Below are 72089 nucleotides of genomic sequence, written 5' to 3'. Positions count from 1 at the left end.
CGGTTTGATCAAGTTTAACCAATTTGTCACTGATTTAGGTGGTTTATATATGACCAATTTTAGGCCTCGATTGAATTAGATAGGACGATTCTTCCTAACAATAAGTCAATTCTTTTTAAGAACTATGACCTAAATAATATTTGGCCAAACACTATCTAACATTTAAAGAATTATTTACGGTAAAATTAGTAAAGTTTTGTTTAGTATTTCAACAAAATTCAATTTATTAATATTAATTTCTCATAAAAAATTATTTCTTCTTTTAAAATATTTGACCTTCAAATAATTTAAAATATTTAAAGGTCTAATATAATTTTTTATTGTAATATTTGTTATAATTGGTCTGGGATCTGAGTTTTGTTTTTCTTAAATTTGATTCTTTTATTAGATTGATATTAATATTTTTGAAAGGGTGATGATTTGAAAGAAGCACATGAACACATGACAAAATGATTTAAAAAGTTATACATTGACATCATGTTACTCATAGTCTCTTCTTCGCTTAAGACGTCTTTTCACGTTTTCGACTCCACAGTATTCTTAGACTGTTTTTAGGTCAATATGGTATAAACCGGAGTCTCGGGCCAATTCTTGCTAGCTTGTGTTCGGCTTAGAGAAGCATCACAGATATAAGATTGAGCCTTCATTGCAAACACAAACTCCCTCTTCATATTAGTTTGAACCCTAAAAACAACATGAACTCCTTGAAATTGGTGCCCTTTACCATTGATTGAACCTATTTGTAGTAGAAAGTAAATGAGTTGGAAGATAAGGATAATCGCATAAAGAGGTTAATTAGAGGTTCTTTGTTTTGGAGTTATCAAGAGTACAACTACAACTTTGAAGATGCTCTTGAAAGTTAAGAACATCAAAATGGTTGTTATTTCATTGTAGTGACATATTAGTTGTTCAAAAGAGACAATGTCGAAGAACATGGAGTCGAGCATATCCACCTAAGCTTAAAATGCAACATATGTCTCACTTTTTTTGTTAGTCGGAGTAACAACATTAACAAAAGAGGCCAAATTAAATCATTTTAACAAAATTGGAAACTACATTGAGACAACAAAAATTGAGGGCCACATTGAGTGATTACAACAAATATTAGGATCAAAAGTGGTATTAAATCATATTTAAAATATTATGATTGCTCTGGGTTAAACATGCCATGCATCCGTCAACTATGTGTTTCAAACAAAGTGAACAAAAAGACATGGCAAGGCTAAATTCCTTAAGTGCCCTTTTTGTACATTCACATGTTGATGACTATTTTACAGCAAGTGTACTGCGTAAACAATAATAATTTGTTCCTAAGAATGAATATCGAACCCACAAGGAATAGTTGAATCATCAAGTATAAGATTCATTAAATAGAAAACAAAATAATAAAGTTTCTTGGAAGTTTGTTGTGTATGATTGCAAGAATTGTAAAAAAAAAAAGCAAAGTAAAGAGTTTGTTGGTTCAATTGGAAAAATTGGGATTGAGGTTCATCCTTCTCACACTTTTGTATTTTGAAAAGCATCATAATATTTTATCCTTTGATTGATGCTGATGCCCATATAAAATTCATTTATATCGATTTCTCACATATAAAATTATTAAGAGAGTCTCCTAAATACTGATTCCTCACATATTTATAAGAACTCTTTATCCTTATGATTATATGTTGATAGCAATTAACATTTCAAATTTATTCCTAGCATTCAAATATGTTAAGCATTATCATTTAGGTCATAAACTTAGAAGTATTTTTCAGTCAAATCTAAGGATCAAAATCATGATAACACAAGCCTTATGAATAAAATGACAATACCAATCATCAATCAAGAACAAAATATTATATTCAAATATCACCTCAATACATAAGAGTTTGAACATATTACTCTCAATTTCAAAGGGTAGAATTAGTCACTCATGTTGGTCATTACAAGCATGGAAAACAAGAAAAGAAGATCCATGATGTTTCTCTTTGACGACTGTCTCCTCTAGGGTTTTTTTTATCACCTTCTATTCTCCCAATGATGTATAGGGTTGTGCCTCACGTCTCATATTTAACCTAGTTAGGCTTGGGCTAAGTGATTTCTTGTCTGACGAGTTGGACGAAAACAAGCCCAACATCTTTGGAGTGATCTCGCCTGGGCGAGATTGGGCTCGTTTGGACGAGAACCTTTAGGAGGCTTCTGGCTTAGGCGAGTTCGGGCGAGTGTTGGAGCGTTTCAACTTTCCCTTTTTATCTTTTATATTCTCCATTTATCCTTTCATCTTCATTTTTTCCTAAAATCCTGAAATTAACACAAATTTGGGAATTAATAGTTCTTATTCTTATTATAATCACAATATATGTAAAAAAGTTTAAATTCATAAATTATGGATCATATTATAATTATTTTATCAATAAATATCTATAAGTGTTTGTATTTTAATATGAAATATTACTGAAATATGACACTTATCACATATTTAGCTTAGAGTCAGTGTTCTTTTTACTTTTTCTATGTTATAAAAAAGATGGTGATTAAAAAAAAAACTCAACAACCTCCCACATTTTTTAAGTAGAAGGTGAAAAAATTTGTATTTTGTGAACTTTGTGTTTGGAAAGCAACACAAGCAACATGATTAACATAACCATGGTACATAATGCTACTCTAAAAGTCAAGATTAACCCAACGATTCGACCTAATTCAGGTCCAGAATCGAATGTCCACTATGATATTATAAATATGCATTCCACCCAAGACAAATATACACATTTATTTCAGTAATTAATACTCACACCTCTGAATCCTAAATTTTGACTTAAACGTCATAGTGTCTTTTATTGGTATCCACCTCAAACCGAGATAGAAGACCGAAGTCAATGATAGAATCTAACCCAACTGATAAAAAAAAGACGACTCCTTCTCGACTTATCTAACAACTATATAAATTTATTAGGAAAGACTATTTACCATTAATTACCTTCAATGACAATCGTATAATAAAATATATATTCATTGTCTATTGAAACAATTTTATTTTATTATTATGGCTTCATGTTACTATTTGCATGTAAGTCTTTCTGCCTAAATAAATATATTTTACTGTTTTACTTTTATATATATATATATATATTAATTATTGTAGTCAGAAAAAGATCCCTCACGGGTGTACCTTCTTTTCAACTTCGCCATAGTCACTAAAATATTGATGTCTTCTTATTGGATGGTGATCTATTATTATAAATGAAACTTTTATTTATTAATAAAGGAATTTAGATATCGTGAAAATATTAAAGACAATTTGTTGCACGTGCAAAGTCAATAATACTTACCAAAATTCGTTTATGGTTTTGTATTTAAATTACAGTTGTTGACTAGAATGTATTTAACCTATAAGCATATCAAATTCGCTTTTTATACTAAACTAAGACAATTTTACCTTATCTTTACTGAGATTGGTTTTAAGAAAATTACAAATTATGGTTAGTCGTGTCAACCTAACACAAATATGAAGAAATTACACAACTTTTGTTATGTGAAAGTGAAGTTGTGTCAAGATGACACGACTTTAGTGTTGAGGATGAATTCGTGTCAATTTAGCACGACTTTGATTAATAAGTTTTTTAAAGTAAAGTTGTCCTAGGTGATGCGACAATTCAAACCATATTACATTGAAGTCGTGTAACCCTTGTACGATTTCTGTGTAATTAGATTTTAACTGAAGTCGTATCACATTGGCACAAGTTCTTTATAAGTAAATTTTGTTTACGTTATATTACATACGTATAATAATATATATATATATATATATATAATTAGTTTATCCATTAAAAAAAAGTCACCTTGTTCATAGCACTAAAATCATGTCATATTGACATGACTTCATTTTGACATGACAAAAATAGTACAACTATTACAAAACTTCTTTAGGTTAAAGTCGTATCAAATTGACACGATTAATTCTAATATGTATTTTTTTTAAAAAAATCAACCATTTTTTTTTATAAAAATGGGGTAATATTGGTCCGATTTGGTAAATAAACCAAATACTTGATTTTGTATATATATGAAATTTTTTCCATTCATCAATATTTCATGTTGCTTTAATCGGACATTAATTTTTCTATAAAAATTAAAATTAAATTATACATAAATTAAAAATTATATAAAAAAATTTATACTTATTAAATCTCCCATAAATTAATTTTAATTTATGAAAAATTAATTTCTTTTATTTTCTTTATAAAAGTTCGTAAATTCTTTTGTCCAACAATCATTATCATTACATTATTCTAGCTTGGTATCTACTTATAATTATAATCATTGATATCATCCCACCCTCGTCACTACTTATTGAAAAATATATCATAATTGAATTTAAATTTTAAAATTAAAATTCCACACCCACTATAAAAATTCTTAACTTTTTAAGGGGTATGTATAACGGAGGGTACAATAACCTCTAGTGAAACACACCCATACTTGGAGTTTTTCGAACTTCCGTTAAGTATTGATGGTTTTTAAGTAAAAAGTAGGAAAACTTATATTATTTTAACATTTTTTATATTTTAAGATAGCATGAGAATACTATAAGAAAATGATAAAAAATGGTAAGAAGAAAAGATGTTTCTTATTCTCTTATGTGTATATTACATCAGTCATGTATAGGAAATATATAGGGAGTTTCTCTCTCCCAAATTACAATTTAATTAGGTAGGATACTAATCATGAGATTCTATAATTATTAAATTAATTGCATATAATTGGGTACAATATCGTCAAATATTGCATACAATAATTGCATATAATTTTATAATTATTATTTCCTTAATACTCCCCTCAAGTTGGTAGGTGAAGATCAAGAACCCCCAACTTGTGTCGTAGCGTCAAAAATCGTTCCTTGCCCAATGCCTTCGTAAAAATATCTGCGAGCTGATACTGTGTCGGTACATATGAAGGACTGATTATCCCAGCTTGTAATTTTTCTCGCACAATGTGGCAGTCTATCTTAATGTGTTTTGTGCGTTCATGAAATACTGGGTTTACTGCTATATGTAATGCCGCTTGATTGTCACACAAAAGTTGAGCTGGCAAGTTACATGGCACATTTAAATCCTGCAACAGATATCGCAACCAAACTATCTCCAAACAAGTATTGGCCATTGCGCGGTATTCTGCTTCCGCTGATGATCTTGATACGTTTGTCTGTTTTTTTGACTTCCATGAGATAATAGATGAACCAAGAAAAATGCAATATCCAGATACTGATCTCCGAGTTGTCTGACAACCTCCCCAGTCTGAGTCGCAATAAGCTGTTAATGTCAGATTGTTTTCGGATGGCAATAACAATCCTTGTCCTGGTGATCCTTTGATGTACTTTAGGACTCGAATTGCGGCATCCCAGTGAGGTTTCCGTGGATCCTGTATATATTGACTTAGGGTCCGAACCGAAAATGCTATGTCAGACCGAGTAACCGTGAGGTATATCAGTCGTCCCACGAGTCGCCTGTATTTGACTGGATCCTTTAATAACTTTCCATCGTCTGGTGTGAGTTTTAGGTATTGTTCCATTGGAAATTTGTCTGGACGAGCACCTGTGAGTCCCGTATCCTGCAAAATATCAAGCGCATATTTTCTTTGGGACATGTAAATACCAGCTTTGGAACGGGAAAATTCAATCCCTAGAAAATATTTTAGGTCTCCAAGATCTTTAATGCGAAATTGTTGTAATAAACAATCTTTAACACGCTGAATTTCTGTCAAATCATTTCCTGTCAGAAGAATATCATCCACATAAATCAAAAGGGCAGTAAATGATGAGTTATTCTGTCTTGTGAATAGAGAGTAATCTGTCTTGGACTGTTGAAATCCTACAGATTTAAAAATACCTTGTAATGGAGGTGAGTATTGTGTCTGTGACTGTTGGCAGAATGGGAAAACACTTTCATGGAAGATGACATCCCGACTTGTAAAAAAAGTGCCTGCATCTATATCAAATAATTTGTATGCTTTTTGATTGTGAGGATAACCAATGAAGATGCATTGTCGGGCACGCGGATCAAATTTTTGCTTAGGTGAAACAACAGTTGCGTAACAAAGGCAACCAAAAGTTTTTAGGTGAGAAAGTGAAGGTGGTTGATTATATAGTAGCTCAAAAGGTGATTTATTTTTTAGTAAAGGTGATGGCAAGCGATTAATGATATATGTGGCGGTTAAAACGCATTCTCCCCAAAATTCTAATGGTAAATTGGACTGAAATAGGAGGGCTCGTGCTGTGTTTAAAACATGTCTATGTTTGCCTGAAATTGATTTTGTGCAAATGTAATGAATGACTCTAAGAGATGTTGGGTTTCAGATTTGTGATTTTTATGAGGACCCCAAATGTCACAATGCAATAGATTAAATGGAGGGTAGCCTTGTCTTTTTAGTGTTAGGGATAGGTAGTAGGGAAGATACAAGTTGTAGACACGCTGGAGAAGGATGTCCAAGGCGCTTATGCCATAAATCAGGATCGGTCGATACACTACAAGAAAAACGCGAATTACATACAGATTATTACATACGGATCAAAATCCGTATGTAAAATTTAACCACTACACCAAGCAAATTCTTTAGTTTTATTATGATTTTTATTATACTTATTATTATTAATAATACTAATAATATTAATAATACTAACAATATTAATAATATTAATAATACTAACAATATTAATAATATTAATAATACTAACAATATTAATGATACTAACAATATTAACATATGAATCACATTTAATTTATCTATAATCTACTTGAATCTAAACATAATTTATTATATTATCTATTAGTATGAATCAAATTTAATATATGTCATACTCATAGTCATCATATTACCTATTACATTAAAATCAACTATCATATTAATTATTATTTTACGATCATATTGACTTAATTAAGTTCATTATAAGTAGTTGGTTTTACTTGTGTGTTATAGTAAAGAATATTGTCAACAAACAATATTATCTTTTAACATAAAATGATGACTTTTACATTAACTATTAATTAAATCTCTAATACAAATTACTAGTTAGCATATCATTATAGTTTAAACTATATTAATTATTCCATAAATCTATGTAAAAGGTTGTTACTAAATAACCCTTTCTACTAATATATAATATAAATCATAATCACAAAGTGATTAAATAATTTATAATTTAAAATATTTTAAAAATTATACATTATATCAATTTTAATCTATGTAAGTAAATATTTGAAAATAAGATTTTTTTTATCGACAAAGAATAAAAAAAATTAAACAAAACATTTTAAGGATATTTCAATCCTTATACAAGAATCTCAAATCAGAAAAGAAGTGTAAGATACAAGCACCTATATAGCCATCTAACAAAAACTTCACAACTACCTATAATAACCTATATTTGAAAATAAGATATCAAATAATTTTATATTAATATATATATATATAATATGAAAGTAAATTTAAATTTAACCATGAGTTTTAAAAAATTAATGATTAAATAAAGAAATATGTTAATCAATATATATGTATTTATAGTATTAAAGTTATATTAATATTATATAATTTCTCTCTTTTTCTCTCTATCTATCTATATCCGGATAAAAGTAATATTACTCAAGTCAAATAAAACTACTATACACACACAATAAATATCTAAATGTATATTTATATCAAAATTAATATTAATAATATGAATATAATATTGATAATATGAATATAATATTAATAATATGAATATTAATACTAATAATATTAATAAATATTAATAATAATTTGAATATTAATACTAATAATATTAATAATAATGTTAATAATAATATTAATAATAATGTTAATAATAATATTAATAAATATTAATAATATGAATATAATGTTAATAATAATATTAATTATAACATTAATGAATATTAATAATATGAATAATATTAATAATAATATTAATAAATATTAATAATATGAATATAATGTTAATAATAATATTAATTATAACATTAATAAATATTAATAATATGAATAATATTAATAAATATTAATAATATTAATAATATAAATATAATTTATTTTATTATTATTATTATTATTAATTATATTAATATGTATAAATTATATTAATATGTATAAATTATATTAATATGTATAAATTATATTAATATGTATAAGTATAATAAAAATGATAATATGACCAAAGAACTTGTCTGGTCTAGTGGTAAATTAATTATTTTTTACACGGTATCACACTTACATAGTTTTTTTTTTACAAAACATTCACAAGGGCGCAACTTGAACTTACCACCGTATATCATCTCCAACTCTCCTGATTTCTTAATCTTTGAATTGACACTACAAACAAAACATGAAATAGAAACCAATTTTTAGACACCAAAATAATTAGTTGCAATAGTAATTAAATTAGAGACCATTTTACCGTTATTGTTGAGATTCTATAATTATTAAATTAATTGCATATAATTGGGTACAATATTGCATACAATAATTGCATATAATTTTATAATTATTATTTCCTTAATAAATACCTTCAATTATTTTTTACACAGTATCACACTTACATAGTTTTTTTTTTTACAAAACATTCACAAGGGCGCAACTTCATTTCAGAATAAAACGTTCACACAACACAAATTTCATTTTAGAGAAAATCGCGTTTCAACTCATGCATGAACTTACCACCGTATATCATCTCCAACTCTCCTGATTTCTTAATCTTTGAATTGACACTACAAACAAAACATGAAATAGAAACCAATTTTTAGACACCAAAATAATTAGTTGCAATAGTAATTAAATTAGAGACCATTTTAGAAACTTAACAAAAATTTGGTTTCTAAATTAGTTTCTATTATTGTTAAATAGTTTCTAAATTGGTATCTAATTAGCAACCAAGGTTTTAAATACCAATTATTTAGTTTCTAAATTTGGTCTCTAAAATCTTGGTTGCTAATTAGATACCAATTTAGAAACTATTTAACAATAATATAAACTAATTTAGAAACCAATTTTTTTTTAGTTTATAAAATGGTCTTTAATTTAGTTACTATTGCAACTAATTATTTTGGTCTCTAAAAATTAGTTTTTATTTCATGATTGTCTTGTAGTGTGATATTCTCTCTACTTGTGCCCTAATTGGTTTTCCAAAATTGATTTTCAATATTCCCATTTCGCACGACCTATATCATTTTTGTGGCTAACTCTTAGTGTGTTGTTTGTTTTTGTGAATAAATTATTCTCGGGTGGTGCATTTGCGTTCCAAATTGTGGTGCGTTTTTGTTCTATGAACTACAATGCATTTAGGGGTTTCAGTGCCTCGAGGTTCATAAACTTCTAGCTTTGAGCATACTTCTTTTAATTTAAAACTGAGACTTGTAGGTAACAGTTTCCCATTAGCAATATGAACCATAGTTTTGGCTCTTTCCTCTTCATTTAGCTTTGAAAAATCATTTACTCAAACTACCATTTAGTTTTAATATTATTCAATTTCATTGATTTTGTGTTCTAGGTTTCTACATTGACATGTCAAGTCAATTAAATGAAGGTAATAATGACTTTTTTTTGTGCAAAACTATCCAAGAGAATTGTCTCGTGATTTTGCTATGTTTCACGCATCACCAGTAATATTTAAATCTGTATTAAATTAATATATATTATAATTGAAATGCTACTAATTATGAGTATTTTTTATATATTAGGATCCGATAAAGGAAGTGTTCCTAACAAAGAAACAAATGATCAAGATAAAAAACTATTCTCAATTTGAACATATCCCGTAAATCTAATACATTGCAAGTTGGTGTCAAAGAATGATAGGTAAAAAAATTGTTCTATGGATCTCTAAAGTAGGATTTGACTTCAAATATACTATAATTTGTTTGACTATTATTATTCTATTTGTTGTCAGAGTTTGTTATGTGTTTCATAACTTCTATATATGCACAAATAACTTCTATATATGCACAAATAGGTGAAAGTTAGTCTTGTAATTGGTTGATTTTGCAAGCAACATTGATTGGTTGTGAATAAGCATAGCTTCTAGCTTAATGTTATGGATTCAAATATCCATTTGCTAAGTATTTAATGGGGTGGGTTCCATCACTCACCACATATCACAAAAAAGGACCCAGACTCATATTCTCACAAATCTTTTACCTTTATGCAATTTGCACATTTTAATTTACACCAAACCAAATACTCGTTGCTTTAAATGAAAACATATAATTAAATAATTTAAGTTTATGTTTTCTAATCTTAACAATTATGTTGCAACAAAAGAAAAAGAAAGAAAAGTTACCTTTCACGAGAGTTCATTATCACATAATAGAAGACTGAGAAGTTAAGTACAAGTCAAAGACGGATTGAACTTTTAATAATAAGTTTAGACAATAAAAATAAAACCTAGTTGGATCTAAAATATTGTCTTTTCCAATAAGCAATAACTAGGCTTTTTTATATTTTAATGAGAAACAATTTGTTATGAGTTTTATAACTTCTATATATTCCAATCAGAATGATGATTCCATATACACATACATATATGTGACATTAGAGAACTTTTTTAGATTCTTCCCCTAAGAATAAAAAAGGAAAAAGTTGGAGCTATTTAAGTTTTCAAAATTTTAAAATATTTGTCTTTTATCATTTTTCAGTTGTTTTAGGATTTATGCGCATTAAAAAAACATCCTATTAAAATACACAACTCATTTTTTAAAAAAGCACAAAAAAAGAAAGTACATTACAAGAAAATAACAATTTAATCACTGAATTTAACGACAAAAAATGAGTTGTCACAATTTGGGACCAAAATAGTAACTGAATACTCTTAGTCTCAAATTTGTAACTGAAATAGGAATTGAATGAATTGTTAATGATGTTAGTTAGTTTAACGACCGAATCAGCGATTGAACATTAGAGTGACACAACCATTGATCACTAAAGTGGTGACTATTTTGAATAATTTGGGAAAAATATATTCGTGAATGAATAAGTGACCGAATATGTTTATTTTTTAGTAACTGATGTATGTTCAGTCGCTAAATGGAGTTGTTTATTTTTCTGTCACCGAATTAGTCACTGTATATGTTATCTTTTAGCCACCAATTTTCCTTCAGTCTCTAAATGTGATTGCTTATTTATGCCACCGAATATGTTTATTTTGTAGTTACCGATTTTCCTAATGTTGCTAAATGTAATTGTTTATTTTCTACCACCGAATTAGTCACTGAAATAACATTTATATTTTTATTTAATTATGCATATATTAAAATTAAATAGAAAAATTAATTTTTTTGAAAAATAAATAAATTAGAAAAGAAGATTAAATAATATTAATATTAATATGAATAATAATATTTCATATTAATTAATAAACATATTTAAAAAAAATCTATTTATTAATATTATTTTTATTGTTATTATAAATAATAACTATATTTATTAATATTATGATTAAAAATAATAACTATAATAATAATAATAATAATAATAATAATAATAATAATAATAATAATCTATACCTATATATAAAGGGGACTCCTCTCTTTAACTGCTCTTTTGGTTTTATCAATTTTATCCTTATATTAATATTTATTTTATTGTTTTATCTTGGACATTCCAATCATTTCATTATTTTTTAAGCATTTAATAAATAAATAATTATTCTTATAATTAATTGGAAAATGTTTTTCTTTTTTATTTTTAAAACTAATATTCTATCATTTTGTGAAAAGCAGTTACCAATCTTAAATTTTGAATGTGGAGTAGTTTATAAAACGTTTTGTACGACGTGAAGCAATTTTTTCCCCATATCTTCATATCTCTTAAAAATCATATTGTTATTCCTTCTTATCATATTTGGTTTCTTATTTTTTCTTTGGAAAAAAAATATATGAATGAATGACAGTAGCGGTTTCTTCATCTATGACTCAATATGTGACGGTGACCTTCGTCAACAACATTTGGTGGACGACCATCTTCGAATGCCTCATATGGGCGATCTGGATGGAGATGTGAACGAGGAGAAAAACAACTTATTCTTCACTCCAATTACATTCTTCTTCATGGATCACCTATTCTTCTCATCACAAATGTGGCATTGAAGTAATTCGCCAATAGAATTTTGAGTCTATGATTTCTGACGCTATTTTTCTTGCGCGAGACAGGGAAGAGGTTCGTTGCATTATGAAAAAATGACTATTATGGAGGATTGAGTCTTAGTAACTTGGATTTTCATTAGTAACATGTTTGTCCCTCCTTTCTCAACCAGACCTTTAAAGTTATTGCTTGGGGGCGGTGCTCACACTCTTTGCTTGACTGATTCGATCTTTATTCCTCTTTATCAAATTTATCATTCTTTTATTTCCTTTTATTGTTTTGTTCCATTAAATTGAGAATTATTAATAAATATAAAATATTGAATCATTTTTTCTTTATTGTTATAGTAATATTATGACTTTGGAAATGTTGATGATAAAAAAAAAATGTGGACACACAGGCGTATGATGTGTTTTCACTAACAATAATAATAATAGAGTATGTTAACTTAATTTAGGGCCAAATGTATACCAGAAAAGGTGGTGTGGCAAAAATTCTTGGGCAGTCGAATGATGTGGCAGAGTGGAGTGGTGTAGTTGCGGAAATTTCTTGCGTTTCAGTTCCTTTTAAAGTCAGGTCTCTACATGGTTTCCTACAAGCTTGAGAAAATGGATCGTGGAGTTGTATTAATTTATTGTTTTTTTGTTTTAGTTATTGCACCTTGTACTCGAGGTTCGACTTTTAAGGGATACTGCTTGAGGATTTTTGTTCTGGATATTGAGGTTTTGCTCTAGCGTTGAGGTTAGGATTTGAAGAGAACAATATAACAATTTGTATTTGGAAAAAATAAAAACCTTATGTAGCAGGTGATTGATAAATTTCATCGCTCAGAAATTTTATTCTCATTCAATTCAATGTATGTACAAGCAATAGAGGAAAACATTAAATAAAAATTAAAAAAACGGAAATTAACTATGGTAACGTTAGGTAACCGACAACCGGTAAAAAGAATTATAATAATTACAATACACTCCCCTCAAGCTGGATAATGGATACACATTATTTTAAGCTTGGAAATGATGGTTTTAAAATTAGCACGATGCAAAGGTTTGATGAAGATATTTGTTGGTTGATCACAAGATTGAATGTGAAGAAGATGAAAAGGTTGAGCATTAGCTTCTCTCAAACAACGTGACAGTTGATGTCAATATGCTTGGTTCTTTCATGGAAAGTAGGATTGAAAGCTATGTGGCCGACAACTTGATTGTCACAGTATAAATTTGTGGTAGCATTAGGCTTGATATGAAAATCATTAAGAAGATGGGTAAGCCACTAAACCTCACAAGTAGTAGTATTCAGCTTTAGAGGAAGAACGAGAGACGGTGGTTTGCTTTTTGGATTTCCAATAAATAAGAGAAGTGCCAAGAAATATACAAAGGTCAATCGTGGATCGCCTTGTCTTTGGATATGCAGCCCAATCAAAATCACTAAAGGCCTTCAAATGAATGTTATTGTCAGCAAAAAAAAAAAAAACCTTGTGCAAGGTTGGCTTTTATTACCAGAGAATATGTTGAGCAGCTTGATGGTGATGGATGGTTGGCTGTTGAACAAACTGACTAAGGAGATGTACCATAAATGTGATGTCAGGACGTGAGTTGGTTAAGTAGAGAAGCCACCCAATTAATCTGCGATAGGAATTGGCATTGTGAAGAAGAGGCTTGTCTTCAAAAAAAACTTTGGTATCACGAATAAAATGAGTAGAGGATGGCTTGCTAGCAAGCATTCCGCATTCGTTGAGAATGTTAAGGGCATACTTGCGTTGACATATACGTATGACTTCTTTTGTTCTAGCAATCTCCAATCCGAAGAAATACTTGAGTTGACCCGGATCTTTGATTCTGAAGTTGGAATGCAAGGAGTTTTTTATACTATTGATCTCATCCATGGAATTTCCAACAAGGATGATGTCATCTACATAAACAAGTAAAGCAGTGAAAGTGCATGCAGTCTTTTTAATGAATAAGGAATATTTTGAACTAGATTGTATAAATCCAACAAAAATAAGAAATGAAGATAATTTCGCAATCCATTGCCTACTTGCCTATTTCAACCCATACAAAGACTTGGTTAATTTGCAAACTTGGTTAGGTTTAGAGGTGATAAGTCTTGGAGGAGGAGTCATATAGAATTCTTCATCAAGATCTCCATGAAGAAAGGCATTATCCTCATCCAATTGATGTAGGTTCCAGTTATATGCATAGCAAGAGCAAGTAATAAACGGATAGTGGTCAGCTTAACAACTCGAGAAAAAGTATCTAAAAAATCTTTCTCTATTCATAACTTCAATCCAACTAGAGTTTCTTATGGCTTCCTCGTAAGTGTGGGGTTCAACATATGAAGAAATAGCCAAAGTAAAATTTCAATATCATATGTCAAAACAGAAGATATAAGATATTTGATTTTGAAATTAGAATTAGAAACTTTGTGCAGATTTGCAACTTGATGGTGATAATTAGCAAGATAGGAATGAATTTTCTTTATTCTTCTAGATCATCTCAGATCACTCCCAAGGCCATCTTTAATAACAGTGTCAGAATTTCTGGTGTATTATCAGAATTTTGAATATGAACAATATTACTTGGATCATGAGCCACTGTACTTCTAAAACAACTATTAAGTTCAAGTAAGAAATTAGCATCATCATGAATCAAACTATCACTATTTTTTTATTGTGGTGATTGGAGAGACTGTAAGGAAACATGTTTTCATAAAAGATAACATTTATATTAATAAAGATTTCTCTACTTTTAACATCAAGCAACACATACCCTTTAATGCCAGATTTATATCCAATGAAAACACTTTTTTCTAGATCTTGGTTTTAGCTTACTGCGATTGTTTTCCAAAGTAGAGGCAAAACATAAGTAACCAAAGGTTTTAAGATTTAAATATGTAGGTGGTTAGTAGTACAACATCTCATAAGGAGACTTACCTTTCAAAACATTTGAAGGAAGTTTATTTATTAAATGAATAGCATGGCTAGCAGCATAAGACCAGTAGATTTTTGACAAACTTGATTGAAAAAGAAGGATGCATGTGACATTCATAATATGCTGGTGTTTTCTTTTGGCTACAACATTTTGTTGGGGAGTTTCAACACAAGTTCTTTTATGCAAAATACCATATTTCTCATACAATTCATTACAATCAAATTCTTTTCCATTATAAGCTCTAAAAGTTTTGATGTTTCGATTAAACTGGTTTTTAACAAGAATAATAAAATTATGTAACAAGTTTCTGGTTTTTCCTTTAGTTTTCATAAGAAAGATCCAAGAGTGTCTAGAAAAATCATCAACAATAGTAAGAAAGTATTTATGACCGTGAACATAGCTAACATTAATAGGTCCCTACATATCTATATATATATGAGATCAAAGGTATTTAAAGAAACAATACCACTTATTTGAAAAGGCATTTTATGTTGTTCAGCAATGTGACATATATCACATAGCTTATTAGAACTGGAATTAACATAAGGAAAACTTTTGCAAACTTGTTCAACAATATGTTTGTAAGGGTGGCCTAATCTAAAATGCCATAGGTCAATATCATATCCTTTAGAATTAAGAACATTACAATTCATCAAATATTTTCCTTCATGTATGTTAACAGGATCATGAAGACTATAAACCTTCATGCATATCAACTTGACCAATCATCTTGAATGTAGTATTGTCCTGTATCTGACAACTCTTATGAGAAAATACTAGTGTGAAATTAGAATCACTAATCAACTTAGGCACAAAAATCAATTTAAACACAAAATTTGGTATGTACAAAACATTATAAATGGTAAGATTATTATAAAATTGTATTGTTCCAGCATATTCAGCAGTGATAGATGAATTGTCAGGCAATTTTATGAAAACAGGTTTAATTCTAAAAAAAATTATAAATTGATTTTTATCGTAAGTAACATGATCAGTGGCATCTCTATCGAGAATCCATTTAGAGTTTGTGTTTACTTGGTTTGGTATGATGTATGGCAGAGTCATCTTCGTTGACACTATGTATTTGGTTTACACTGTGGTTTGGTGATTCTTGCAGCAATTTTAAAAGTAAAAGGGGGATTATTTTGTCTTATATCTTGATCATTGTTGTTTCTATGAATTTGACTATCATCACTTCTTAGAATGATATTGCAAGATTGGTCATTGCTTTTCTCCCTTTCAAAATTCTCATTTCTTTGCTTGTACCAAGGAGGATACCCATGCTTGGCATAACATTCATCAATTGTGTGATTCAGTCTGTGACAATATGAGCATTGTTTCCCTTGAGTATAACTTCTACCTCTATCTCTTCCTCCTTTCAGATTGTTATTTCTCCCTTGCGGTTTCCAACTCCCTTGATCTTGCAATTTCCAATTATTCTGTTTATCAATGTCATTCCGATTTTGTTGTTTCTCAGCAAAATTAATCACAACTCTATTATCCAAATTTCCAATTCCGTTAAACTGGCATTCCTGCTGAAACAAAAACGCAAACACACGACTAATGTTGCGAATGGGGTTTCATCATCAAGACTTGGGTTTTCACAGAGCATTGTAAACTTCATTAAGCCCTTTCAGAAAACATAAAGCATACTCTAAATCTCTATAATTGTGAGAGATTCTTGACATATCACATTACAGGTACCACCACATGTGCATCTTGGTATAGGTCTCAAATATTTCAATTCTTCCCAAAGAATTTTTAGATCAGTATAAAATTGGGTAACATTTATCTCACCTTGTTTGATGGAGTGAATTTCTTGGAGTAAATTGGAGATGCGAAAATGGTTGCCTCATGAAAAACGTTCCTTCAAGTCATCCCATAGATTCTTTGCAATGTCTATGTAAACCATGCTTTCGGCAATTTGTGTAGATAAGGTGCGATTGATCTAAGACAAGACCATCTCATTACACCTTTCCCATGCTTCAAACAAAGGATCATGATGTTCTGACATGTCAATACGGCCGTCAATGGATTTCAATTTGTTCTTTGACAACATATTCCAGGGTTCTCACCGGGATGAAGATAATAAGAACTAGAGGGATCTCCAGAAGGATCCTTAAAAACATTGACTTCAGAAACCTTGGGCTCGGGATCATTGTTCTTGACAGACGAGGAAGCCAAGAAAAGCAAGAACGAACAAGAACACACTAAAAAGAAACAGGAGGATTAACGAAGACGAACACAACGAAAACAGAGCAGGTTCTTCAACCCGCTCTTGATACCATAAAGAGAACAATATTACAGTTTGTATTTAGAAAATATGAAAACCTTACGTAGCAGATGATTGATAATCTTCATCGCTCAAAGTTTTTATTCTCATTCAATGTATATGTACAAGCAACAGAGAAAGACGTTATATAAAAAAACCAAAAACTAACTATGATAATGTTAGGTAACCGACAACTGCTAAAAAGAATTAAAATAAGTACATTAGAGTTTGCGAGAGGTGAAATCTGACGATGATTGTGTGAGAACGAGGGTAATCTGTGAAGGGTTAGGTTTTTTGGTCGATGTCTTAATTTTTGCTTCATTTAACAACTTGCGTGGTTGTCTTATATATAATTAATATAATTATTTATTCTGCAAGTTGATTATGGGCACCATCTTGGGAAAGCTTCACACCGGAAGATCGCAAGGACAAGTCAACATGAATGGTACCCTTTAATTTCAAGCACTACACATTTGATACATAATGTCACACCAAAGGGTTGCTTCTATCCAATTTATCTCATCAATATGTTAAAGAACTCGAGAAAGAATTTCCTGTTGGAAAACTTGTAACTAATGAAATCTTCTAGCAGAAAAGATAAAAATAGTACAATCTGGACTTTTAACCACAAACTCGTTTCTTATATAAGAACGGTTTCTTCTAAATCAGAAGTTGTGTCCTTTGCTTTATGCAACTACAATAGTCAGCAAAAAGTTTTTTAAGATTTCTCATTATTGAAACAAAAACATGTAAAGTTTTCTTAATAATGACATACCACTTTAGTTTACTAGTCCTTGTGACCCTTATTTGTTTCTGCTTCAGAATTTAGAGTACAATTATATAGTAAATTCCACTTAGTTTCACATATCATTTGATTCAGAAATATGAATCTTTCTTTGCCCATTAGTCCACTCTAATGTGTTACACTCATGTTTGAAAAAAATCTTTATATGTGAGAAAAATCAGTATTTCTCTCTCAATTCCTTTTGTGTGACACAGACTTTGTTATGTTAAAAAATTTACTTGTCAGACATTGAGCATAAACTGTATCACAGTCTTTGACACTATGAGGCAATGTCAATTGCATACACCTTATAGTCTTAACTAAATGTTTCCCTTAGGGTTTACTCTCATGCGATTGACTGATTCTTTCTGCACCTCCATCACTTCTTCAGCCACCTTCATAAATTTAAAAGTTTCCAAAATTATCCTTAGTAAAAAATAAAAAATAAAAAATAAAATAATGTTTAACACTATAGATTACGTAATCCAAAAATAAAAAATTATAGTTTCCAGATTACGTAATCTAGAAGTTACAAATTACAATTTTCATATTACATAATTCGGACCCTATTTAACAAAACACAATACCATATTACATAATTCAGAACTTATTTAAGAAAATAAATCTACTAAATTATGTAATATGAAAGTCAAAAAATTAAAAACTAACAATACCGAATTACATAATCCAGAAGTGGTAATTTTTTACTTCCAAATTATGTAATTCAATAGATTTATTTTCTTAAATAAGTTTCCAATTACACACGGTATTGTGAGTTTTTAAATAGGTTTCAGATTATGTAGTCTAAAATTTGTAACTTTTGACTTCTAGATTACGTAATCTGTAATCCATGATGGAAGGTGGAGGAAGAATTAGTCTCTCATTCACCACCGAAATCTCGTCAGTCTTTTAGGCTCTGTTTGGATTGAGGAGGGGATTTGTGAGGAGGGGAGAGAGTGAATTTGTGAGGATTAGAGAGGATGTGTGAGGATATGTGAGGTTGTTTGGATTGAGGGATGATAGAGTGGATTTGTGAGGATGGTCTATTGTAAATTTACAAATTTATCCTTGTTATTAAAAAATATTTGAATAATAAATTATAATTTTTTTTAGGTTTGAATTAATTAAATATTTTTAATATATAATATTCATAATTATGTATATTTTTTAATAAAAATTAAAAAATATAATGAAAATACTTTTGTGTTAAATTGAAATAAATTTATTAAATATATTAAAATTTGTGAAAATAATATTTATTATTATATTCATTTGTTACTCTATATATTATATATATATTGTTGATATATATTATAATTTTTATTTTTATTATTTTTATTATTTACAATTATATGTTGTTATTAATAGTATAATTAAATATTTTTAAAATTATAAATAATAAATAAATTTATATAATATTTAATTTTATATATTGTACTAAAATGAATGCAAAAGGATATTTTGGTAAAAATACAATAATTTACATCAATCCCCCAAATCTCTTCATGTTGTGAAGAGTGAAAAAAATCATCCACCCTCTCCCCCATCCTCTCCCCCACTCTCAAAACTATGGAAACAAACACAAAAAACACCTCATCCCTCCTCCCACTTGGAAGCAAACACACCCTTAGACTACTTCCAAGATAACAGTCTTCGATTTCTTACATAGAAATATGTGCCTAATGAAAACGTCTCCAGTCACTTGTATGGTAAATTCATATGGTATAAACTTTCACTTCTACTCTTTTATTTTTCTGTCCTTTGTTTTACTTCATAGATTTTATTCATTCCTAAATATTATTTTTTAAATGTTTTTTTGTAAAATAAAAAAATAATACTGCAATAAAAGATAGGGCATTAATTGAAGTTAATTTTTTTTTATAAATTGATAAATAAAGTAGAAGTAGTTGAAGTAGGTTTATATTTTTTAAACATTATAAATAAGAACACAAAGAGAGAATAACACTATTTTTTAAAAGCCAGATACTCAAATTCTTTATACTGATGGGAACTTATTAAAAATTGTAAAGATTAATGAGTATCACAAAAATAAAATTATTCTCTTAGTTTTAAATTATTAATAAAATTGAATCAATAAAAAAATTATGTAACTAGCAGTTCTTCAAATCATAAAAAGAGAGAAAGACAAAAAAAAATCATAATTGTGTCATATGATGTCATATTGAACACTAACGGGGTATCATGCATTAGGGGTACGTACGTTGAAATCAAACAATAAATATATATTACAATAATTTATTGAAAAAAATTAAAGTTAAAGTGAAAAATCTATTAAATATAATAAAATAATTAATAATAATTTTTTTAGTCTCACAGACACGGACACTCATACGACATAGACATGAACATAAAAATACGTATAATTTTTAAAATATAGACAAAGATATAATATATATTATATAATTATGAATTATATAAATTAACAATAAAAAAATTACATACTTAAGTATGTTTCAGATTTTATTTATCAGAAAAATATTTTTCATAATTAATTTAAAATAATTTATTTTTTATTTTTATAATATAATAAAAATTTATACAATAAATTTGAGTTTTTAAAAAATTATTAATTTTTAAAAAAAATTATGTTAGAATCATACTAAAATTTTCAGAAATTTAATAAATATTTTAAATTAAATATTTCACCAAGAATCAAATACATATGTTTAACATATCAAACACCATTAATTAAACAATAAAAAGGTAGAAGAAAACATTAAAAAGTTGTATTGTAATTATGTAGACATAAATAAATATATAGTAATAATGAGTAATATTTTAAATAATAAATAGAAATAAAATTTTGGGGTTTATAAGTACTGTAGACATTAATACAAATTTTCAGAATTGTATTACGTGTAACTGAAAGGCGTAGTAAAATCATGGGAAATCCTAATCAAACTCAAAGATACCACTCTGAGATTTCACGACTCGTTCTGTGCGGTTCGATGGCTAACCCAATAGCAATCAACGATAATCCTCTTTCGTAATTCCTTATTTTGTAGGTAAACAACCATTTTACACTTTTCTGTTCTTTTCCAATCAATTATTGTTATTACTACTATTGTTCTTGATCATTATGCTTTATTTAATTTAAATTCTGATCCTTAATTCAATTCCCCGAATCCCATTTTACCTGATTGATTAAATCTTTATTACTTCCCCTAATTTCGTGATTGTTTGCAAACTGATCTAGCGAGAAGAGAAGAGAAATTGATGAGAGATGTTGGGCATTTTGCATCTGATGAAATGCATTCTAGATTCTGGATTGATTTCTGAGGTTTCTTCCAAAATTGCTATTGAATTGAATTGAAGGATTTTTGAACAAGTTTTGTTTTGGTTTTGGTTTCTTCTTTGGGTGTTGGTTGGTTGTTGTCAACACAAACACAAGACAAAGGCTGTTGGATAGATATAGCGTTGTGGAGGGTTTGCAAGTTGGGAATTGAAGCGTCATGGACCAGCTTCCTGTTGAAGTGATTGGAAACATTCTGTCTCACTTGAGGGCTGCACGAGATGTGGTGATAGCCTCTGCAACATGCAGGAAATGGCGACTAGCGTGCTGCAAGCACCTTCATACCCTCTCTTTCAGCTCCAAAGATTGGCCTATTTATCGAGATTTGACGACTACTCGCCTCGAGATTTTGATCACACAAACCATTTTACAGACCTCAGGGTTGCAGGCTCTCTCCATTTTGATGGAAGATGTGGATGAATTCTTGGCTTCAACGGTTACTGCATGGCTCTTGTACACCAGGGAAACTTTGAGGCAATTGCATTATAATGTCAAGACTATGCCTAATGTTAACATTCTTGAAATATGTGGCAGACACAAGCTGGAAATACTAGATCTAGCTCATAATTCCATTGTGGGGGTTGAGCCTAATTATCAGCGGTTCCCTTGTTTGAAGTCTCTTTCCCTGAGTCATGTCAGTATATCTGCATTGGATCTGAATCTTTTGGTATATGCGTGTCCAAAGATTGAAGCTTTGGAGCTTGTCAATCCTGAGATTGCAATGTCTGAGTCACAGGTGACTGTTGAATTGAGTAGTTCAACGCTGAAGAGTGTGTATGTAGAAGCAATTAGTTTGGACAAGTTTATATTGGAGGCTGATGGACTTGAGACCTTGCACTTGAAAGATTGCGCACTTGAGTTTTTTGAACTTATTGGCAAGGGGAACTTGAAGCATTTTAAGATTGATGATGTTAGTGTTATACATCTTGATATTGGCGAGACAGTTGAGGATCTTGAGACTGTGGATATCAGCAACTTTACAATTATATGGCCAAAGTTTTACCAGATGATTTCAAGATCGTCGAATTTAAAGAGGCTTCGGCTTTGGGATGTGATGTTTGATGACGAGGAAGAGGTTGTGGATTTGGAAACAATTGCAACTTGCTTTCCTTATCTGAGCCATTTATCTCTAAGCTATGATGTGAGAGATGGAGTTCTTCACTACGGTTTACAAGGCTCTTCCTATCTTGAGAATGTTGTTGTCCTGGAGCTTGGTTGGACTGTGATCAATGATCTTTTCTCCCATTGGGTTGAGGGGCTGCTTAAGCGATGTCCCAATCTCAAGAAGTTGGTCATTCATGGAATTGTTTCTGAGGCAAAGTCTCACGAAGAATGCCAGATGTTAGCCAGTTTCACTACATCCATGGTTGAGATGATGAGGAGATACATACATGTAGATCCACATTTTAAGTATGAATAGGATTTTTGTTAAATACCTTCCCATAGCTCATGCTTGCTATTAAGTTTGATTGTTTTGGCACATTTGCAGGTAACTCTTTGAATTCAAAAAGTTAAAAGTTGTGCACTTAAGGATTCACACACACACACATATAACATGTATGTCTGTGCTGCAATTAGGAACATGTTTGACGTATTTATAGTGGCTATGCTCTCGTTCTTCCATTTTTTTTTTCTGATGGTTTTATGCCCTCATTTTCTGCAAATCCTCAGGTAGCAATTAGTGACTATAATCATTCATACCTTGCAAATACTGAGTGGAGAGATACAGAACTGTTTACAAATATGGCAACTACTTAACTAGATGATGAATTGGTGTCAAATAGTGCTGAAGTGGTGATAATGTGAAACTATAAAATATTGTTTCAGTACGCTACTCTTTTACTGTGTAGAGATGTAAAACATATGTTTTTATGTAGATTGTCAGAGTAAGAAGCGATATTCCTTTTCAAATACTGGCTGGATTAAAATATCAGAAAGTTTACAGCATAACCGAAGTATCAACTTAAATCCACAGGTCATTTAGCTTCAGAAGAACAGCTTTTGGAGGTTGTAATGTCCTTAATACTGGGATGTTTTCAGTAAGCTTTTTCTTTTTCACAAAACACTAACATGGCTGAAGAATTACATAGAATTGGACCTAGTCTTGCTTTCCTTCTTAGTTTATAGGTTCATGTTATCACCACTTCAGCACTGAAACATATAACACTTTCACTTTCACCCTCACTTCAGCACAGAAACATATAATGATATAACACTTCTCCCATTGAGTCTGTCAAGGATTACATACCACACTTTCGCCGATTTTGATATATTAAAAAAGTTTTTAATGTATTTTAAAATATTAAAATAATTGTATTTTGAAACTACTCTATTAAGACAACATTAAGAATTCAGCAGAAAATCTAAATTTTTGTTCGTCTTAGGCCTTTGGTCCAATCTACTGCAATCATACCTCTGTATGTACGCTTCTTTGGCAAATTCTTTCTGTACCATATCAACGATTTCAATGAAATGACAAAAATATTTTTGTAAAAGGTGATTGTGGATAAAAATAACTTCTGGAACTCCTTTTCTGGAATATATTTTCAGATTTAGATTTTTGGAACACATTTCTAGATTTTGTGGTCTGATTTTTTGTTTTCAAAATGTATTTTTTTTTTTTTTTGCATTTTGGATTTACTAAATGAGATTTTGATTTTCAAAGTGTATTTTGTGAATTCCAGATTTTTAAATCTAAAATAGAGAATAATTTTGAAAAGTAATAAAATGCAAATTCAAATTAGTATGATGCAGGAATAATTTGCCTCTTGGAAATTAGGCCTTGTAACATTCCCCACAAATACTCAAATTTCAAGGCCTTATAACAACCTCCTTGTCACAATCCTTCCTGATTCAGAAAACTCACATAATTTTATACTTAATTTTACAAACACACCCTTCTCAGAAACTAATTTCCTAGAAGGTATATGTTTTTGGGAAATTTGTAGATGTCCTTTAAATTAATTTTCAAAATATATTAAATACATTCCATAAACTAATTTTTAGGAATTTATACATGTCGTAGAAATATATTTTCAGGGTACATTTATACATTTTTTAAATTATGAAGTTTTTGGAAAATATTTAACACTTCTAATACCAAGAGTGTTAAACTTTTTTTGCCTGCACTCAACCTTGACAGACTCAATGTGGGGAAGAAGAGTGAAAGTGAAAGGCCATGTTATTCGTACCTTTTTTTCCCCTTCCCACTCCTTAGTATTTTTTTTCTTTTGAAATTTCCAATTTTGCCCTTTCAATCTAACCTAACTGAATTACATTTTTATGGGTTAAATTAAACTATTAAATTGTATTAATTCTTGTATTACATCCAATTAGAATTAACTTGCACAATCAATTTATAAATTTCAAATTGGATCAATTCACATAATAAATATATAACTCAATTATCAATTATCTAATAATTTAATTATAAAAAATATAATTTTATATCATGTGAATATTATTGATGAGTTTGTAATAAGTAGTGTTTTCATTATTTTAGGACAAAGACTCTTCATAAATATTTGTTCTTGGAGATTACCTCTGGTACATTAATCAATGATTAAGATATTGATAACCTAACTAAGAACAAAAATAATAAATAATAAATGGTATCTACCTAACAACCCTTATGCCTAAGCTTTCTATTATTGGATAAAAGCAATCTAGTTTCATCTTCAATTTCACAGGGTCAAACTATTTGGGATCACAACAAAGTAAATGAAACTTAGAAAAATAAAAGCCTTTATTTTGTCTTGCAATAATACTTTTAAATTTAATCATTTTATGAATAAAACTTAATTACAAAATAATAAATGTTTTTGATATTAATAATTTCTATTTTTTAAATTTAATTTAATATCTTTTTGAAACAATTAAAAATATAATACATTTTATTTCTTTTAATAAAAGAGTTATGAAATTTTATATTTTACATTTATAATTAAATATTAGAAGAAAAATAAATGTATAATTGACAAAAAATAATTAATATTGTTTTGAACTTTGAAAATAAATTACAATTATATAGGAACTATTTTTTAAAAAATCAAATAATTAAAGGAAATGGAAAAATTATAACTAAATATAAATAAAGACTTACAATTTTAAGTCCATACAAAATGAACTTGTTTTAGATTTTGGTTACTGTAATTTGTTTTCTTTATTTTTAGTATTTTTAAAATTTTAAAATAATTGTTTTCGGAGTCCCTCTATTGCATGACATTCATTATCTGTTTATGCGTTGGACAAAAAGTTAAGAAACGATCTTAAATAATATCTATCAATATTAGTAAGTAAAACTCATAAATTTTTAAAACAAGTAAAATATATGTTATATATTCTAAAATAAATATTAGAGACTAAATTAGTGATTTCAAAATTTCGAAATACGAAAAATAAAGAAAAATATTTTACAGAAATTAAAATTAAAATTTCTAATTTTATAAGGAGTAAAAATAATTATTTCAAATTTTATAGAGATGTTTTTTTGATAGGATAAAAATCAAAACTTACTTATTTTAAATAGAATAAAAACATATTCAAGTTTAAAAATAAATTAAAGATATAAGACTTTTAAAATTAAGGAAATAAATTATATGTCTGTTTATTGATATGGTGTGTAAAACTTTTAATTGAAATTAAAATTTAAGCAGTAAAATAAAAAAGAATACACATAAAAAAAAATTAATGAAAGAAAACGTACGTTCTTATTTGAAAGAAATCTTAAATATTTTTATTTGATAACAAAGACTTAAAATTATAATATAGGGATTAATGTTTCTTCTATTTAAATTAAACATGAACTTAATTTATTCAGTTTTAAATTTAAATATATTTGTATTCTTTACAAAATAGAAAAATATTTATTTTTGTCCCTAAAAGTTTTCATTCTTTTTCTTCCTAGTCAAATTTGTAATTATTATTTTTAATCTTTATAAAATATAATTCTTTAGGCTTCAATTTTAGTAAAATATTTTTTTTCTCCAAAAAAAATTATTATTATTATCTAATTTTAATTTTAATAAATAATATTTAATTTACAAATCTTTAACACTTTTTTTAAATTGCACTTATGATATTTAAATAGTAAACTGGCCTCTTTAAACACACAAGTAATATAAGTATTTAATAATGTTATAAATTAATAAATTTTCAATTTTAAAATGACAACATCAAACAAAAGATTTTAAAAAATCAAAAGCAAATGGTTCATGTACTTGGAATTTAAACCTTATTTCAATAAAACTAATGTTTTTTTTTCTTTATAATTATTAACACTACAATAAAATAATTAATTGAAAACTAATTTTAATAACAAAAAATAATTTGTTACTGCATTAACTAAATTAAATATTATTTTAGAAACTAAAAAAATTGTATGTAAAGCAGTTTCTATTATAATAAAATTTTATAAATTTATAAATTAATAAAATTTATAAATTATGTTTTATATTGGTATCTAATTAACTACAAACTATTTTATATTATAAAATTGGTAGCTAAAGTTTTAGTAGCTAATTAGATGTTAATTTAAAAGTTATTTATTAATAATAGAAACTATTTTAGATATCAATAATTTGTTTAGTTTCTAAAACATTATCTAATTTAGTCAATATAGTAACTAATTATTTTTTGTCTCTAAAATTAGTTTTTACACTACGAAACAAAATCATTGCATAAAGACTAATTTTAGAGACCAAAATAATTAGTTACTATATTGATTAAATTAAAGATCACTTTATAAACTAAAAAAATTATTAATATCTAACTTAGTTTTTATTATTATTAATAAAAAATTATAAAATAGTTTTTAAAATGATATCTAACCATTAACTACCAATGTTTTAACTACTAACTTCTTATATTCTAGTTTAAAAGACTATTTTAGAATGTAAGATATTAGTAGTTAAAACCTTCTAGTTAATTTAGATACCAATTTAAAAATCATATTCTAATTTTCTATTAATAATATAAACAATTTCAGATACCAACAATTTTTTAGTATATAAAATATAATGAGTAATTTTGTTGTTTTTAAATTTGATTGGTATGTATTGTTATTTAGTAATTTTTGTATAGTATCCTAGTAATAATAACTGATAGATGTTTTGTTCATTTAAAGAAGATATAAATTATTGGAAAAATTGGGGGGTCATTTCAAGATTCTGATTGTCTTCTCGATGGGTCCATCTCATGACTGCTAATTCCCACACACTCCATCTCTATTTGCTCTTCCAAAGGCTCACACACACTGCTCAATGTCAATATCAATGCAAATAGTCACTCTACCAAAGCCAGAAGCAAAAAAGAGAAAGTTATCAGCAAAAGAAACACCAATGTATGTTCCTTTACTTACTTGCTTAGACCACAAGTAATAAATGACTTAGCATAATAATATATAGCACACCACAATCAACAAATGAATAATTAACTCTTCTAGAATCAACACCAGTTACCTCTCTCAAAGAATTACGGCTCAAGCTAATAAATGCTCCATTTATGGAACAATCAAACATTTGCATGTGATCAACATTGGTGGTTGGTTGTAAGGTATATTGGGAACAAAGGTACATACATACTTAAAAATATAAATTGACCTAATCTTTCATAGAGTTTGTGTTAGAGAATTTGTATTTTCAGCCAAATCACCACCTTTATAATGACCAATCATGAGGGAATAATTGGTGAGAAGCTATAAAAGGTGTTATTAGATGAGCACAAAGATATATATTTAATATTTGATTTCACCACTTTAGAGGGTTCATCGGGTAATTTGCATAGATGTCTCCCTCATCCTTCTTTTTCTGTCTCATCTTAATCAGCACATACATTTTCATAGCATTTTTTCAATGCAAAGTTCTGTGCAGTGAATCAAACAGAAGTTATGACAGATGTGATTTTCAATAGGGTTATCATCATCATATATTTATTTGTGAATACTGCTGAAACTGATGAAATATGATGCTTAAGATAGTGTTTGAGAGACAGAAGAAAAACACATATTGCAGATTATAGATATATAAGTATGGATTTATGAGAGTAATGAAGACAGAAAATGAAAATAAGTTGGAACTGATTTCATGATTGTACTGTGTACCATATTGGTTTGCAGACATGTATGTGTATGAGTGGAAAAGAATCTTAAGATGGCATAGTTTTAGGTGGTGACAGGGAATGGATGTTGACCTATGAACGAAGGGGAAAATACCAAACAAATCCATCTCAGAGGTGGGATTAAATAGAGAAAGTGGGTGTGGTTGTGGAATATTATTCTAATGGTTTTGGTTGAAATGGCATGAGCACAAGTTTAGGGTGTGATGTGTAAAAAGAAGTGACTTTGTTATGGCTCTTGGTTGTTGCAAAAAAGAAGTGAAATTGGTTATAAAAGGGTGAAGAAAATGAGCTTTAGTTTTAGATCTTTCTCTTTTGCCATCTTTAACAAGAAAAGGAAAAGGGAAAAAAAGAAAGAAAAACTTGTCTCATCTTGGTGTAGTAGAACTCATATGTTGTGTTCCTCCATAAATGAATGCATGACTTTATCTGATGAAGTACATGAGGGCCTGTGGAAGCCCCCACCACAGAACCAATAAGATAACACAGTCGGTTAGAGAAGACAGAGAGAGAGTGGAGTAGGACTCACTCTTCCTGCACAACTTATTTCTTTCATAACAAATCAAATGAAAAAAAAATATTTGTCTGGTTTTGAAAAATGATTTCATATTAAATTTATTAGTAATTATTTTAGTCATTTTAGCATTATATTTATTATGTGAATCATTATCTTGAAAATGTAAAATAAAGATGAAAAGGTGAAAGAAGAGAAGGTGAGAGATGAGAGAAGAGACATATCCATCTAATTATGCAGCCAAGAACATAAAAAAATCATTTATTTTCTTCTGGGTTGGGCTAGCAGAATTAAAAATTAGGATAGATAATTATTATTATTTTTTTTCATGAAAGAGTTGTTATTTTAACATTTGAAATTTCAATACGAAAAAACAATTACTCAATTATTTAGATTGTCGATTGATTTGCAAGAGGTCAACATACCTTCAAGTTATAACTATTAAATATATGAGAATAAGAAATTAAAAGATGGGAAGAAAGTAAACTCTTTGCATATAATTTATGTACAATACAAGACTTAGTTGAAATTTAAAAAAACAAATTTAAGGATAGAAATGACAACTTTACTAATGCTTTAATTGATTCACTTTATTGTATTTTTTTTCGGTCACATTAATTATGTTTATTTTAATTTTTTTATTCAAGTTTACTTATTTTTTCTTTATCCAAACAACGTGACTTTACACTTTTTTTATTTGATTTGCTTTATATCATACCTTTAAATGGTGAAGTTCAATAACTTTACACATCGTCTACATATATAATTAGTTGTTGTTTATATAAAAAAAAAAGTATTTTAAAGATGTTCTAATTCTTGTACAAAATATATAAAAAAACACACATATATATAACATATATATGACATCACATATATAATATTATATATTTTTCATGATAAATTTAGAATAATTCATTCCTTCACCCTAACAAAAAATAACCTCTTTTTTTTATAATTTTCCGTTTCTTTTTCATATCAAATAATTTTCTTCCACTCATTTCTATCATTCTTGTATTTTCATTCAGACCAAATACCAAAGATAGTTATCTAATTTTTCTTTTAGAACTAAAAGCATGAATAAAAAGGAAGAAAAAGTTATTCCAATAAAAGTGATTTTGAATTTAGATCTTGCATATGCAATGTAGTAAATGCATGTTTGGTACAAGGGTACATTCGATCAAAATGGTTCATTTAAAAGTAAAACAACACATACATATTCCTTATATTTTTATCAATATCTAAAAGGAATAGATTGAAAATGTTTTGAAAACGCATTAGAAATACTAAGCAAAATGGTTTCTTTAAAAACAATATCCTTGTGTTATTTTTCAATCAAAATAAGAGTTTTACTTCCTTAATTTACTCAAATTTTTAATAATTTGTTTTACACCTGAAAGTGAAACATGAATTTGATTAAAGAATACAATTCTAACTTTTATGACCTATTTTATGAGACTTTGAAACTCCACAAGCTTAGAGAGACTGACACAACTCACAAGGTTGGTGAATTGCTTGGACAAAGTTTTGTGGTACCACACTACCACATGATGAGTTACTGAATCGAAGTATTTACAACTAGGGACAGTGATAAAGCAAGCCAAACACACTTATCAATCAGGTTTCTTCCTAGAGAAGGAGAAAAGAAAGACAGAGACACCCCATGAAAGATAAAATGTTGCAAGGATGAGCATACATGAGAAAAAGACTGGACCCTCTTCTTCTGGCAACTTATATATTTTACTTTGACAACAAAGCTTTGATCTTTCTTTACTGTGTGAACTTCTCCATATAGTATTCTTTTTGTCCATTGAATTCCAAACAAAGCAGAGGTAATTTAAAGTCATAAGACTACCTGGTTTTCATACACACAATTCTCTATATTTGTGTATAATATATATATTATATGGACACATGCACACAATTTTTATATTCATCGGCTTTGGCTACCAAGTTTTGTTCTTGTGAATTGAGTTTATTTCTACTGAATGAGAGCCTTTCAGTTTCAGCTTCAGAGAAGGTGAGAATGGTCTAAGTAGCTTTGCATGGCGGGCCAAAGAGTTGGAGAAACGGGTCTGTCTGAGTCAGGACCTTCAAGTCACCATGTCCCTTATGGAGTTCTTCATGGGATTAATACCTCAGCATCAGGGCTAATGTATTCATTAGATTATTTCTCCATCTCAGCACCATGTCCCTTGGAAGATTTTCTCAGACATATGGTGTTTCTTCATTTTTATATATATGCCTTGTTTTAATTTCTATTTCTTTTACCCTTTGTTTTTTAGGAATCAAGGGTCTGCTTTTGATTTTGGAGAGCTGGAAGAGGCTTTTGCTCTGTCAGGAATTAAGATAAGAAGTGATGAAGCCAAATCATGTATGTTTCATTGTTTTTCTTTCCATGGTTCTCCTTTTGATGGTCATGGATGTGAGCATAGAGAGGAAAGAAGTGGGAGGAGGAAGGAGGTTTGAATATGTATAAAGAGCTGAGTGGGGGGGTACCATTTCCCATACCAAAATGATAATAAACTTGGATGGCATAATCTTTGAAACTTGCATGATGTTCTGACTCCATGACCATTGAAAAGGAGGATTAGGTTCCTCCACCTTTTCATATGATTGATGCTCATAAAGCCTTTATTTTTGGTGATCCTCTGAGATTTTTCTTTTGTGATTGTAGCAGCTTTATTCACAGGCAGGCCTTCAGCCACACTGGAAATGTTCCCTTCATGGCCAATGAGATTCCAGCAAACCCCAAGAGTACTACTCTCTCTCACTTCTCCATCTTTGACCAATCCATATCCAGAGATGTTTACAACTAACACAAATTCAACAATATCCCAACCTTTTCATTTTTTTTAAAAAATTTGAGTAGGATATGGCTCAATTCAAATCTTCATTTTCAAAAGTCTAAATAATCTTTCACAATTTGGTTAATTAAGTACTAGCCAATGAAACAAAGAAATGGATTACTATATTGTTGGTCTTGAACATTTGAATCAAAATTTATGGTGGATTTACACAGGGAGGTTCAAAGTCAGGAGGGGAAAGCACTGATTCAGGATCAGGAGTGAACACTCTTTCAAGCAAAACTGAGCTCCAATTTGAAACAGAATCTCCCATAAGCATAAAAGCATCTTCTTCAGATCATCAACAGGCTTTTGATCAGCTTCAACAACAACAGGAGACAGCAGCTGATGCCTCAAGAGCAGGCACATCACAGACTCAATCAGCAGCCAAATCACCACAAGAAAAGGTTCTTAAAATAACTATTGTTGCCACTGTTAATCTCTCAGTTTCTCTCTTTCGATGTCCCCAAAACACTGGAAAAGTTGACCTCTTTAAAGGCAATTATTATTACTGTGTTGGTTGGTCTTTCTCTTTCCCTCTTTGTGCACATCTTCTCAGCACAGATCCCAACAGCCCTCAGAAAATCAAAGAGACACAGAGTTTCTCTGATTCCTGAACGATTTTCTGATGAATGTCTGACATGAAAGTGAGAGAGAGAGAGAGGGAAAGATGAACGTGACAAACAAAAAAACAAATTGAGAATCTTTTCAGTACTTATCAATCAATGTTTCTCTTTTTAACAGTGACCCACTCCCACTTCACTAGTCCTCCTTTTAAAAAACTTGTGCTTTCTCCCAATTTAATTGTAGTGTTAGAAATCTAAATCAAAACCACACTATACACCAACACAATGGCAGATAAAGATGCTTTTTTCTACCCTTATCATATTGATAGCACACCACCACAAGAGAAATTGCCTAATAAAGGGCCTTTTCATTCAGAAATGCCTCCCAAACATTCTGTGAGCAAATCACATTCATTTATTTTATCTTTGCGTTCATGTTTTAAAGCATGGCATCTCTTTCAGCTTTGCTTTAGCCAACCTCAAAGCTAGGATGAATTTGAGTAACGTTGACCAATTTTCTTCATTTTCCTTCCTGACTTATTTAGTTGCTTTTGCTAGAAATCTACAATTTTTCTGGTTTTTAAGTCCCTTTAAGTTCATCTTTCTATATATTTCTCACCTTTCAAATCCCTTAATTCTTTTTCTTTTGGGGTTCTTTTTATTCAGAGGAAAGGAGCTGCTGGTTCCACATCAGAGAAGCCACTTGATGCAAAGGTTTTGAATATGACACAATCACACACACATCTATATATAATATTAATATATATTTATATATATATATATATATATTATATTCCAAGGTTGGTTATTTTTTTGGATTTTTCACATGGGATTTGTGTCAAGATTTTCATTTTTGCTTTGGATTCAGACACTGAGACGTTTAGCTCAAAACAGAGAAGCTGCAAGGAAAAGCCGTCTCAGGAAAAAGGTGTGTCCCATCAATTGATAAAAATAGAAAAAATATCGTATATTATAGTAAAAAAAATATAACCTCAGACACATTGCGTAAATGTGCTGTTCTATTGCAATAGGCTTATGTGCAGCAACTAGAGTCAAGTAGATTAAAGCTCACACATCTTGAACAAGACCTTCAAAGGGCTCGCTCTCAGGTTCTTCTTTTCTCTCTCATTACACTCACAATATTGCATAATTTTTTTAATTATTTATTGACTTCTTCTGATGATTATTATTTGTGTTATTAGGGAGTGTTTATGGGTTGTGGTGGTGCTGGTGGAAGTATAAGTTCTGGTGAGTTTTGTTCCTTTTGTTTGTTTCTTAAATGTAATTTCATTTTCTAAGATCAAAGATAGAAGTGGGTTTTACGTCATAATTTTCTGGTGCATTATGGAAAAACTGGTATAATGAGTACCTCAAAGATTTTGTTGGTCTGATCTTTTGAACAGCTTTTACAGTTTGGAAAGAAGAACATGAAACAAAGAATTAAGAGACTCAGTAGGGAGCAATTGCTGTTATTTACACGTAACTTCATTTTTAGTCCCTTGAAGCCAAAATCAAAAGTCAAATTTTGATTTTGAAATGGACTTTCAAAATCTAGAATCAGGTGGACAAGTCTCAGAGTTTGACCAAAATCTGTGGCCTAATTCGCGTTTGAATTCTCATTATAAAATTATAAAATAAAAACAGTGGATCATTATTCTAAAAAGGTCTTACGTGCTAACATATTAAAAACTGTGTGATCCTTTCTTTCTAAACATGCAGATAAAGCTTATTTTAACTTTTCAGCGAATTATTGATCCATGATAACTGCTTTTTCCACTTTTAGTAAAAGAGCATGATCTTCAGACAAAAAAAAAGTTCTGAACATACAATGATAATACCTCCTTAGATAATGCAAGGATGATGATTAATCCATTTATATATTTTCTTTTATTCAGAAGATGAATCTGCTATGTCTGTTTCATTACAAACCATATTTGCACCACTCACGAGACAACCTACATTTTAATACAAAAGTATAATCATTTCTTACATTTCATATATAAAATCAGTATCATATGAAAAATAATTTGTTATAAGTACTTAGTCAGTTATTACCAGTTTCTAACTTTTAACAAGACTATACTCCATACCAAAAAGAGTAGCAACATATATATATATATATATATATATATATATATATATATATATATATAGCAGCTATATATTATTGATGTAAGAAAATGGAGCTTTACAAATTGAGGTCTTGTAGGAGCTGCAATGTTTGACATGGAGTATGCAAGATGGTTAGAAGATGACCACCGGCACATGGCGGAGCTCCGGACCGGACTGCAGGCGCCGCTCTCAGACGGCGAGCTAAGAGTGATTGTGGATGGATATCTGTCTCATTATGATGAGGTTTTCAGGCTGAAGGGGGTGGCTGCTAAAACAGATGTGTTTCATCTTATCAATGGCATGTGGACTTCACCAGCTGAGAGATGCTTCCTCTGGATAGGTGGTTTTAGACCATCAGAACTCATCACAGTATGTATTATTATCTATGCACTTTTTTTCCCCTTAACATCATCTTTCTCAATCAATGTTATGATAAATTTAGTTATATATATATATATATATATATATATATATATATATATCAGTTAATACATCTGTTCATTTTTTGAACATGAACACAGTTGAGAGAGTTCATTAATAATAATAATAATGATGTAGTATAAGAACTGTTTCTCATACAAGTTTTGTTTTTCTTAACAAAATAACCCTATTTTCTTTTTTACGTATAATTTAGTTCATGTGATTAAAAAAAGAATAAATGAATGAAGTTATGTGTGTTATTTTGGTCAGATGTTGATGCAACAGTTGGAGCCCCTAGCTGAGCAGCAATTCATGGGCATATGTGGGCTCCGCCATTCTTCATTGCAAGCAGAAGAGGCTCTCACTCAAGGTCTTGAACAGCTTCAGCAGTCTCTCGTCGACACCATCGCCGGTGGCTCCCTCGCCGACGGCGTGCAACAGATGGTGGCGGCCATGGCCAAGCTTGCCAACCTTGAAGGATTTGTTGGCCAGGTAAAGCAGTGTTATATATATACATATATATATATATATATATATAGAAAGATTATATGAGTAAATCACTATAAATGAGTTATCTTATTGATTAATTGATAGTGTTCTTTTCTGAAAAAAAAAAATCTAGTAAATAGTATACAAAAAAGGGGAGGGGGTAACTTTTTAAGCAAAGATGTCATATTATTGAATTGATTGATCGATCACATTATCTTATATATAGCTAGGGCTATATTTTTCTTATGTCTTAGTGTTAAAGTAATGCTTTAATTTTTATGCACTCAATTTGGTGGGGAGGTTGACGTAAAGCTTCAGGTGACATCTGTGTCAAAGTTATTTGTATGCAAAAATTTCCATTTGACTGTGTGTGTGTGAGAGAGAGAGAGAGTGACTTGTTCGTACACTCATGTCAAAGTTAAATTTGAATTCATAGGTGACTTGTTCATCCCTGGATTTCTAGCTTTCAAACAGCAACTGGTTTAAGAAAAACTTGGCGTGTTTGAAATTATTGGAAGGTTCATTGTTTTGTTGTTGTTGCAGATGAGTTGAAACATTTCTAAGGATCACATCTCATTAATCCATGACACGTTTCAGATAATAATGATGTCTATATGAAGTGGTTTTAGCAGTAGTTGATGAAATGTTACTGTCTAATTCATTGTGTTTCTTTTGCTCATTCATTATTCATCCTCTCTTTGCATGTTTTGCGCCGCAATGCTTCCTCGTCATATATAAAAGAAAACTTGAGCATGTATCTTAGGTCACACCCTCTTCTCACTTCAACTTGATTTAACATGCCAGTAATTTACTCCTTTTTACCTTTTCTTATACTTGTAAAATATGCAGAAAGTCAAAGAATCAAAAGCTTGAAATATACCCTTTATTTTATGAGTAATAATTGTCAAATTATAATTATAGACACTACCAAGTTCTTTGATAAGCATCATGGAAAGGTAGACTCTATTGTCTCAAGCTACAATGAATCCTATTTACAACTTATTTCAATATGATTAAATAACTTAATAATTTCCCATAAATAATTGGTTTGACTTAGAACACCCACTCCATGTTAATTAGACACGTATTTATCAATACAAAATGGTTTTCGGTATTTTAGTTTATAACTTGATCATTTTGCTACTAATATTTAATTAAGGTGCATCCATGTTCACAAAATGTTTGATTTGATGTAGTTTTTTCATCTCAAGATGTTTCAATCAGAAGTTGGTTATGGACAGTGACGGGTTGATGTTTATACATAAACCCTAGGTAGACTTATAATCATGAGTATTTTAAAAAGCAAATTGACAAGTGATTCCTAATTGATTAGATTAAATTCCAGTGTCATAAAACAAAATGAGAATACACTATTTTATAGGTGTATTAATTAGAATAAGTCTAATTAGTTCATGGATAAGACAAGCTCATACATACCCTTTGAAAACAAAGTGGTGTTGTCCAGTTTTAGCTAGGGCCCATCTCATGGGGTAGTTGGGGTTTGATTATACTATAAAAATGATCAAATATATAATTGATTAATTAATGAATTGATTTACCACCACACTTAATTTTTTTCTGACTTGATATTGTTTCAATTCTCACCCAATTATTTAATAAAAAATTGGTGTTTATATGAATTGAAGGCTGATAATTTGAGACAACAAACCCTTCACCAGTTATGTCGATTACTGACAGTTCGACAAGCAGCAAGATGTTTTGTTGTGATTGGAGAGTATTATGGCCGTCTAAGAGCCCTAAGTTCTCTTTGGGCATCAAGACCACGAGAGTAAGATTTACACACTCTGTTGATTTCTCTTGCTTTCAAGTTTCAACACTATATATATATATATATATATATATATATATATATATATAGAGAGAGAGAGAGAGAGAGAGAGAGAACTATGGAACTGTATATGCAGCATTGATAATATAGGTTAAATCATTTCAAAAAAGAAGTGAAAAAAAGTGACAGACCCTTGTGATTTGGTTGAACAGGAGCTTGATGAGTGATGATAACTCATGCCAAACAACAACGGAATTGCAAATGGTTCAACCTTCTCAGAATCAGTTCTCGAATTTCTGAAACATGATGTAATTGAAACCTGACAAATGGATTTCTTTGAGCTGCTTTAGAAGGAAAGGAAAGGGTGTCAGCATCAAGAAGAATTAATTAATATATATATTTTTTCTGTTCAATCTTCTGCTCCTGTGCCTCTGTGTTTTGATGTAAATGGAATTCGAGTTTTAAGTGAATGATGAGGAGGCTTTCTACTTTAGCTGGAAGAGTACAAAAGTTTAATCATAAAAGTACATGACACAAATTTGCATAAAATTGATGCTATTGTAGCTAGCTAGTTGCTACTTTTAATTTTCTTTTTCACACACACACCATATTTTAAATTAATTAATGACTTTAGAACTTAGAAATATAAGGTGGCACAAGTTGGTGGAAGAAGTTGCATTTATAAGTGGTTTTGGTTGCAAGTGGAGAATAATCCTATATATATATATATAATATTTAATGCAGAGGAGACAAATTATGAAAGAAGAGGTTGTTTATATTTATATAAGAATTAAGAATCTGGTTTTGCATAGGGTTGTGTCTCTTCGTTTATTTGAAGTGGTTTTGTTACTACAACACAAAATACAAATAGGAATTATATCTTAATTTATTTGAAAAGAAAATCAACTTGGAATTACGCGTTTGTCTTTAACAAGTAATATATGTTCTAAAATAGAGCTGCTTAAGTTTTTCAATTTTCGTATAATATAATAATGATCTCACCGACACAACAGTGAGGAACATATTTTTTTATTCGTTAAAATAACTGGCTCATAAAAAATAGTTTTATAAAGAATATTATTATATATCTTGTGATGTTTATATATATGAGTTTTTTTTTTATGACAGGAGAGTACGAGAATGTTTAATAAAGTTACTCTCTTAAATCATACTCAAAGTATTTTAATTATATATAATTTAAGTTTTATATGTAACACATGTGAGATTTTTAAACTAAACTTCTTATATCCAACACTATTTTACTAGGTATATAAATAATATAGGAGGTAAAGATTTTCAATAAATTTAAAATTGACTTTGATAGACGTAAAATGGAAATAATTTTTTGTGTTGTATTATGTAAGAGTAAGATTATGAGTTTCATAAAATAAAAAAAATGTTATAATTGAAATCAATGTTACAGTCTATGATAACATTGGTGTCTTCCCATGCAGCTTGAGTTGAATCTATAAATTAAAATCTGAGCTTTTTTTTATCAGCAATAAAAAATCAATAAATGAGAACCATTTTAGGGGTGGTCCAACCCTTTTACAAACACACATACAATTTAACTCCTAACTCGACACCCAAAACCGCCGGTCAAAAGACCAACCAAACCTAGTGCTAACTAGCTTTACCGAATCAGCCGTATACAGGCCAAAGGATCCAGAACCCAACAGGGATAGGAAAAATAAACTTCGCGGGACTTTGCAGCAATCCAAGACCACACCTTTACTTGTGCTGAGGCAAAAACTTCTAACGCATTTGCCACTCCTCCATTAAAGACGACCGAGTTCCTATGCTTCCAAATTTCACTCACAATTCCAACCCAAATTGCTCCCCAAACATCATTAACCGAAACAGATGCCTGACTCAACCTGAATTGAATAAAATTTTGCATTGGATCCTGGCTCCATGGTTTAGAACTTTGCTTGGTTGAAGAGAGACAAATCCATTAGTTTACAAATAAGGTTCCTTATTTTATTTTATTTTTATTTTTTTTGTCAGATTAAATAAATTAAAACTTATTTGGAAGTGATACGTGAAAAACCGAATGAATTTTTGATGTAGGTAAAAGTAGTTTGTAAACATTTGACCCCATGCGTTGAATAATAGGGAAATGACCAAAAAATATTTGAGTCCTAACTTTTGATTCTTCTTCACTACCACAAATATTTCTAGAACGTTACGTTGTAACTTTACCGACACCAATTCACCTACAACAAACTATTGTGGAAGAAGCTTTTTATTAGCACAAGTTTTCATGTGTTTGTTGTTCCTTGAGCAAGTGAGTTTTTAATTATGTCAAGTACAAAAATGGTGTCTTTAGCATCGGTCAAATACAGACATAAAAGGAAAGCAGCAGATGATAAATTGTAAACAGTGTCAATTTGTACTAAAAAAAATGATTTTATAGGAGATTATTTAATAAAAAAAATGGATTAAAATTGGTAGAAGAAATGGATGCTAATTAGTGTCGAATGTTAATTCTACATAATTGGATAGTTTGCATAAAAAATATTTTTTTAAAGTTAATAAAATATAAATTTTTATATATAAATTTGAATAATTTTTTTATTAAATTAATTTCTTTTCTAATTTAGATTCAGACTCAGGTTCCAGATGCTCATAGCTACTTTTTTCGGACCTGTTGATGAACTTTCTCAGGGGCTCTACCTTCTCTTGGCGGATACCAACCAGGGCGATAAAGGTAAGGTGGTGCAGTCGACTGGTTGCGAATTGTGTCTCAAATTTGGACATCAACGTCGTGAAACTATCAACAGTTGGGAGGGAGTTTTGTGAACCAACTCAAACTCCTCCCATCAGCGATGTGGGGAATACCCTACACAGGATCGCGTCATCCGAGGTATAAAGGCTCATGTGTGTAGTATATGTGTCCATGTGCTCGTCTAGATCGGTAGTGTCATCATAACGATCTCTGTTGAAGCCTTTCCAGTTGTCTAACAGTGGTACTCCGATTATGGAATCGGTAAAAGGGTGTTGGCGGACCAAGTCAAGGGTATCGGTCGTAGGGGCCGACTTGTTCGGGTAGGACTCACCGTCGACCTCTTGGATGTGAACTTTGTCCTTCGACTCCTCAACGGTCTTGGGGCCAGTGGGGGTGGTGAAGGACCTACGGACAAGATTGGTCAGTCCAACAGACGGGGTCCCCCTCCTCGAGCTTCCTTCTTTTCTCTTCATTCTCCTTTCGGAGAGCTAGGATCTCATCCTCATTCTTCCGAGTGATCTTCTAATTCCTTCTTTTCATCTCAGCCATCTCTCTCTACAGAGATATAAACAATGTCATTTGCTAAACTTCAAACATCCTTTCACTAGTCATGCTTCAGATTGATACCATCTACTTTCTTCTTCACACAAATTCTCCGGACCCCACAGTGGACACCAATTGTTCTCAAACGGGGTTGTGAAGTTGCTCCTTTACTTCCTTGGTCAGTTGATCGGTTTGCACTTATGTTCCTTTCCAAACAACCTCATTCTCCTTTGCTCGCTCCACTCCTTGGTCTTCAGGTAGTCCAGACTCATATGGTACCTGCAGAAAGCACTCCGACGCTCAAGTCAGATTTAGCATTCGACACTCGGTATTCTAAGTACTGTATAATGACGTACCTAATTCTTAGAATCCGTTCTATTTATATTATTTTGATAGTCCTTTTTTATTGGATCAGATTAGAGAATCAGGTCAATTTTAAAAGTGTATTACCTAATTCTTTATTAGTGATTAACCTCACTAACTCTGCTTAAACGTAATTGGCTTTGTGGTGTTGATCGGCATAATGATCAGAACTGAGACTCAATTGTGCGAACGGTACGAGTACAGTATTAACTTCTCCTACTAGACAACTTGAACGTATGTAGAAATAACAATGGTTCAAATTTTCATACTTTACAATTAAATATAGATACTTTACAATTAAACATAAAAATTTCAATTATAATTTTTTTTAACAAATTATATTTTTTTAACAATTTATAACAACAACACAATTTAAATGTTGGGAAAAACGGATAATTTTCTCACTAAAACAAAACCCTAACAAAGCTACCCGACAAATAATATTGAATAAATAAAGCGGAATAATAAAAGAGATAAAGAGGAAAAAAAACACCCGAAAATTGTTAACGGAGTTCGGCCTGTTTAGCCTAATCTCCGAGCCCAGCACAAACAACTCACTTTTATTATTATGAGAGAAAATATTACAAATTGGGATATATAACAATGAAGGAGGGGATGTTAATATATAACCCTCAAACCTCCTTCACAAACAATGAACCCACCGATGTGGGACTTGAATTAAGCCAAAATCAACAATTTATATTTTTTAACAATTTATAACAACAACACAATTTAAATTCTGAATTTTGAATTCCGCTATTCAATTTCAATTTATTTACAACCTTAATATTAAACATCATTACAAAATTAAATTTTATCTTCACTCCCTCTTTTCCTATATTTATTTTCAAATAATAACTTTAACTTCTAATTTAATAGTTCACATTAAATACTCATTATCAAATTATCTTTTATAAGATTTGTATAATATTTTAAATAAAAATTTCAAAGTTATTTATATTTTTTGCTAAATAATATGTTTATTTAAATTTTAACATATTACAAAAAAAAAATCAAATTTACTTTTACCACTCATTTTTATTTATTCTTAACTAGTCTTTTTAACTATTATTGTTATGTCTTTTTTATCATTTCTTATTTAAACAAATTATTTTAATTTTTAATAACTTTATTATTATAAATTATTGTTAAATATATTTAAAAAGTAATAAATTCATTTAATTAATTTAAATATATATAATAAAATTAATAATGTCATTTAAATAAGTAAACTTTTAAGCAACGGCTAACCATTGAACATACAAATGTCAATAACAAAAACCAATTTGTGTAAGGCAAACCAACGATACATTTCTCATTTAATTTAAAATTTATATTCTTTTGTGTTTATGGTTTAGAGTTTAGCATGCACTCTACTTCGGTCCCATTATTTCTATTTAGTATGTATACGGGTTACATTATTTATTAAGTTATTTATATTTATTTATTTATTATTTTTGTCAATAAAAAAATATTATCATTATAAAAAAAATTAAAAAAATATTAAATAAACTGAAATATGCCGAAAGAATTTAAAGAGGAAAAAAAAGGCAAATTCCACATAATTTTTACATATTTCCCCTTTTCTCTAATCATTATATATATTGATTCCAATGACCAATCATAACTTTTCAGTGTCTAATTTGTTTTTCTGGTGTGCCTGTTTTCCATATATTCTCATTCCTCACTCTTTGCCTCATAAGCATTGGTCTTCCACATTCCCTTTTCTAACCGATGCATCATTTTCTGACTCTCTGCTCAATGAATCTTCTACCCCATGATATTGTATCAGGCTTAAACTAACATAAAAAAAAATATCACAATTTAACCTAGTTATGACATATTTATCTTCCAAAAACTTATTTGGTAAGGGTTTGAGAATCCAAAATGTCTGTCATGGTGTGAATGAAATGCATGGATAAGGATATATCCACTACAAGAAAATGATTTTGTTGCAGTGATAGCACACCTCTTGCAGTGATAGCACACTATTTGAGAGGGATGGAGAGAAGTAAGAGTTAAGAGTGCATGTGTTAATTATGTTGTAATGGTTACAGATAAGATACATGGCATGCACCTTCTTCTACATACACACGCCTGCATCTGCTCTGTGATGAACTTGCAGTGTAGACATAGACTTATAGCCTTCTGACACATTTGTTCCCAATCTTAGAGTCTCAAAATTAATTAGCAGCTGCAAGTAAGTGATTGCTTTTGGTATTGTTTGTGCATGTTTTCACATGCATGATGCATTTTAGACCTTTTGATTAATTAATCCTCAAAGGTTGAGTGCTGGTGGTGTACGTGTGAGTTGAAAGGGACTATACCTAACACATTAATTACGTGCATGCTGAGTACTTGATGCACCACTGTGACTCCACATGCATGTGATCTGAGAACAATTATTCATGTCTATGCATTAACCTGAACTTCTGTTCATCAATGACTCCTCTACTTAGTGTATAAACCAATTACTGTTGCTCCAAGTACTATCTTCTTGCACAGCAAACAGTTAAACCTACTTTAACCTAAAGGGGTTTTATCTATTTGTGGATCACTAGAGTAAAAGAAAAAATTATAATTGTTCTAATTTCATCAATTTAAAAAAAAAAAACACAACTGAGATGTACATGTGTTTTGAATGTTTTTAAGAAGTTGTCGTACAAAACTTTAGTCGTTTCAAACATGATTGTTTTCATAAAATATACTAGTACTCAAATTTGAAGTTAGATAGTCAATAAGTATTAAATAATCTTTGAATTTTATGTATTAATGTTTTCTTTTTAATTAATTTATTTTAAGTTGTGAATTACAAACATTTATGAGAACACAGAAGGAAACTATTTAATTAAGAATGTTAGTAACAAATTTTAATATATTTTATTATTAATTAAAATGTATTGAATGTTTTGGAATGGTGGGCTCATTTGCAAATAAGTGGTGATACTCACTCCACTAAAAAGACAAAGAAACAATCTCTTGATAATTTAAAATAATAATATTTGGTTATATTTATTTTATTTTTTTATTTAAAATTTTAATATATATTATTATATTATTAAAGTTGTTGTTAAGTGAGTGTATTTTTTAGGGTTGTCAAAATATTCTTTATGTTTGCAAATACATATGCTCCAGTTTTCTATATTTTCACGTGTCAAAATAAGTTCAAACCCATTAGCAAATTCACCTTACAACGAGTTCCAGACAGGTTACACCGTAAAAAAAAATTAATTTAATGAAAGTTTATTTTTACATTATCTAAGATTAAAATTTATATTAAGTTATTTCTTTAGGATTGTACTTTCTTTCGCTAAATCATTCATGGAGAACGTGTTTTCTAGGGTTTTTTAACCACAAAAGTCTTTCAAAATCCTTGTTAAATATTGTGGGTTTAAGAATATCCATAAAATACCATAGGTTTAAACACCTCCGTTAAATACCATGAGTTTAAAAATTTCCGTAAAATGACTTGTCGTTTGAAATAACCTTCAACTCTATTTTCCACCATCTCTAACGATCATCCTGACTTCTCTCTTCCACCATAGACACACTATTATCTGGCACAGGCTCAATGGCCGCTAACGACAGTTCTAGCAAATCACAATTCAGTCACACTTATGTCTATTATATCTAAGGAGAAGAAACATTAGATAAGACACTATCTTCTTCTTACTTTAATATTGCTTCTTCCATCATCTTACTGCCCAAACTTTATATATATATCCTAAATAATTGTATTATCTGTCAAATGTGGGCTTCAAAGCCATGTGTGTTCTTGGATACGAGGGTTTCAAAGATTGCAAGAACATATTGCGAGGAAAAATTAACTTTATTATTTCTCACTTTCAAAATGAATTAATTATTGAATGCATTTTAAAATAAATGCCTTAATTTAAAATATTTCAAAATTATGAGAATTAAATTTTAAAAATTATAACTAAAACTAAAATTTCACATAAAATATACATACATCAAAAGCTAAAACAACATAAGTCAAATTTTTTGAATTATGAGCTCATAACAAAAAAAACTAGGAATTCTATAAACCAACTACTATCAATCATAAGAACTATGCAAATACTGTTGAAATACTTATTATTCAAGATTAGTTGTTGAAATACTTATTATTCAAGATTAGTTGTTGAAATACTTATTATTCAAAGTTATTTTGCTTTTAAAGTAAATTTTTGAAACTTTAGAAAACTTATTTGTAATGTAAAGTTACACCTTCAAAATTTTAGAGAATTTTGTTATAAAATATATTAAAACTATATAGTTTTCAATTATTTATTTATAAATAGATTTAATTTTATTTATTTATTGAAGTTTGAAAAGTATGGAGTATTTTATTGAGAATTTACACTAAATATTTGGAATTTAACAAAGGTTAAAAAAAACCTCAATTATTTTGCTGAGGTTTTAGAATAAACATTTGGAATTTAACGAAGGTTAGAAAAACCTCCGTTATTTTGTTGGGGTTTTAAAATAAACCTTTGAAATTTAAGGAAGGTTAAAAAAACCACCGTTATTTTGCCGAGATTTTAGAATAACCTTTGGAACTTAACGAAGGTTTAAAAAACCTCTGTTAATTAAATCAGTTCCTAGGATTATATTAACCTTCGCTAAATAATCTCCGTTAAAACCCTTTTTTCTTATAGTGTTGAGTTGGAAAAATATATTTTTTAAATGTGGGTCAAATTAAATTTGACTCACTTAACTCGTGGGTTAAACGAATTCAAGTTGAGTTGATCCATAATTCACCAACACCAATCCTTTATTATTTTTATCATTTCTTAACCATTTATTTATTATAACTGTTTACTACTTATAATTATGTACATTTGATCTTTTTAAATACTAGAAGAATGATTAATAATGTTTGAATGATTTAAATACTAGAATGAACTACAAGGAAACACGAGATTAGTTGCCTTTAAATAGCGTCGACTCTTAACAGGACGCATAGAGCGTCGGTTAAGCTCGTAAATGGAGGAAATAAAGATAGCATCAAATGCATCAGCTTAAGGGATGACACACGTGTATTGGTTGTTTGTGTCAGCCTAGCCGACACAAGCATTGTTGAACATTTATGTGTGAGCCTAACTAATGATAACATTGCATTCTGTGTCGCCCTAGCCGACGGAAGGCATCAGAGAATTTTTGCGTTTGTGTGGTCGACGCAATGTAAGTCATTAATTCCCAAATTAGATTTTCCCTCTTTCTTTCATTCCCAAATTCACAAAACCTAATCGCATATTCATCCTCTTCGTGATGCCTCCTTGCCTATGTTCTTCCTCATCTCGACGACGCCATCGTTGTTTTTCCTCTTCGTGATGCTCCATTCTCCATCCTTTTCGTGTTGGCTCTGTTCTTCGTCCTCTCCTCTATTCTCCCTCCTCTTCATGGCGCCTCCATTCCCAAGTAGGTGATATTTCTTTCCACCATTTAAAAATTGTTGTTTGAGGTTCTCACCATTTGCTCCATTCACTACAAGAAATCTAAGAAATAGCTTCCAAAATCTTGCGTGGGCCAGTAGCGGACTCTACTCTCGTCGGCCAAAATGGGTAAAAGCCCACGCAAAAATCACATTGGACGCAAAATGAAAAATTAGCTTTCAAATTTTTGCGTGGGCCACTTGCAGACGCTAGTCTCGTCGGCCAAAATGGCTAAAAGCCGACGCAAGAATGAGCTTGGACGCAAAAGTGACGCACAAATGGATTTAATTATTTTTTTTAAGAGACAATCAATTTGCGTCGGCCACGGCCCACGCATATGCGTCGGCCACAAAGCCCACGCATATGCGTCCGCAATGGCCCACGCATTTTTAGGATTTTAAAATTTAAATTTATTTAATTTATAATAAATATTTTAATATTTAATTCTTTATTATATTTATTTTAAAATTATTTCTTTAATATTATAATAAATTATTTAATTTATCAATTTTTTTTATATAAATTAGTTAAATTAAATTTATTAAATTAAATTAATTGAGTAAAAGAAAATATATATTTAAATTATTTAAATGTTATATAAAATATTTTATTATTTCAAAAATTATTTATTTTAAATTTATTTTATTTATATATTGTTATAACTATTTTATTTTTGAAATTATGATATAAATTAGTTACATTACATTTATTAAATTGATGAAGTGTTTAATTTTAAAATTATTTAAAAGAAGTTATCTTAAAAAGTTTATAAAGATTTGAAAACATATAGAAAAATAATAATTAATTAAAAAATAGTAAAAATTAATAAAAATAAAATGCGTATTTAAATTTTGTAAATATTATATAAAATATACATAAATTCAAGATGAAGTAATTAATTAATGCAAATGGTAATGGATGTATTTAAAAATAGAGAATAAATTTGATCTAAAAATGTTTCTCATAAATTAATCATAAGATCATCTTAATGAATTAGTGAAAATGTATATGATACAAACATATTAAAATTAAGTGCGTGAGTAAGTAACTTATTCTTAATTGTTAGATTGATACAATATCCAAAGTGTTCCAAAGTTGACTACATGCTCTATAAATGTCATTGTTATAGTTACTTAGTATGATTTCGAAAATAAATTAATGTTTTCCAACTGAAGCACATAATAATGTAGTAAGTAACGAGATTATACATATGCAATATTCCTTATAAGTGTGTTAATATAGTTTCCCAATATACTAAATAATAGGTCTTTGACATAGTAAATTTAGTAGACTTAGTTTTTAATAAACGTAACATAAATAAGTAAGTTTCGACTAGGTGTGATATAGAATGAACTTAAAATCATGGAATAGAGTTCATGATTACATTTTGGATTATAAGTTATGTGCCATGGAAGGTTGGCCGAGACGAGTGGAATCATCACGGTCGGCCGACCCATACTACCGTTAACGCTGAAACTAAGGTCAGTGAAGCTAATCTGTCATTAAGGATAAGGTAATACAACCCTAAGCGAGATCCACTCCACTAATCAGACCCAATAAGGTCAGCCCATTAAAATAATATACACAGCACACATTCCAAGAAGAAAGGTATGTCATTTATTACTGTTCACCTACCAGAATAATGATCACCCGCTTCACTGACTTAGCGTCAGAGTGCCTTCGCATGTACCCCCCATCGGTGTTCGCCATAGACCAAGAGCCGAGGAAAGAAGCACGAAGATGAGAAAGACCCCAGTCAAGCACCCAACAATCTGCTCGACCGAGGGAAGAAGACGAAGACTTCAATAGTTGTCTAGGTCTCATCTCCCTAGTAGGAAGAAGTTAATAACCGTAGTCCATTGTCAAGGTAAGAGTTGAACTAAGAAGTGCATTGTAAAGGCTGAAAGAGAGTATCATAAGCAATTTGAGAAATATGAGTCATTTTGTGATAGTTATAGAAGTAACTTAAAATCCTGGAATATAGTTTATTATCAGATTTTGGATTATAAGTTAGAAGGGATGATGAGGGTCTCATGAGCAATTTCAATAATAGGATTCATTGATATTTGTGGTAGTAGATGTTAAATTCATTTTTTATTGTATAAATTAAATTAAATATTTTTTATAAATTTAATATAAATTAAATAATATTTTTTTACAATTTAAATTAATTTTATATTGTAGAAATTAAATTAAATTATTTTATATAAATTAAAGTAAATATTTATTGTATAAATTAAATTAAATATTTTTGTGTAAATTTAATTAATTTTTGTATTGTATAAATTAAATTAAATTGTTTTTTATAAATTAATAAAAGTTTTTGTTATATAATGAAATTAATTTTTTTTATATTAAATTTAAATATTTTTATATAAAAAATGTTTTAATTTATTTGGAGTATATAGAAATTTTTTGGGGTTCCCGGTTTTTCAAAACCCCCAAATCTCTGAAAACCTAATTTCCCAATTTTCGCGCGCGAGCTTCCTTCACGTTCAGCTTCCTCTTCAAGCTTCCCCTCCGCATCCAGCTTCCTCCACGCGAGCTTCCACCGCGTCGAGCTTCCTCTGCGTCAAGTTCTCCCTCCGCATCAAGCTTCCTCCGCGTCGAGCTTCCTCCGCGCGTGCAGCTCTCCTTCCGTTTCCTTCTCTACCTCCGGTCAAGCTCTGCCTCCTCCTTAGGTTCACATTTTACTAATTTTTTATTTGGATATTGAGTTGTGGTTGCTGGTTTGGATTATTGCTGGTTTGGATTATTGTTGGTTTCTGGTCTGATTATTGCTGGTTTGGATTATTGTTGGTTTGGATTATTGTGATGTCGCGCGTTTATAAGAGCCTCGTGGGTCACGGATTATTGTGATGTCGCGCGTTTATAAGAGCCTTCACAGTTTCTTAAAGATGTTAAATTTCGTCTTTCCGATTTTGAATTTGGATTCATCCACTTTTGTTGTATTGAAAAATTGTTGTAAATAATTCTTTTCTTAAGCCACTGGATAAAATTATTAAACGAATCCCGTCAATAAAACTTAATTATTCTACCAAATAGTTTTTGTCTTCACTTCTCTTTTTCCTTATAATAATTGATAGTGCAGTCTTTAATGAAATAGACAAATACCATCTCAATGAAATAAACTTAATAATTGATGTAGCTCCAACAGAGAATTGCATACCCAAGACTTATTATGAAGCAAAAAAAGTTGTCTCTACTCTTGGCTTGAAGGTTATCAAGATTGATTGTTGTGAGGCTGGATGCATGTTGTATTACAAGGACGACATCGAATTAAATGATTGCAAATTTTGTGGTCTTCCCAGGTACCTTCCTCCAAAGGATCAGAACAAAAAATACAAAGAGTGCCGATAAAAAGAATGTTTTATTTGCCTATCATACCACGATTACAAAGACTATATATGTCAATGGAGTCAGCACGGCAAATGCGATGGCATTATGAAAACAGAACTAATGATGATGTTTTGCGACATCCATCTGATGGGAAAAGTTGGAAACACTTTTATAGTGTATATCCTGAATTTGCAGCTGAACCCCGTAATGTAAGGTTGAGATTGTGTTCGGATGGATTCACTCCTTATATCCAAGCTTCAGCATCACCATATTCTTGTTGACCGGTATTTGTGACTCCTTATAACCTACCCCCTGAAATGTGTATGACGAAGTCGTACATGTTTCTAAGTTGTCTTGTACCTGGTCCTACCAACCCAACAAAAAAAATAGATGTATACTTGCAACCATTAATTGATGACCTCCAAAAATTGTGGAGTGAGGGTGTTTTCACTTATGACATATCATCAAAAGAAAATTTTGTCATGCGAGCTTGTTTGATGTGGACAATTAATGATTTTCCAGCATATGCGATGTTGTCTGGGTGGGGGACTAAAGGGAAATTAGCATGTCCTTATTGTATGGAGGACACAAAAACCTTCACCCTTAAGCATGGTGGTAAAAGTTCTTGGTTTGATTGTCATCGACGGTTTTTGCCAACCAATCATCCTTTCAGGAGAAGTCAAAGGAGATTTCTTAAAAATCGAGTTGAAATAGATGGCCCACCTTATGCCTTAAATGGAAATGAATTATGGGAGATTCTTCGCGAGTTTCCAAAAGTGACAGATGGTCCATTTGAATCTTTGTCTGGGTATGGACAATATCATAATTGGAACAAAAGGGCAATATTTTGGGATATGCCATATTGGAAGGACAATTTGTTAAGGCACAACCTTGATGTTATGCACATAGAAAAAAACTTTTTTGATAATGTCTTCAACACTGTATTGGATGTTAAGAACAAAACAAAAGACAATCACAAAGCAAGAATGGATGTTGCTGAATTGTGTGTTCGTGGAGACTTGGAGTTGATTCAATTACAAAATGGAAAGTTAGCAAAGCCAAAGGCCAACTACACATTCTCAAAGAAAGATGCTAAGTCAATTTACAAATGGATCACGGAGTTGAAGATGCCAAATGGTTATGCCTCCAACATTGGAAGGTGTGCAAACGAAGAGAAGGGAAGTATGCATGGCATGAAAAGTCATGACTGTCACGTTTTCATGGAGTGTTTACTCCCAATATGTTTTCGGTCATTGCCAGAGTTTGTGTGGAGTGCCCTTGCTGAATTAAGTCGATTCTTTAAAGATCTATGTTCTAATACATTGAGGATGAATGATCTTGTCAGAATGAAAGAAAACATACCAATCATCTTATGTAAGTTAGAACAAATATTTCCACCAGCTTTCTTTGATTCAATGGAACACCTTGTCGTTCATCTTCCTATGGAAGCAATACTTGGTGGTCTTGTTCAGTATCGTTGGATGTATCCCTTTGAAAGGTAAAGATTATGTTAATTATTTTAATGTTTAAGAACATGTGCAACTTATAATAATTACTACTTTGCTTTAGGATGATGGGAGATGCAAAGAAATCGGTGGGTAATTTGGCACGAGTAGAAGGATCAATATGTGCATTCTACCTACATCGTGAGATAACATATTTTTGCTCTCATTATTTCAAACGTGTCAGCTTTTCAAATAGAAGTTTGAGAAATGATCCTCGAACATTTATAAATGAGGAAGACCCGCATACATTGTCGATTTTGAATAAATGTGGACGCCCTAGTGGTTCTAGCAAGGACTATTGGTTAAGTGATAAAGAACATCGTTCTGCCCATGTTCATGTCCTCATCAATTGCGATGAGGTCAAACCATTTCTTGAGTAAGTTTAATTGTACATGATTTGAATTAAATTATTGTAGGTTCTGTAATTCGCTAACTAATTGTAATCAATATTTAAAGATTGTTCTTACAAGTGTACTCAATCAATGACGAAGATGCTTCGACAGTTATACATGCTAATTTTCCCGAATGGTTTAAGAGCTACGTAAGTGTAACCTAAACCCATATGTGTTTCTTATTAAATCACACTTTCATAAATAAATGTCATGTTTTCTTATGACTAAAACATAGGTTCACGATGAAAGGAATGTAATAAACCCAAACTTGAAGGGACTTTCTTGGGGACCTAATTCAAAGACAACATCATGGAACATCTACTTCGTTAATGGATATAAATTTCATACAAAGGCATGGGCTAATGGTAAGAAAACAACAAATAGTGGGTTGTATGTTAAAGGTGTCACTGGCGGAGGAGAAAATGACTTTTATGGTACAATTCATCATATATATGAATTGGAGTATGTTGCTCTCAATAAGAAGGTCCCGCTTTTCTATTGTGAATGGTTTGATCCTACAATTAATGTTGGGACTAGATTTCATTCACAATATAATTTAGTTGAAATCAAGTTAAGTGGCAGATATGGACCCTATGATCCATTCATTCTTCCGCAAAAGGTCAAACAAGTTTATTATCTCACTTATCCAAACATATGTAAAAACCTTCGTGGGTGGTGTGTTCCAATTAAAACAAAACCTCGAGGATATGTGCAAGTTGACAACATCAATGATGAATTGCCGTATCAAGTTGAGGAGACGTCTAATGTGTTACTAGTTACAAGAATTGAACATTTACAATGTTTAGCTGACACATCTAATGTCGAACTACTTGATGACGATGATGATATTGAAGCACGTAATGATGACGATGATGAAGATGTTGACCTCTTAAATGAAGATTATTCAGAACATCACATACACACTGACGATTCAGATTTTGATAACAATGAAGACTAATGTATATTACTTGTAATCAATTATAAACAAAACATGTGATCATTACATATTTATACTAATATTATGAACGGATAATTTTTCAGGAAAAATGGTTAGGACTAGAGGGAGGGATGGTAGGATTGTTAGACGTGGGCAGCCGAGACGTGGGGTTTCTACATCGATGCACGGTGAGCTAGCTATAGACTTGGGAAACCTCCCTTATTCTGGTATTTTACCATCGTCTGATCCTGGTAGTCCATATATTTCATCCCATTCCTCGACACCATCTTCTAGCCCGTCTTTCTCCATCCCCTCGTCCTCTGGGCATGGAGAATTTCGGCATGCTTATCCACACCCCACTATATCACCTCGTCCTCTTAGTATTCCAGTACCACCAGGACCATCATCCTCTGCTCCGACTTACCATCAGAGTGTCCCTGAACCACTCCACCAGACTTAGAGTTTTCCACTCCACCCTACCTCTGGTACATTTGTGCAGCCCACCCCTGGTACATTTGTGCAGACTACTCCTTATCCCATTGTCCACACCACATCTTCTTCATCTGTCCCGACTACTACTGGCTCTGTGCAAGGCCTTTCTGACCATGTTGACCATGGTGCCACTGCTGCTTCAGAGCATAACCTCCCCCCTGAGGAGGTCCAGCGTGACCCTACTGGTAGGGTCATCATCCGACTTCTTGGTAGAGGGTAAGTCATCCTAAATGTACATTTAATTTTATCTTTATATTACTATGTTTGTAATTTTATTTGTTTGTATTTGTAGTTGGACACCAAATCATTTGGCTAGTGAGGCCATTGGACATTGCATTCGATCTCAATTTAGAGGTCCATATCATCACTATGATGCCATGCCTGAGGAGGACAAACTAAAATGGTGGACTGACTTTCAGGTAATTTTAATTTTTGACAAACTACAGTCACTTGTTTTCTTGTTTTTCTTGTGGACTCAAAGTAACTATTTTCTTCTTTTTAACAGACTAGAGTCACTTGGGCACCCCATGATGAATGCCAAATTAAAAAGGTCTACAAGTCTAAAGTCAAAAAAAGACTTTGTGACATGTTGACTAAGGCTAGGAGAAAGGTTGTCCGCCCTATTTGGATAGGTCAGCAAGCATGGGTTGAACTTCTAAACTATTGGGATTCACAAAAATTCAAAGATAAATCAACTCAAAATAAAGCCAATAGGAGTTCAGCTCGTGGTGGAGCACTGCACTTCACAGGTAGAAAATCACATTCAGATATTGCAGTTACCTTGGTAAGTACTTATCACTGCCTTACATGAAAATCATTTTACATTTGCAACCTATAATGCTTTTAATTGTACAACATTATTAGGAACGTCAATATGGCCGTCCTCCAGAACCTGATGAACTATTTATGGCCACCCACACAAATAAGAAGGGTGAATGGGTTGATTCTCGTGCTCGAGAAACTTATGTAAGTTATTCTTTTAAATTGTTTTATATTTATATTTTAATTTTCTAACATTTTCATTTTGTAATGATCTGTGTAGGAAAAGTATCATGAGCGCTTGAAGGCCCTTCAAGCAAATAGTTCTCAGGACTCTAACACTGATGTCCACCAACTTGATCCTGCAACTAAGCTTCAAACATGGAAGGAAGCTGCTGGAGGAAAGAGTAGAGGTCGGGTGTATGGTACGACAGACTTGGCTGCTAACATCCGCCAAGGAGTCTCTTCTCTCACCCAAGCCTCTGCGTTCGACACTTCACAATCTGGACATGTGACTGAAAATCAAATGCTTCGTGCTGAACTTAGTATGTGGAGTCAGAAGTATGCACACCTGGAGGATGAGCTGAAGGTTATAAAAGATAAACTTATCTCTATGGAACGTGACAAAACTACTTCCAATAGCACAACACAATTCGATCATGAGTATGATCCAGAACAGGATGATCAACCTGTTCCTTAAAGTGCATCCTATAATGTAAGTTTAACTATTTGATATTTTTATTATATACTAAATATTTTAATTATTTGATTTATTTATTTATATTGTTTATATTTTTTTACAGGTTTATCACATCACTATGAGATTCATTTTGCTACTTCTAGTTAAATTTGTAATGTACAATTTTAGTTGTAATATTTTTTCAAGTATTCATATCTTTTGTTTAACTATTTCTATTGCTTTTCTACTTTGGATGTGTTTGTGGATTTTGATTTCATACTTTGGATGTGTTTGTGGATTTGGGTGTTTATAGATGTATTGTGAATGATAGTAATTTGTTTGAATGTGATTTGGTTGGTATTTAATTTTTACAAGTAATCTGGTTAGAAAGCAAAATAAAATGTTTTTTTTTCTTCATCACATGCGTCGCCCATAGGCCCACGCAAGTTTTTTTTAAAACATGCGTCCGCTTTTGCGTGGGCCAAGCCCACGCAAAATCTGATATTTTTTAAATATATATTTTTATCATTTTCGTCGGCCAGACCGATGCATAAGCGAAATAAAATTCTGCGTCGGATCTGCCCACGCAAAAGCCGCCGCATATGCGTCCATTTTGCGTCTACCTATCTTCTGCATGTTGCGTCCATTTTGTGTGGGCTTGGCCCATTTTGCGTCTACCTATCCCACGCAAGATGCGCCCAACTTTCTGGCCCACGCTAGTTTTCATTTGCTTCCAGGCTTTTTTCGTGGGATGTGTAACGGACGCGGATCCGACGCATAAGCGTTCGTTTTTTAGCTTTTGCGTCCGTTTTTGGCCCACGCAAAATGGCTTTTTTCTTGTAGTGATTTCTTCATTTTTCAACTCCCATTTTGTTCTTCCGCAAGTACACCTCCGCTATATTAGGTTCTAGTGCAAATTTGGAAAGCACATTTGTAATGGAGTACTTTAGTTAAACCAAAGCTAGAACCAAAGTACCCTAGGCATGTGTGTTGGTTGAATTTTTGGTGGATTGTATTTGTAGAGATAATTCATGTATAAGGGTTGGGACACCCCTAAAGTGTCCTATTTAATTTATATATTCATTGCTGATAAAAAAAAAGATACACTTCCGCACCTACAAGTGTCCATTTTCTTCAAATCTGTGAGGTCCTTCGAGCTCCATTGTGGTAAGCAAAGTGTGGTGTGATTTTATGATTTTTTTTTTTAATTTGATTTTTGAACTTATGAAATTGCAGTGGATTGAAGGGTAGGTCATTCATGGGATTGAAAGGATTGGTGGGTGTTTTGTTGCTGAAAGGTGAGTTGCATAATTTTTTTTTTCCAATCTTTAGTTTGGTTATGGATTAATTTTATGTAAAACATTTTATGCTACATTTTAAATAACTCTTGTTTCCTTTTTAATTTAGAATTATAATTCGATGCTTTATTTAATAGTTATATTTTAAATTTATATTGGTGAGTTATGATTTTAATTTTAAATTTTAAAAATTTTGGAATTGAATTTCATGGTTTAATGAATTTAGAATGGTATTACTGGTTGAAATGAAATTGTTATACAGTTCACGAACTCCAACAAACAAAACTTTTTTTTACAAACTTGCATCGGCCAAAGTTCACGCACATCTTCAATAATTTTGTTTTTTTCAAAATTCCTACACAATTAGCTTCCGCTTTAAAAATCGACGCTAATAAACTTTCTTCCACGGGTTTAGCGTCAGCTGCTTAACCCAGGCATCCCTGACATTTAGGCATCAGTTTTTTCACACTTGCGTTTGTTTTCAGTCGAAGGTGATGCACGTTTTCCGTGTAGTGATGTTTGTCCAATTATGCAATGATACTTTGATTTTCATTTACTATCTTTATAATAATGCTTGGTGAAATAGATGAACAAGATTGTATACTATAAATAATGACTTCAAATCATCCATTTAATTGAATTTCAATAAATATATAAAATAAGTTAGAAAAAACAAAACATACTTAAATAAGTAAATTCACCTAACACACCAACTTGTGGTAAGTCAAGTTATATTACAAAATTTCTGGCTCACAAAAAGTGTATTAAGTTAAATTGACTTATTTTTAACTTAACACTCAAAATTGGTTCACTATGACATCTTAATCTTGAAGATTAATTAAGAAATAGAATGAATGTATCTATTGAAGTGATATGTTAAGGGTCTTTATAACCTTGTTCTTATAAGTAACCAAGGATAGTTATATTTATGATATTTCAAAATATTAATATTGTTATTTAATTATGTAAAAAAAATACTTAAACTGGTTTATTGATTCTTCAAAGCAAATGTACTTGAAAATAAATCTTATTTTATTTATTTGTTGTATAATATTTACTACAAAAAAATTATTAAATAAAAATTAATTTTAGAGAAAAAAAAATTAGTTACTATTTTGACTAAATTAGATATTATTTTAGAAACTAAAAAACTTATTGGTATCTAACGTTATTGATAAATAGTTTCTAAATTGATATTTAATTAGCTACAAAAGTTTTAGCTATCAATTTTAACTAAAACATTGGTAGCTAGTTAGATATCAATTTAAAAACTATTTATCAATAATAGAAATTAATTTAGATATCAATAATTTTTCTAATATCTAATTTATTTAATATAACAATTAATTATTTTTTGTCTTTAAACTTGATTTTTATTTAATAATTTTCTTTTAGAGATTATACTCCTTTTATAATCCATATCACTACAAGAAAATAATGAAATAGAAACCAATTTTAGAGACAAAAAATAATTAGTTGTTATAGTAACTAAATTAGAAACCATTTTAGAAACTAAAAAAAAATTGGTTTCTAAATTAGTTTCTATTATTGTTAAATGGTTTCTAAATTGGTATCTAATTAGCTACCAAGGTTTTAACTACCAATTACTTAGATTCTAAATTTGGTAGCAAAAACCTTGGTTGTTAATTAGATACCAATTTAGAAACCATTTAACAATAATAAAAACTAATTTAGAAACCAATTTTTTTTTAGTCTTAAAATGGTTTCTAATTTAGTCACTATGTCAACTAATTATTTTTTGTCTCTAAAATTGGTTTCTATTTCATGATTTTCTTGTAGTATATCTAACTGAATTAACATTTTTTAGAGATCAAAATCTTTGCTTGAATTTCTCTTTTGTATTAAAATACACTCTTTCTTTTTTTTCTCAAAAAAATAAAATGAATTAATTGGGATGTTTCAATCCATTTAAAAAAAATATAAGAACAACTACAAATCATTTGATTATTAAATTTTTAATATATTTTAAGATATTAAAATCAGTGTATTTTGAAAGGAAAGTAGAGAAAAGAAACCTAATAAAAAATTCAAATTCAGATTTGGCAGTCTATCATATTCTATCATTAAGTTTGAGGGAACCTCCAATTGGATTTAGGAATAGAAATTAGTTGACATGCTCTAAGAAGAGTGGTTATAATATAATTTTGTTATTTGAATGCTGGATCCTTCATGATAATTTATTTTTATTTTCATAGTTCTAATAGTTTAGTCTGGGGATTTGTCTATTACTTTTGAATCAATAATGAGCAATTGGAATTAAATTATTTGGAAAGATAGCAATATGGGTCATTATCTAACCGTCCAATCTTGATGAGATTTTAGAGCACAACTTTATTTTTTGCTCAAAGTTTAATTAATGCATACGTCTCTTTAGATTAGGTACCATTTTATAATTTATGGCAAAGTAATGTTTCTTTTGTCTTTACTTTTTGTGTATCATATTGAAACATTAAAGTATTGAAACCAAAGAAAATGGTTAAATATAAAATGCAACATTCTTGTCTTTTCAAGTTCTAAACTCAGCACACTTTATGTTACCAGGTTATCTCATGATTCTTCCTGTCAAAACTGCAAACTAGAACTAAATTAACAGTGAATCATATAATCAAAACGAAAGTTAAGTAGGCCTTTTCTTCCTACACCTCTATAGCTTCTAATTGCACCATCGTAACTTTTAAAATGATCACTTTATCCTTCATAAAGATGACTTTTGGATTACTTGGAAATCTTCTGAAACAAACTTTCAATAATTTATGAAACATGATTTTCAAAACACGAGTTTCAGAATAATGAGATGCTTTTCGGAAAGAGCATTCTAGAACAAGTTTCTAGAAAAAGATTTCCAGAACATATATAATACCATCCAAAACAAGCTTCTCTTCATTTTCCCATCTGAGTACAATGATGATGGAGAATAGAGGTGCAACAAAGATGGTGACAATGTTAGAGATGGTGGTTGTGGCGACGTCGTACAACTTTTAGTCTTTTTGTTATTGGTATGTGGTGCAGACATGGTTATCAAACTCTCGAGTTAACTCATTAATTTGTTCGAGTTTACACTTTAATTTATTCTGGGTGAGTTGACTCAAAAGCAAATTTGTTGAGAACTCGGTGAACTTGCGAGTTTGCATCTGATATGGCGAGTTTAGAGGATTTTTTGCTTAAACCCAAATTAGACAAACTCACTGTTGCTCGTGTTAGGGTTTGTGCTTGCATTTTTCGTGATGGTATGTCTTTGTTCTGATCGTGGTGGTGTCTCTCTTTCGTGGTCGCCTATGCTCGTTCTCTGTATTCTAATCGCGATTTTCTTTGTTCTAATCATGATGGTGTGTCATCATCTGCAATCTTTGTTCGCCATGGTTGTGTTGTGTCATGTTGTGGTCATCTGGTAAGATTAGAAATGTAACATCTTTGTTCTATTTTCTTGTCCATATATATAAGAGAGAATGCAAGCGCCAATGCACCTTATCTTAGAGTTTTTTTTTAATTGAAGATATTGGGATATTAGGGTAATTACATATATATAGATATTTAGAGTTTTTTTTTTCAATTGAATTCTAATTTTTTTTAAATTCATGTTTTTTAAGGTATGTCTGGAGTGGATCAAATTCAACTAAGAGCAACTCAAATGCATACTCGTCTATTAAAAGTAGAAGTAAGACTACTCCATAAAATAGGTCAAATTTTTTATAGAAGCACGAGAAGATATTAATGGGAATAGTAAAAAAGGAAAATGTAATTATTGTACAAAGATTGTGAATGGGGGAATATTTAGATTCAAGCATCATCTTGTTGGAATTAGGGAGGATTTTGAACCTTCTACTTTGTTTTAGAAGAAATAGAAAATTTATGATAAAAGTTGATGTAGAAGTTAAGGAAATTTCATTGAAGAAAAGAAGGTTGAATATAATTGATGAATATCATGAAGAAAGGGAGGGAGTTGAAGAAAGATAAAGTATATAGTAGTAGGGGGAATTCAATTTACTATAAATCAAAATGATAAAAAAAAAGGATATAAAGAATAAGTTGGTGCTCAGGTTGCTAATTTTTTAACACCAATGTCATTCCATTCAATGTAATTAAAAACCCAGTTTTTTCAAAAATGTATGAAATGGTTGAGAAATATGGAGTTGGCTATAAACCCCATCTTATTATGATGTTAGAGAGAAACTCTTAAAGCAAGCAATGAAAAAAACTGATTTAATACTTCAAGAATATAGGGATGAGTGGAAGATAACAGGTTGCACAATTATGTCTTATGGGTGGACAGATAAAAGAGGTGTTCTATTTGTAACTTCTTGATGAATAGTCTTAAAGGGATCTTTTTTCTTTATTCACTCAATACCTCAAACATCTCAAAAACAACTTATTTTTAAGATGTATGATGATGTGGAATTTTGTGGGAGAAGAAAATGTAGTGCAAGTGGTTACTGATAATGCAACAAATTTCAAGGCAACTAGAGATTTATTGTTGCAAAAAAGGGAGACGTTATATTAGAACCTATGTGTTGCCCATTATTGATTTGATATTTGAAGATTTTGAAAATAATTTGAAGGTCATCAAATTACTATCAAGAAAGGAAGAAAGATCTCCACTTACATTTATGGCAGAACAATGTTAATTAGCATGTTGAAAAAGTTCACAAAAGGAAAAGATTTGATAAGGTCGAGTATGACTAGATTTTCCACAGTTTATTTGACTTTATCTTGTCTTCATTAATTGAAAGCATCATTATTGACCATGTTTAATTCTGAAGAGTGAAAAATAAGCAAGTTTGGAACCTTACAGGAGGGGAGAAAAAGTTGAAAATATGGTATTAGGTAGTCGATTTTGGAAGAATGTCTCAACATGTCTCAATTTTGTTGCCCCTCTTATGGTGATCCCAAGATTGGTTGACTCAGAGATAAAGTTTACAACGGATTTCATATATGAGAAGATAGATTGTGCAAAAGAGAAGATTACAATTGTAATGATATTAATAAAAGATAAGAATTATATGTCTTCTCACCTTCAAAATTGAATTACTTATTTGTGAAATTATTTTCAATATATCATAATTGATATTAAATGTACTATGAAGATTTTTGGAATAATTTATGTGGATAATCAACTTCAAAGGCCTTTGTATGCAATTGTCTATTATCTCAACTCTCACTTCCATTTTGAACCTAACTTTAGAGTTGATGATTCTAAGGTGAAAGAGGGGTTGTATATATGCGTGAGAAGACTGGTTAAGGATGTTGTAGAGAGAAAGAAAATCAATTGCATCTTATTGATATGCTAGAGGGCTTTTTTCAATGGATGATGCAAAAATATGCAGGAAAAAACTACTTACTGGAAAATGGTGGGAGATATTTAAGGATGAAACTCCAAAGTTGAAAATGTTTGTTATCCAAGTTCTAAGTTTAACTTGTAGCTCTTCTAAATGTGAGAGTAATTGAAGCTCATTTAAAATGATAATTTAAATTATTTATAATTTTCTTTATTTGGTTTATATATTTAATAAAAATTCTTATTTAATTTACAAAGAGAAGAAATTGTTTGCATCAGACAACAAATGAATGACTTGGTTTATGTGATGTATAACTTGAAGTTGAAAATAAATAAATTAGAAGAATTGTTGCTCTTTCATTTGATGATATTGAGTCATATGATGAATGGATAACTAAAGAGAAATATGATATTGTTGAAATTGAGCAAGCTCAAAGTGAATATGATGGTTAGCATGAAAATGTTCCCTTAGATGAAGTAATAATATATGATAAATCTAATCTCATGAATTTTTTAGTTTTCCAGTTATAACTACATCTGTTTGCTTTATCATTTATAACAACATCTATTAATTTGTTTTTTCATTTGCTCTTTAATAGAATATTCAATAATTTAAATATATGTTCAACAATTATTTGAATAATAACTCTTTTTTTAATTTTTTTTTCTCTCTTTTTTCATGTTTATTATAAATGAGGTATATAAAACTAATAAGATCAATATAAAACTAATAAGATCAACTCTAAATTCACTTATCTTGATAATATAACTTTTGATATTAATGTAGATGTGCAATTTTCATGAAAAGTTTGTTGATAATTAACATTGCGATGAAGAATATAATATCATTAGAAAATTCGACATGACATTTTTCATTTCTAGATATTAAGTTTCTATGACTTTAACAACTTATGTTTTTAGTATTTGTATAAACTTACTTATTTAAAATAAGTTATATAATTATTATTAATATTGTGGATTTTTGTTTAGGTACTTTGATTATTGAAATATATTTTGTATGAAATAAACTATTACGAGTCTACTAATTGAATTTATAGAACTCCCAGAGTTAGATAAATTCTCGAATTTAATAACCTTGGATGCAGGTAGTAATCATGGGAGCACAGTAAGAAAAAGTCAACCCTACCTAAAAAGTTAGAATTGGCCCAGTAGTATTATGGCATTTTGTCACGAGAAGTTTTTTTAAGTTTATTATTATAAATATGAAATAATGTATTCATTGATCAAGTTTTATTATTATATCGTAACTAAAAAATCTTAGAAAACAAATAACAAATAGCCAGTTGAAAATGAATCCCAAGCATAATTGTTTGCGTCTTTATTGGAACAGTAAAACAAAGTTTACATGATTGAATGATGAAGGCTAACTGAGAGAAAACAGCAGAAAAAGAGAGCCAAAGACTAGAGATAAGAGATGAATCGTTAGTCTATTCAGTCATCAATAACTGGTATTAGGTGGCTGCAGATGGAACTAATCTATAAGTTCAATCTCAGAAAAACTACATTAAAATTTCATTCCCCATTATTCAGGAGAAAACAATCAATAATGTGCGAGCACGTTCTACAACAAGGACATAATACACTGTAACGTAGCTGAAGTCACAGCTTGAGAAATGAAACCACTATGAATGGCAGAGAGCTACAATCTAATCTCCTATATAGAAAGTAATTTTCTGAGACAATGACTTGAATAGAGCAAAACTAGTTAGATTCATGAGAGAAGGGATCAAAAAAGCAATTTCATGAAATCCATGATTGAAGCTTCCTCTATACAACTTTCAACAAAAATATGGAATTGCAATTACAAGTTTCTCCACATCTCCCGTTTACCCTATAAATGTGTCAAAATTCGTAATCCCAATCACCAGAGAAACTCGAGCACCGTCAGGATCTTGATGCCCACAAGGTTTCACTGAATACATACAAACTCTCCTTCAGACATAATACGTGTAACCGGTAGAGTGTAAGTTATATCCCTTCACATAAGCATATTTAAGTCTGATAGGTCGTCCATTGGAATTTCAAGGCCAATAGAATCATGGTCTTGCAAGCCATCTTCATCAAAGTTCAACCAAGAACTAAGATCATGTGCGCCACCAAATTCTTCTATTGAACTTAAATCAGGAAGTGGCATATTCCCAAAGTCATTGGATTCCTTTATTTGAGAAGTGTCCACACCAGATAATGTAGCCCCATCTTTGCTACCATTGTTGACTGCATTAGCTGGTAAACGTGCAGCATCCTTCGCTTCCATAAACCTATCATGTCCACTAGCACTAATCTTTTGCTTCTTAGCTTTTGGTTTGTTCTCATTTTGGCTACTGTCCAGTGACATGCGTCCAGCTCTACCAGTCGAGTTTTGCCTGCTCTGGTCCCGGCTTTGATTCCGATCTCTCTCACTTCTCTTTCCCTTCACTCCACCATGAACAGCACCATCAAGATTTGATGCTCTTGAGGAAGAACCACTGACACCACCATTGACCAGCATTTCCCTCTTCTTTTCTTTGATAAACACGGACCCATTCTTGGATGATGCTTGTTCTGATGACTGAATTGAACCTTGAAAAGAATCAACCAATCCCCTGTCTGCATAATCTCTATGGCAATCATATTTCTCGGAAGCGCTAGAAACTGCAGCTGTAGCAATAGACACAACAAAAATTAAGTGGGAAAAAATCAAGTCAACTAATCAACACAGACAAATCTCTAGCATGTTAGCGAAGATACAGTCAATGAAACAGTACTTGCATAAAGGAAGAAACAGGGTGATCACTTATCAATGTTTTCTAAGACCTAATATATACTAAAAAGAGTAACAACACGTCTAATGATATCAAATACAAAAGCAGAATTTTAGAATACCTGATTTTCTTGCTTCAATTTGATGGGAAGTTTTGTTACATGTATTACTAGCTGTGCCAGAGACCATACAATCTGCAGGTTGAGCCTCATTCTCGCGTGAAGGTGGGGCAAACATTATATTTTGTAGGGTAGGTTCACTAAAGCAGTTAATGCCAGCCTCTTCGTATCTTTTACATCTTCCAAGAGTACGCTTGATAAAACCCAAAGCAACTTGTTTAGACACCTTGTGAACTGCACCTTTTGAATTTTTGCTTCCACGGCTTGCCTGCAAATATTTGAAATTGGTTAACTAATTATTACAGCGAATTAGAGAACCTCACTCATTCATTAACATAAAATTCCCAATTACCAGTGACCTTAGAATTGTAACCTACATTACCCACAATTCAATAAACTGATTATCTAGAAATGAATACATTAAATGTGGAGAAATTGTCTATTGGTGACACTTTAAAATTGTCACGCAGAAGGTCATCACCAATATCATAGAAACTAGAAAGAATTTACGGGGAAACAAGGCAGAAATGGAACAGGGGAGGGAGAAACTATGGATCACTCCCATGTATGACTCAAAAATATAACCAATAACAAACTAAAATACAGCTATCTAAAGAAGTAGAAATCCAAGTTCCCAACACAGCAGGAAACAACACGGCATGTCTTGCAAATTCTAAGACTAAGAGAAAAAGAACTTGTATGAGTAAGTAGGAATTCACTTTCTACACTGAAATCAAATCTATCAAAGACTGATTTGGTGTTTAAGCATAATCTACCTACATTTAGAATATAGACACCAACAATATCTGCAAAGCAACCAAATATGTTGCTCTACATGACTGTATAGGACAAACCTCTGTTATGCTCTCCCGGTTACCAGAACCCGGGCATATAACTGGGTTGAATTGCTTATTGGTTCATAAATGTATCCAATGATGATACCAGAAACGACCTCAAGCTGGATTAAACTATCTAAATTCGGTACTGGAAAACCATTTTAGTTGAGGACTGATATTTTTCATGCAGTCTAAGGTGAAGAAAAACTGTTGTACTAAATTGCACGAGGGGCCCAAGGTGGAGGAAAATTGTCCAATCGTGTGACCGAATTGTTTGATTTTAGCACAAAGCCCAAGACATTTTCTCTCTCTAGCTTTTGAGGTATTGCACAAGGTGTTTAAGCAAAATATAAAAAAATAAACAAGAATTGAACCCACCCATTGACTCAGAAGGCCCATGTGCAGTATCGCACCACTAGATCACCAAGTTCTTTTTATTAAGTATGTGCCAAAAATGCATACACATACATATTTTAAACTTTATTTTACTTACACTGATTCAAATAGTTCAACTAGTAACTATGGTTCAACCAGTTCCCAATGCCTAGTTCTGATAAAATTGGTCACTGGAGTAATTGTGTGTTATAAGTACAAGATTTTGACAGAGGGATATTTATTATAAATCTTATAAATCTTACTAAAATCAAGTATAAAAATGGTAAGGAAATTTGTAAATCATATCTTAATAAAAATACAATAAAAGGTTGATAGAGGAATATTTAGTACCAATCTCTTTCTGTAAGCCATTTCAGTAAGATGGTCAAATGCAGATTGCTCAATCTTCCTGCACAATAAGCTCATAATCTTAATAAAAATCAATTACATCTTAAGCACAAATTCAAGAAATGGAAAGTCGTGACTCATGAATACTAGAAAGTAAAAGGAAATTAAGACATAAGCTACAAAGATTGTGAAATTGAAGATAGAAAGAGGGTCAGAGGAAAAACATATTTAGCACTTACCGTCTTTCCACATCCCTCTCTTCTTGAATAGCTCTATCAATTTTGTCCAAAGTACTCTTCTTCCTTTGATTCTATTAATAAATCAAAATAAGGGATACAGATATAAGAATGGACCAAATTTAAGGTTCAGATAGATTTGATAAAAAAAATAAAATTATTTCGATACACACCTGTTCATACAGTGCTTTCTCAAGTTTCGCAATGTCCTGATTGATAATAGCTTCATCTTCTTCCGCTAAATCAGGCTGTGCCAAGCAAAGTAATATTAAGGATTATAGACATGAATCTAGTAAGCTTCAAATAACTATGATAATCGTAATTCCACATATGAAATAAAAGCCTACCAATATTTCAGGATATAAGCCAATGCTCTGCAACTCAAGCAGCAGTTTGTCATCCAGAGACATCATCTGATACTGGCCATCAGGAGAAGGAAAACCACTTAATTCAGCATGCTGCAGTTGATCAAGATCATTTGAACATATTTCTCCAGTGTGTGTGATATCTGAGAGAGAAAACTCTTCATCTCCCTGCCAAACTCCAGTGCTTTGTAAAGAACTGGATGTGTTTGGGTATCTAAATGTATTGGATGCGGTGCTCTTGTCACAGGATAGTCTATCCAATATGCAGTTCTTCTGAATTTGAAGATCCACCTCTGATTCAACTTCAGAATCCATTCTATCCCGATCTTTGGGTTCAAAATCAATTTGATTACAAGAACCACAGTGAGAGTCATCACTAGCACATTGTCGAGATATATTCTTTGCATCACTTTGGTGATATGATTCTTCACATTCCTCTTCTTCAATTAGAGCACAAAGAAGTCTTTGAAATAGTGGAGCAACCTTGTCCGGTCTTTCCATGTCCTTCTTTCCACCCAAAGCATCAAACTTAGTTGATTCTTCATCACATTGAATTCTCTTTCTTTCCTCTGAATCTTGAGTGGTCTTGTTATTTATAACAACACCCTGCGGAAATACAAATTTACTAGTTACCACATTCCTCCAGATGAAAATTGTGGTTTAATGAAAACCTTAAATTTACAGGAGATCAAGACAAAAGGCCTTCATTATTGATAAAATGAAAGATATAGGATAGTTTTGTATACTGCCAAACACTTACCAACAGATCTTGATCAATGCCAAACATATGAGATAAACTTTTATCAAATTCCTCGGCAACATTGAGCTGATTAAACAACCAAAAAACAAAATCAGTAAGTCAGAATCTATTCACACATATTAGGAGTCATGGTAACTTCACAGTTCCAGAAAAAACACAACATGCTAAAGATCCAGTTCCTACCTGTTGCTTCAAGTAAGATGCATCATCCAAGCTGATAGACGCAAAAATAGACTCCACTTTATTCCAAAACGGACCCGAACAAGCAAGGTCTACATAAAATAAGCCACCAAAGTAGTGAAATATAAAACAACATACCAAAGACAAAAGCAATTAGAAGAAGGTAAAATGATTAAAGAAGCGTACTGCTAGTAGTACGAGCAGAATTTGCAGCTTTACATAACTCTTCACGATCATCATCAGATTCACCTGGACAATCACATTACAGTGTGTGAAAACATAAAGAGAACCATATATATATATATATATATATATATATATATATATATATAACCTGAAAGCAAAATTATACCCCAAATTTCATACAGAAAAATAAATTTAGTGATAGAATAAGTTATATGTATAATAATATAAATATAACCACTGAAAATCATTTGTTATGATAGCCTCTACATATCTGAAAAGTCAGAGTGATATGACATAACTTGTTAAAGTATTTCAGTTGGGTAAAACCTATATCACTACCAGACATAATCAAAGTGAAGGAATTTAGCCATCCCTACCATAAAACTAAAATTCCCAAATAAACTACCTTCTAAATATCAACAGTACCTCCAAAATCAGCAGAACCAATGTTCAGTTGCTTCCCTACACGAGTCACAACTTTGCGCTCTTTCTGCTTTTTTGAAGGAGGGCGACCATATTTGCTACATTCAACAGAAAGATACAAAGACAACTTTAGAAATGGAAGGACAAAGGATGAACTAGATCTAAAAATAAGTCAACTCACATTTTACTCTTATCATTAGGCTTCATGTCCTGTACTGGCTTCATTATTGGTCCATTCTCCGACTTTTCCCTTCCAGAAGGGAGGCCTGGCCTGACTAATGATACATTCCTTCCACCTCTTCCATGTCTCTGCACACTATCTCCAGATTCATCAGTTGTTATCTTATTCTTCCTCATTTGAAACATAGAAGCCCCAGCCTTATCTGATGCCATAGCAAAGTCACTGCCATTCACTCCTTTCTCTTTTATTTTGTTTTCCCCAGCTCCAGATTCTTCACTTTCAGATAATCCAAAGGGAGATGAAATATCATCCGGTGGTCTTTTATATTTTGGATTACTGTTGTCTACACTGCTTGCCAGTGGAAATCCATTGTTGCCAGCAGAAGAAGCTTTAACACTGAAATCGGAAGTTAGACAGCCTTCAGATGAGACCTGAACTTCAAGATTGCGTGAGGCAGGAGAAACTACTTTAACTCTTCGTGAGCGTGAATTTTTAGGTGGTCTCTGACCAACCCACTGGGTCATTGGATGTATAGAAGATCCTATGGATGTAAAAAGGCTTTTAATTATTTGTTATACCAACCAATGAGACTTCATATAAGAATTTGAAGGCAGTTACCAACCAGGAAAAGCTGTAGAAGAAGGTTGAGTGTTTGATGATTCTAGTGCACTAACTGAACCTGTCCTTGGTGCTCGAGATACCTTGTTTTTAATTATCGTGTTAGGGCTGCTTGCTGCGTCCTCCTGAGTGCTTGCCCTATTTATAGAAACGTCAAAATTTAATAAATTTGTAAATAGCAATCAAAACACATAAATGTAGACAACCAGTGTAAAACATTATTGTGTTAAATCTTAGTTTAGAATCTCAAAAAATTTACAGATAAAACAACTAAGCTGTAGAAGTAGAAATAAAGGCCATGTCAATATATGTTCAAACCTGTTGTTTCCTTTAGCAACAACTCTCTGCTCAGCTATGTGTTCCCTGTGAACAGAAACACCTTGCTCACTTGCAAGCATCATGCGCACACCCGTAGTAGTAACCTCTGAAGAGCCCTCAGACTTGATTCCACCAGATCCAGACTTCAATCTTCACCCAAAAAAACGGTATTAATACAAAAAAAACTAGTTTTGCTTTTTGGTTCTCCAATAACAAAAGTTGAAACAAACCATTCGCCAATGATATGACGACCTAATATTTGAAGAATCACCCAACTAAACAACATTCCAAAGAGGAAAATTACTGGACAAAAAGATAGCGGGAGAAAAAGACCAAGCAATATAATGTAGATGAACTTTTATCTAATGCTGATTGTGATAGGTTAATCAACTGAAGAATATAGACAAACAATATACATGTAATTCAAGCTTAAAAGAATGGAATTTTCTAACTGGGTCTATCCTATAGCAGTGAAGAAAATCAACATAATTAACCTTGATGCATTCATCAACTGTGAATGTAATATACAGAGAGGTGTACAAATCATTTATCTATGACTAACAAGCTTCATCGTGGATATATTCCTGCAATTGATATATAAATTATTTCACTACCAAACATAGAAAGCAAGGCATTTAACTTTCCAGAAAAGGAATAAAAGAGGCCTTTAAATAAGTAATTATTCAGAGTACTAGTTTAGTATAAGTACATCTCTAACCAAGTATTTTTTTAATAGAAATGGGGATTATCAGAAGTGTCTAAATTAAATATCAATCTCTTTTTCAACTACAAAAAATTACACCATGGAAAAAATGTATGTCCAAGGGATTATTCAAATCATATAGATTATAAGTAACTCTGAACAATCAGCAAACAAGAAAAAAAAAGGTGTACAGAAAGAAAGGTGAGCTTTATCGTCAAGATCCCAAAACTGAAAGCTGTAATTTTACAAAACAAAACAAAAAATGCCCAGAGAGGCCCAGGCTCCACTTCTGTTTAATAGCCAATGAAGAGAATGGAAGTGAGAAAGTTTGTTTGCCCTTCTAAACAAGTAAACAACAGGAATGCTTTAAAAAAGGAACAAATAGCAACAGAATACTGAATGAATCAGATAAGTACATCCAACATTGATGATATTGAAAGTGCAAGTATCAATATCGCAACACACCAAATGGATTCCTTCAGAATGCTAAAAGGCATTAGATGTACAGAAAAATTCCTTCGCAACACACTTAACATAGTGAAATAGTCTTCATATATGTACAGAAAAACCTAAAAGGCCTCCAAAACACTCTCCATCTACAATATACACTTGCAAAATATATTGCAATTTAGAAGAAAGATAAAACTAAAACTAGTCAACTACCTGAAACCCTGAGCATCATAAAGTCGCATCTTCAAATCAGCATTTGCCTTTGGAATAGCAGTTCTTTTTACATCCCTTTCAGTAGTTGTAATTCTGTTTCCTACAGTTCCAACAGACCTCTTTTTCTTTATTTTTTGATCCAACCCTTCACCTCCAGCAAGTAATCTGCGAGTTTTCTCTTCGTTTCTAACAGAGCTCCCTCCAAGTGTTTGAACTAGATTTGCATCCTTCTCTGTGACCATCCGTGCCCTTCCAATAGCAGCAGACCTACTTTCCTCCTGGGAGCATTGCAGAGTGAACAAGGTCATGAAGAAAGAGTGAAAGTAAACACAAGCAGATTATTAACATAAATTAATAAATCAAAAACCAAGAAGAAAACAGAGCAAAAAGTTGTCCATTTTTTAAATCTGACATTAGTATTATCATTTATCAATGATTTACTTAAAGATTTAGATGACTGATTACTCAAATTATTCCTTTCTAAAATATTTAAACTAGGCTAGAAGCAACTTGAATATTTTCTTTTGGGATTAAAAAGGAGCTTGAAAATTTAAATGAGTAATTGATGTGTATATAATGCATTCCTATTTGGCCCTCATAAATATTACAGTTGTTAAAAAGTATTTAACAATATATATGATAGGTTAACAATATAGTATTTTAATAACAATATATAATAATAATAATAATAATAATAGTAGCATCTTTCGTTATACAGATAAAGAATAAAAACACAGAAGTAACAATAGTATAACACATACCCGCACATCTGCCACTGATGTACGAATTCGCTTGTTCAGCATTGAATTTGAGGTCCTTGCTTCTGATCTCTGAGTTAGATTATCATTAGGGATTTTGTGAATCTGGTTACCCATCTTTGTCAAGTTTACTCCACTTCCCCTATCACTAGATAAATCAGTCCTTTGTCGCTTCTTTATGTTTAATGCCTCGTACTTTTCCAATTTAGACAAAGATTCCCCAAGCATTTTTGATCTATCCCTGATCAACAATATACATTTGCATTAGGACATCAACATGAATATACTGTGTCATAAAATGATAGGTAAACAATTTACATTTGAAACTAACTTCTACAGTAGACAAAACATAATCACAAATATTTTACAAATCTTAAGGTCATATAGAATTAAGAAAAAGGCCAAGCGTACTGATATCATGTCAAGAGGCTCACATTGAATAGAATAAATTACTTTATCTAGTACTTAAGCCGTGAGGCTCTCCCACCCACCTTATGGACTAATATTTTGGGTTGGACTTTCCTCTTGTACTCAATTCCTAACATTGTCACCAATTACACCCCCATAAAAATTACACGAACTGTAAGGTAATGAGACCATTCATTTCACAGTTTACTTAGTCATGCTAACTTATGTTTATCATTCAGCATTACAAATAGAACTTTTCTGAGGAAATTGGGTAGAATAATAATCATATACCTTGCCTTTCTGGAGGCATCCTGTACACTTTCTTTGAAGTGCTTTAGTTCCCCTGAAGCTCCAGGAGCCATGGGTTTAGGATGTGCACCTCCGAAAGATTGGTCTTCAGACGTGTTTCCAGCAGAAACACCAAGAACCCTTCTTAGCTCTCCTGTATATTTTCTATTGCCTACGGTAATTGAATCTAGTGGCAAACACTGTGGCAAGGGTGGCATATCCGAAGAAGTTATCCCGCTGCTGCTGTTCAAGTTATTCCCAGAACTCAACATTAAGCTGTCAACCTTACTAAAGCTTAGAAGGCAGGTCAAAAGAAATACTTTCTTTTGCACTGCAGATCAAACTGAATCTCCCAATTCCTGCCCGAAACCTATCAATGCAGAACAGAAATATTGATTATTAACCGCTAGATAACATTTAGATAAACTTTTCCATAAACATAGTAGGAGAAGAAAATAAGATAAAATGAATTGAAGTTCTCTCATAAGTTAAAATCAACTTAAACACTAAACTTCAATAGAAGCTTCTGATCTAACTTGTCCAAAAGCTG

The 72089-nt window shown here is 30.9% G+C and overlaps 4 protein-coding genes and 1 pseudogene across 8 annotated transcripts in view; 4 read left to right on the top strand and 1 right to left on the bottom strand.

Moving 5' to 3' along the window:
* The first annotated feature begins 20980 nt into the window (after positions 1 to 20980).
* On the top strand, positions 20981 to 22877 carry LOC137829146 (F-box/LRR-repeat protein At1g67190). The gene is made up of 2 exons (XM_068635942.2): positions 20981 to 21117; positions 21309 to 22877. The coding sequence occupies exon 2, from the start codon at positions 21565 to 21567 to the stop codon at positions 22822 to 22824; it is 1260 nt and encodes a 419-aa protein (XP_068492043.1). The 5' UTR covers positions 20981 to 21117; positions 21309 to 21564; the 3' UTR covers positions 22825 to 22877.
* A 7598-nt stretch (positions 22878 to 30475) lies between these two features.
* On the top strand, positions 30476 to 37799 carry LOC137821373 (transcription factor TGA9). 5 transcript variants are annotated; one of them, XM_068625957.2, is made up of 13 exons: positions 30476 to 30860; positions 31038 to 31183; positions 31314 to 31402; positions 31709 to 31785; positions 32051 to 32281; positions 33107 to 33154; positions 33309 to 33368; positions 33472 to 33549; positions 33643 to 33688; positions 34650 to 34921; positions 35243 to 35464; positions 37108 to 37250; positions 37463 to 37799. In XM_068625957.2, exons 2-13 carry the CDS (start codon positions 31074 to 31076, stop codon positions 37548 to 37550), a joined length of 1464 nt encoding a protein of 487 aa, XP_068482058.1. In that variant the 5' UTR covers positions 30476 to 30860; positions 31038 to 31073; the 3' UTR covers positions 37551 to 37799. The 5 variants fall into 5 exon arrangements, 4 of the variants coding, with proteins under 4 accessions (XP_068482058.1, XP_068482049.1, XP_068482041.1 ...); XM_068625948.2 differs by having other exon boundaries at positions 31032 to 31183; XM_068625940.2 differs by having other exon boundaries at positions 30492 to 30860; positions 31706 to 31785.
* A 2073-nt stretch (positions 37800 to 39872) lies between these two features.
* Positions 39873 to 51543, top strand: LOC150023045 (uncharacterized; annotated as a pseudogene).
* A 1058-nt stretch (positions 51544 to 52601) lies between these two features.
* LOC137826023 (uncharacterized) lies at positions 52602 to 54443 on the top strand. The gene is made up of 6 exons (XM_068631867.2): positions 52602 to 52880; positions 52992 to 53200; positions 53277 to 53403; positions 53490 to 53768; positions 53849 to 53950; positions 54027 to 54443. The coding sequence occupies exons 1-6, from the start codon at positions 52602 to 52604 to the stop codon at positions 54441 to 54443; spliced, it is 1413 nt and encodes a 470-aa protein (XP_068487968.2).
* An 8068-nt stretch (positions 54444 to 62511) lies between these two features.
* The window catches only part of LOC137816305 (spectrin beta chain, brain), a 10422-nt gene continuing 844 nt past the window's right edge, over positions 62512 to 72089 (bottom strand). Inside the window, exons 2-17 of the mRNA XM_068619433.2 lie at positions 71543 to 71909; positions 70847 to 71084; positions 70086 to 70363; positions 68720 to 68869; positions 68406 to 68539; positions 67784 to 68324; positions 67606 to 67700; positions 67180 to 67242; positions 66997 to 67085; positions 66814 to 66879; positions 66036 to 66659; positions 65862 to 65936; positions 65692 to 65762; positions 65456 to 65513; positions 63897 to 64161; positions 62512 to 63671 (exon numbers count right to left, since the gene is read on the bottom strand). Coding sequence (XP_068475534.2) covers positions 63013 to 63671; positions 63897 to 64161; positions 65456 to 65513; positions 65692 to 65762; positions 65862 to 65936; positions 66036 to 66659; positions 66814 to 66879; positions 66997 to 67085; positions 67180 to 67242; positions 67606 to 67700; positions 67784 to 68324; positions 68406 to 68539; positions 68720 to 68869; positions 70086 to 70363; positions 70847 to 71084; positions 71543 to 71811 — 3675 coding nt within the window. The 5' untranslated portion in view covers positions 71812 to 71909 and the 3' untranslated portion in view covers positions 62512 to 63012. The remainder of the gene's footprint in view (positions 63672 to 63896; positions 64162 to 65455; positions 65514 to 65691; positions 65763 to 65861; positions 65937 to 66035; positions 66660 to 66813; positions 66880 to 66996; positions 67086 to 67179; positions 67243 to 67605; positions 67701 to 67783; positions 68325 to 68405; positions 68540 to 68719; positions 68870 to 70085; positions 70364 to 70846; positions 71085 to 71542; positions 71910 to 72089) is intronic.

Source organism: Phaseolus vulgaris, chromosome 11 (genome assembly GCF_051622355.1).
Source record: "Phaseolus vulgaris cultivar YP4 chromosome 11, ASM5162235v1, whole genome shotgun sequence".
Taxonomy (NCBI): Eukaryota; Viridiplantae; Streptophyta; class Magnoliopsida; order Fabales; family Fabaceae; genus Phaseolus; species Phaseolus vulgaris.
The sequence above is the reverse complement of the archived record's forward strand: the minus strand, read 5'-3'. Positions and strand labels throughout refer to the sequence as shown.

What these genes read in the sequence shown, in the direction of transcription:
- LOC137829146 (XM_068635942.2), top strand. Translation starts at nt 21,565, where the DNA reads ATGGACCAGCTTCCTGTTGAAGTGATTGGAAACATTCTGTCTCACTTG.
- LOC137826023 (XM_068631867.2), top strand. Translation starts at nt 52,602, where the DNA reads ATGGTTAGGACTAGAGGGAGGGATGGTAGGATTGTTAGACGTGGGCAG. An exon ending in CAGATATTGCAGTTACCTTG is followed by an intron (nt 53,769 to 53,848) that starts GTAAGTACTTAT and finishes CAACATTATTAG; the next exon opens with GAACGTCAATATGGCCGTCC. An exon ending in CTCGTGCTCGAGAAACTTAT is followed by an intron (nt 53,951 to 54,026) that starts GTAAGTTATTCT and finishes TGATCTGTGTAG; the next exon opens with GAAAAGTATCATGAGCGCTT.
- LOC137821373 (XM_068625940.2), top strand. Translation starts at nt 31,074, where the DNA reads ATGGCGGGCCAAAGAGTTGGAGAAACGGGTCTGTCTGAGTCAGGACCT. An exon ending in GATTCCAGCAAACCCCAAGA is followed by an intron (nt 31,786 to 32,050) that starts GTACTACTCTCT and finishes GGATTTACACAG; the next exon opens with GGAGGTTCAAAGTCAGGAGG. An exon ending in GACCATCAGAACTCATCACA is followed by an intron (nt 34,922 to 35,242) that starts GTATGTATTATT and finishes TATTTTGGTCAG; the next exon opens with ATGTTGATGCAACAGTTGGA.